Here is a 72,089-nt window from a genome sequence, read left to right on the forward strand (position 1 = left end):
TTCGTGTATGCCTCGGGTGGGTCCTCCAGGTTGAAGGAGACGTCAGACGTCGCCTTACCCTTGTGGGCCATACACCATGCCTGGAAGTCTGAGCAAGCCTGGCCACTATGTGATGCCGACTGCGAGAAAGACAGCACGATGATTAGAAATCAGACAGAACTAAGCGTGACAATAGATAAATCAATTCGCGTACCCATGCTTGTTTGTATCCGGCGAGGTTGCGGGTGCCTTGATGGTGTGCTGGACCTTGCATCAGTAAACGACGGTCCCGGGCATCCCTATGCATCTTGAGGTACTCATCCGTGAACCACCTGTCCACCATCATCGCCCAGCACTCGGGATATGCTTGGCACCACCAGGGAATCACCTACACGTCATCAAGTATTGGACATATAAGAAGATCAAATTAAACCAACTTAATCTCAAATCGAATCAATGTTGATGTTCTTCATTTACCTTAAGGTACTGCTCCCGGGTCAGCTACATCTCTCTTGCGTCTTTCTTGGTTTTCCTCTCTTCAAGCTTCGACCCGTAGTAGGTTACGATGGCCTAGATGCGCGCCTCGTGATGCATGTCGGTGACGAGTTTTTTACAGGCTTTGGTAGTCGCCTGCTCCGCCCTGGCCTCAAATCCCTCCTCGCATCTATAATAAGTCTGCATACAAAAGCGATGTATCGATTCATTATTTCAAGAAAAGTCTAATGAATGCGACGTATTGAGCAATGTTGTGCAAGGGAGACTTACCCAAAACTCTGCCTTCACCCGCGCCGCCTTGTTGGGGTACTCCGCATCGGAGGTTTATCATTAAAGTGGATCCAAGCTTCACCATCGGATGGATGTACCATCTTGTTAGGATTGTACCGTTTGCCATTTTTGTGTCATGTCATCTGTTTCGTGGATTCCTCGGTCATGTATAGCCGTTGGATCCTCGGTAGGAACGAAAGGTACCGTAGGATTTTCATGGGGATCGTAAGTTGCCTCTTCTGGCCATCATCAGAGTCTACCTCCAGGTACCTGGAGGATTTACACTTTGTACAGAACTTTGCATGCTCGTGTTCTTTCCTAAATAGGAGACACCCTTTCGGACAAGCATGTATCTGCTCATATGGCATCTTAAGTGCTCAAAGGAGTTTCTGTGACTCGTACATGCTCTTTGGCAGAATGTGGCCCTCCGGAAGCAAGGTGCCAATCACGGCCAACATCTTATCGAAGCTAGGTCGACTTAAGTTTAACTCGGACTTCAACCCCATTAAGCGTCCAATGGCATCCAGTTGAGACACCGTTGATCGATCATGAAGGGGTTTCTGTGCCGAGTCCATCATATCATAGAACGCCTGTGCGGCTGCTTCCATCTCCTCCTTCTCATGTCCCTCATCGAACTGTCCTTGGTGAAAGTCATCTAACATGTCTGCTACCCCAGCATCAGCATCAAAAGCCTCCACCCGTGGTCTCACCACCTCCTCTCTCATACGATGGGCTTCACCATGGTGGACCCATCGGGTGTAGTCTGGCATAAATCCATTCTTCACAAGATGTTTACCCATTTCCACCTTGTTTACCCTTCTCCTGTTTCCACATTTGCTATAGGGACACAAAACTAGGCAATGTCCTTTAGCAGCGTTGCCAAATGCACTATTCAAGAAAGCATCGGTCTTGTTCATCCATTCCGTGGTGTAATCACTCTGACTTCTCCAGCCCGTGTACATCCACTGACGGTCATCCATCCTCTAACATATGTATCAGCGAGTAATGTAACCATTAATTGCATGTACATGGTGTTCCTACTGTCTAATAGGTGAGGATAGGTCCTAATCCCACCCGCAGATGTGTAGATGAGGTTAGTTTCCATGCTCTACTCCTATCCGAGACAGAATTTCGGCAGCACCTCCCCACTGTTCTCCAGATACACGTCCTGCCAAAGAAGAGTGTGTATCCGGAGAACAACAGGGAGGTGATGCCGAAACTCTGTCTCGGACTAGAGCAGAACATGGAAACTAACCCATCTACGTATCCGCGGGCTGTCCAAAAAGCGTGGACAATCCGAAATAGATACGGTCATAGATATGCAAAGATCTGCATACCTCCAACCGTATCTCTTTCGAACGGGAGACGCCTAACTGGGTTACGCGATCTATGACAATGATATGAAAAGAGGGGTTATACCTAGGGTGGCGACGGAGTCAGGCTAGCGGGGCCGTGGCGGGTCGGTGCAGTGGCAAGACGACGCGGTGCAGGCAGACCGACACGGTGGCGAGAACTCCAACTCAACTCTGACGGGCTCTTCTCTACAAAAATGGAACAAAATACTATTATTTACAAAAAAATTCGGCAAAACGTCCCCTGCACGGTGAGGTTTCCAAAACCTGCAAAAAACAACGGCACGATGGCCGACAAACACATATGGCTCAACAGAAGCCATGTAGTTTGGATATCAATCCATGCAGAAGAATATATCCATGTAGTACCACTACTTGTACTACTACTTTCACTATTGCTACTACTACTCCCATTGGTTCTTCTACTACTACCACTATTGCTACAACTAATATCATTAGTTGTACTACTACTACTACCACTACTTCTACTACTACTACTACCACTAATTCTACTACTAATACTACCACTAGTTGTACTAATACTACCACTAGTACAACTAATACTACTACAACTACCACTACCTCGATAATAATAAGTGAGAAGGCATACCTGACGGGCGACGGGGTAGGGGCGGGCGGCGTCGGGATCGGGTGGAGTCGGGGACGGGGTCGAGCACGGATGGCGTCGGGGCGGGTGGTCCACGGGGCGCGGCCAGGGGCAGGGCAAGGCCAGAAAAAAGGCGCGGCCGGGGCGCAGGGCCGGCCGGGGTCAGGGCGGCGCGGCCGGGGGAAGGGCCAGCCGGGGGCACGGCGCGGCCTGGCGCGCGGGCAGCGGGCGGCGCGGCTGGGGGAAGGGACAGCCGGGGGAACGGCGCGGCCGGCGGCAGGGCGCGAAGGCAGCGGGCGGCCCTGGCCGGGGGCAGGGCCGGCCGAGGGCATGGCGCGCGGGCGGCCGGGCGCGTGGGCACCGAGGGCAAGGCGGCGCGGGCGGGCGGGCGTGCGGGCGGGCGGGCGTGCGGCGCGCGGGCAACGCGGCGTCTGGGCGACGCGGGCGCGCAGGCGCACGGGCGCGCGGTCAGCGCGGCGGCCGGGCGGCGCGGGTCACGGCTGGCGCGGGCGCAGGGCGTGCGAGCGACACAGCGGCCGGGCGGCGCGGGCGCGCGGACGGCACGGGCGCAGGGCGCGCAGGCAGGCACGGCGACCGGGCGGCGTGGCGCGCGGGTGGCCGGTGGCGGCGCGGGCGAGCGGGGCAGGCAGGCGTGGGCGGGCAGGCGTGGGCGCGGGACGGCTGGCAGTGACTGCCCGGCCGGTCAAAAACCGCTAAGTCCGCGGCTTTGCCGAGTGCCGGATCAGGGAGGCACTCGGCAAAGATTTTGCTTTTTTTGTTTTTAATTTCTTTGCCGAGTGCCCCAGATCTGGCACTCGGCAAAGATTTAAATTTTTTTTTAATTCTTTGCCGAGCGTCTCAGATCTGGCGCTCGGCAAAGAAAATTTTTTTATTTTTAAAATACTTTGCCGAGTGCCCCCTGGACGGCACTCGGCAAAGATTTAATTTTTTTTTATTATTTCTTTGCCGAGTGCTCCTGTGTATGCACTCGGCAAAGAGGAAATTTAAAAAAAAATTAAAACATTCTTTGCCGAGTGCCTGATGGCTGGCACTCGGCAAAGACACCCTTTGCCGAGTGCCATGCCCCGGCACTCGGCAAAGTTTTTTTGTTTTTTTTTGTTTTTGGCGTCCAATTTTTTTGTGCAGCCTTTTTAAAGTACCAGGAACTCCTAGTTACAATTTGGGGATTTTTTGTGGCATTTTGTTATATTTAGTTACTTTATTTCGTTTACTTGAATTTTTTCGGAAATTAGAAATTTGAACTGCACATGGTACGAATAATGGAGTTTAATGATTCGAAAATTAATAGTCATGTTAGTGAGTGTTATGAGAGGCCGTATCCAGGAACGGACCCAAAATTTCGGACATCTCATTCACGAAACATGTCCGCGAAATTGCGTGTGAAGTGTTTATAAATTCTATAAAAAGCAAACGAAGTCCGAAAATCATGAAACGTGTTGAGATGTCGTGATATCATATGTGGAGGCTATGATAAAAATTTCAGAAGATTTCGTGCACGTTGTCACGTACGATGCTTACAAACCAGGACATCTCCACACCTGATATCTGATATCACGTGAGGAGATGTCCTGGTTTGTAAGCATCGTACGTGACAACGTGCACGAAATCTTCTGAAATTTTTATCATAGCCTCCACATATGATATCACGACATCTCAACACGTTTCATGATTTTTGGACTTCGTTTGCTTTTTATAGAATTTATAAACACTTCACACGCAATTTCGCGGACATGTTTCGTGAATGAGATGTCCGAAATTTCGGGTCCGTTCCTGGATACGGCCTCTCATAACACTCACTAACATGACTATCAATTTTTGAATCATTAAACTCCATTATTTGTACCACGTGCAGTTCAAATTTCTAATTTCCGAAAAAATTCAAGTAAACGAAATAAAGTAACTAAATATAACAAAAAGCCACAAAAAATCCCCAAATTTTAACTAGGAGTTCCTGGTGCTTTAAAAAGGCTGCACAAAAAAATTGGAGGCAAAAAACAAAAAAAACAAAAAAACTTTGCCGAGTGCCGGGGCATGGCACTCGGCAAAGGGTTGTCTTTGCCGAGTGCCAGCCATCAGGCACTCGGCAAAGAATGTTTTAATTTTTTTTTTAAATTTCCTCTTTGCCGAGTGCATACACAGGAGCACTCGGCAAACAAATAATAAAAAAAATTAAATCTTTGCCGAGTGCCGTCCAGGGAGCACTCGACAAAGTATTTTAAAAATAAAAAAAATTTCTTTGCCGAGCGCCAGATCTGAGACGCTCGGCAAAGAATTTTAAAAAATAAATAAATCTTTGCCGAGTGCCAGATCTGGGGCACTCGGCAAAGAAATTAAAAACAAAAAAAAACAAATCTTTGCCGAGTGCCTAACCGCAGGCGCTCGGCAAAGAAGGCCGTGGCAGGGCGCCGTTTCACGGGCAGCCTATGCCGAGTGTAGAGATTTTGCTGAGAGTCTGGCACTCGGCAAAGAAGTCCTTTGCCGAGTGCCTGTGTTTGCCGAGTGCCCGGCACTCGGCAAAGAAATCTTTGCCGAGTGCAGCACTCGGCAAAGAAGATCTTTGCCGAGTGTCTGATTTTTGACACTCGGCAAAGAAATTTACACTCGGCAAAGTCTCTGTTTCCAGTAGTGTATGCATGCTCTGATATTTTTTTTTTGAAACCTGCATGCTCTGATATTGATATACAATCATACGGATACACTTCTTGTAATAATCGTTAATACTTAATACATGTGGCTGTATCTCCTCAATGACTTTCCCCTCTTTCCTATGATAACTTTGTATACCTAGGCAAACAAATCACAGCACTGCGACTGTTTTTCACAAGCCATAATCAGTTCAGCAAGAGCTGTCCATGAACTCCACAAGCAGCTCCTTCACCGTGCCTCTGTCTGGCATCTTCCCTGCGGCGCCGTAGATAGGAGCCATTCCACCGCTAATAGGGCCTGGTTTGCTTTCACCTGCCAACGCCAAACGTCATAAGAAAACATAGCCTTTCCTAGCGATGGAATGGATCAGGGTAATAATAGCCATTAGGCGACATAACATAACACGTGCTGAGCAACTCACAGTGTTCACAGAATCTTGCAGATCCTTCAGGAATTGGTCGTAAATAGTCGTGTGTTGAAGGGTCACACAAATGTGCAAACTGAAACCGGTAAGGATTGTCAGACTAGCCGAGAATGCAAATAGCACCGATGGCTGCTGGGGTGAAGGGACTCACTCCATTCCAAATTATAAGACTTTTTTTGTTTTTCTAGATACACTGTTTTTATTATGTATATCTAAGTGCATATAAAAAGCTATGTATGTGGAAAAGCAAAAATCTCTAATAATTTGGAATGGAGGGAGTACAATACAATTGTTTGCCTGAAGCCAAGATTTACCTGTTAGGTCTCTGCAGAGCATTGAGATGCCAACCTTTTGATGACATTATGTCGTTCACCTCAAATATGTCGACAACATCCGAGGCGAATGCCACAACGGTCATATCTGGTTTCCCAATCACAAACAACCCTGGGATCTCTCCAATCCTGCACAAGCCATAAAATTTTACCCACAGCTAAGCAGTGATCCATTTTGATGATCCAGTCACAACAAAAGGAAGCACATCTATTCTTAGTATAGAAATATTACAAGTGTGCTAATTAATTTGGCATTTGACCATGCATACTAGTAGAAAATAAATATCTGCGTGAATAATACTACTTCAATTTAAAAAGTTACAATAAATAAATAAACAAAAATGGGTAAAACATAGCTACAGTCAGAGTTTGTCTTTTGTCTTGTAGTCATAGTTCAGAGTTCAGGCATAATAAACAAACAAGTTTACCCTCTTTGTATTTTCTTCGAAACTTCCATGATACGGCTTGTACTGTCCAAGTAGCCTGGAAAGCAAGAAAAGCAATGGTATACATCACAAGTACTATTTGATTCTAAGCCACCACTACACACTGATGGAATTTCAGAATAAGTTTGTCACCATTCAGTCCGAGAGACCTCATAGCAGTCCAAGCTCCCGCAATTAATCCACCTGGCCTGCTTCCAGCCATAGTGGGAGAAACATAAAGCCCACCGGTCCACTCGGTAACTGAACAAACAAGGAAACACAAATGCAATTGTAAATCACTATTCAAACTTTTGAAGAAGACTCAAAGAAGTTAAGATAACAAAGGATTTTCAGGAACCAAGTACTACGTCCACGGATAGCGGAAGCATATCCAACTTCTCCAGACCATTTAAAAAAAATTACAGCTAACAGTTCTTCCAGCTATATTTTTTTGTGAAGGTCAACGGGGGGAGGCGTTCCCCACCTGATTTTATATAATGGCCCCAACGGCCAGTTATATGTATTTTCCATAACGAAAACCAATATATGACATTAATACGAACATAAGTTAAAAAGACATAAGTTCATTAAAGAAGTTCCATTTTATTTTGGAAGAAGAGGAAGAGCTTACCAGCAACAAACTGATGCTGAATTTGTTGGTGATATCCCAGATGTCAGAGTGAATCACACAGAGAGGAAAATGTTAGAATTTTGGTCGAGTAAAGTAAAGACAGATATACCATGATTCTTCTTACCTTTCTAATTTCATGATTTCTGTACAGGACAATGCTTGTGCCTTTTGGTGCTAATCCGTACTTATGAACATCTGATGAGATTGATGTAACACCCTTGACAGAAAAATCAAAAGGAGGAATAGGGTACCTGCATATTGCAGATAAAACACAAAACAAAATACAAAAAACGTAGCACTTTCAGAAAATCAAAGTTCACAAACAAAAAATTTAATGGATACCATTGACATACCGCTATTCTTTCTAGATCCCAAAAATCAACCAATGTCCCACAAAAGGGAAGGCAAAAACACACAGACAAAACCTATCAAGATTTGTCACAAGCTGATCTTTAACCAGAAGCTTTTGTTCACTTCCAATTATATTGAAGATCACGGCAATCAAACATATTGCTTTCATATGTGGTTATCCTATATCATATTTAGTTGTAAGTTGTAACCATTTTCTAAGTTTATTTATCGTCAATGATGAAAGTTTTTACATAGAGGCAATTGATGTTGGCGGGCAAACAAATCTAAAAAAATCCTGAACCTCAAACATCAACTTAGAGAATTTGAATGAACATAGTGTTTTAAGACGAAAACTTATAATCATTTCAACTGCTTCAAGTTGGGGTGCACATATTGAGGGGTTACAAGAAAATTTTGCAACCTGCAGGAACCATGGTGTTATGATCCCACAAATAACAATTATCATATACTAGTAATTATAATATAACCTGCAGGAACCATGGCAACTCTAAATACGACATGTATATATATATCAAATGGAATCATATACTCCTATTTACTGTAATACTTATACTAGTAATTCGAGTAATTTACAGTGAATTATCATCGCACAAAATGCAAACGGCATCACGCACACCAATATTGCTATCAACACAGCACACAATCTTCTGAAATTTTTATCATAGCCTCCACATACGATATCACGACATCTCAACAAGTTTCATTATTTTTGGACTTCGTTTGCTTTTTATAGAATTTAAAAACACTTCGCACGCAAGTTCGCGGTCATGTTTCGTGAACAAAATGTCCAAAATTTCGGGTCCGTTCCTGGATACGGCCTCACACTACACTCAGTAACATGACTATCATTTTTTGAATCATTAAATTCCATTATTCGTACCACGTGCAGTTCAAAATTATATTTTTCGAAAAAATTCAAGTAAACGAAATAAAGTAACTAAATATATCAAAAAGCCACAAAAAATCCCCAAATTCTAACTAGGAGTTCCTGGTGCTTTAAAAGGGCTGCACAAAAAATTTGGAGGCCAAAAACAAAAATAAAAAAATTTGCCGAGTGCCGGAGCATGGTACTCAGCAAAGGGGGTCTCTGCCGAGTGCCCAGAATAAGTCACTCGGTAAAGAGGGTTTTGAATTTTTTTTGGCAAAGACATTTAAAAAAAATTAAATCTTTGTCGAGTGCCGTGTCAGGGGCACTGAAAAAATACTTTGCCGAGTGCCAGATTTGGGACACTCGGCAAAGAATTTTTTTTAAAAAAAACCTTTGCCGAGTGCCTAACAGCAGGCACTCGGCAAAGAAGGATGTGGCTGAACACCGTTACGAGGGTCAGCCTATGCCGAGTGTCGCGCTTTTGTCGAGAGTCTGGCACTCGGTAAAGAAGTCCTTTGCCGAGTGCCCTTTTTTGCCGAGTGCCCGGCAGTGCAATTCTTTGTCGAGTGCGGCACTCGACAAAGAAGGTCTTTGCCGAGTGCTTGATTTTTGACACTCGCCAAAGCATTTTGCACTCGGCAAAAGCTCTGTTTCCGGTAGTGACAAGGGCAGCGTCGGGGCGGGGCCGACGCGGTGTTCGGCCTCATCATGTGCTTCGCGGACAGCAACATGGCCGAGTGCCTCGGTTGCCTCTCCAGGGCGCCGCCCGGGATCACGGCGGCGTGCCCGGGCAGCCGGAGCGTGAACGCGGTGTACGACGCGTGCGTGCTCCGGTACTCGGCGGCGCCAATCCCCGATGCCGCGGACCTCGACTACGAGCCTCCAGTCTCCATCGCCACGCCTAACACCTCGGACGAGGTGCGCGCGGCCTCGGTGCCCCTGATGTGCATGTTCGCCGGCGGCATGGAAACCTTGCCGCTGCGGATCTCCAACGACAGCACGCCGTACTCGGGGCCGCAGAAGGGCCGGATGTACGGCCTGGCGCAGTGCACCAGGGACCTCAGCGCCAGCGAGTGCAACAGGTGTATCTCGAGCTACGCCGACAAGCTGTGGAGCCTGTTCCCCAACAACATCTCCGGTGCCCTCAGGGGGTACAGCTGCTACCTGCGGTACCAGGTGGGCGCGTTCGACGTCACTCTGCCACCGGAGCCGGCGCCGCCGCCATCACAGGCGGTTCCTGGTACACGTCCGGCTTACCCGCCGTCACCACAGGAAGTTCCAGGGTCTTTTCCCCCGCATGGCCTTCGTCTTCGTCCAAGACAGGGGTCGTCACGGTCGGCATGCCCGTCAGTTTGGTCTCCGTCCTGGTCACCCTGGGCTTGTCCGCGTTTCTCCTTCTCCGGCGACGGTGGGAAAAGGAAGATTTCCGGAGGAAGCGAGGGAGCAAGAGCGGGAACAGTGTGATTTCTTTGATGATGACGAGCCGGAGATGGAAGACGAGTTCGAGAAAGGGACAGGGCCGAAGCGGTTTCGCTACGGCGAGCTCGCCATTGCCACCGGCAACTTTGCCGATGACAGGAAGCTCGGGGAAGGAGGATTTGGATCGGTGTACAGAGGATTCTTGAAGGAGATGAACCTTCACGTCGCCATCAAGAGGGTGTCCAAGGGCTCCAAGCAGGGGAGGAAAGAGTACGCCACGGAGGTGAGGATCATCAGCCGGCTGAGACACCGCAACCTGGTGCAGCTCGTCGGCTGGTGCTGCGGCGGCGGCGACCTCCTCCTCGTGTATGAGCTCATGCCCAATGGAAGCCTCGACAAGCATCTCTACAGTTGTGGCAGCGACGACGCCGACGACACGCTGCTGCCATGGCCGCGCCGGCACGACGTCGTGCTGGGGCTAGGGTCGGCGCTGCTCTACCTGCACGAGGAGTGGGAGCAGTGCGTGGTGCACAGGGACATCAAGCCCAGCAACGTGATGCTGGACGCGTCCTTCCACGCCAGGCTCGGCGACCACGACCGCGGCTTGCACACGACGGTGGTCGCGGGCACGATGGGCTACATGGACCCCGAGTGCGTCATCACCGGCAGGGCCGACGCCGAGTCGGACGTCTACAGCATTGGCGTCGTGCTCCTCGAGATCGCCTGCGGCCGGCGGCCCATGGTGGTGGCGGCGGCTCGCCGTGGGGAAGAAAGCGAGGGCGTGGTCCACATTGTGGAGTGGGTGTGGGAGTACTACGGCAGGGGAGCCGTCCTCAACGCCGCCGACGCGCGGCTGAAGGGTGAGTTCGACGCCCGGGAGGTGGAGACGGTGATGCTCGTCGGGCTCTGGTGCGCGCACCCTGACCGGAGCCTGCGACCGTCCATCAGGCAGGCTGTCAACGTGCTGCGGCTGGAGGCGCCTCTGCCAAGCCTGCCGGCGAGGATGCCGGTGGCGACCTACATGCCGCCGCCTGATGCTTTCTACTACACGTCTTCGGTTACGACAGGCGGCACCACTCAGTCCAGCATGACATCCGTCCCGATGAAATGAAAGTAGTTCAGGGCTTCAGGCCTCCCAATTGTACGTAGCCAAATTTTCACAACCGTTTTGAACATAAGTTTTTTTCCCGAATGTGCAGCAAGAGATTTCCTGCAATTATATTGCAAGGTACAGTGAAAAAAAACAAGCGACTTAGCGTCTTGAAAAACAACTTAGCCATTGTTCCAAATTCACCTGGAGAAAACAGTCACTACGGGAATCAGGAGATTTGCCGAGCCTAAACACTACCGGACTCCTTGAGTTTGCCGAGTGCCCGAAACACTCGGCAAAAGACATAAAACACTCGGCGAACAGCACTCGCCATAAACAGCGACGGCAAAGCCAACTTTGCCGAGTGTCTTTTATCGGGCACTCGGCAAAGCTCGGCAAAGTTGAAACCGAAAAAAACCCGAACAAAATAGGAATTTTTACCCAAATTTTTTTTATCGATGGAGGCCCCCACCGGCCAGCGCCCACCCATCTCCGACATTTTTCGTGTGAATTTCATGGCTACGCGGCCGACGCAATTCGAACCCGAGACCTCCCGCTGTGCACGTACCTCCTCTGCCACTACACCACACTCTCACTTGTGTCTGGATTCCGTTTTAGTTCCCAATATATTATATTAAACTGAGTGTAAATTGCATGTTTGAGGCCCTAAACGAATTCAAATAAAAAAGTTGTAAACTACAAAGTTTCATAACTTTTCGAGATCTACACTTTTAGTTTAGGAAGTTTTTCCATCCGAGGTCGTTTACAAAATTTGAATTTTAAAATTTTGAAATTCAAACACAGTTTTGCATGACAAGATGTTTTCAAATCAAAAAGTTGTCAACTACAATGTTTCATAACTTTTCGAGATCTACAGAGTTTATTTTGGTTGTTTTTTCATCCGAGGTCGTTTGAAAAGTTCGAATTTTAAAATTTTGAAATTCAAACGCAGTTTTGCATGACAAGATGTTTTCAAATCAAAAAGTTGCCAATTACAAAGTTTCATAACTTTTCGAGATCTACAAAGTTTATTTTGATTGTTTGGTCATCTGTTCATCCGACATGGTCGTTCTAACATTGTTCACAAATCTTATATATCTCTCTTGTAGTTTCATAAACTACAAGAGAGATATGTTAGATTTGTGAACAAATTTTTTTTCACTTTGTCGTATGAAGAAAAGACCAAAACAAACATTGTACATCTTGATGAGTTATACAACTTTGTAGTTGAAAACTTTTTCATTTGAATTAATTTACTGCTTCAAAATGTGCTTTGAAATTTTCTTTGCCGAGTGTCAAAAAAATAACACTCGGCAAAGAAGCTCTTTGCCGAGTGTCAAAAAAAACACTCGGCAAATAAGCTTTTGCCGAGTGTAAAAAATACTCGGCAAAGAGCCTCTTTGCCGAGTGTTAAAAAAAGCACTCGGCAAAGAGCCTCTTTGCCGAGTGTCAAAAAAAACACTCGGCAAAGGCGTCTTTGCCGAGTGCCCGAAAAACAACACTCGGCAAACCACCTAGCATTCGGCAAAGAGCCGGTCTCCGGTAGTGAAAAGACACTCGGCAAAGGGTTCGCCGAGTGTTACACTTGGCAAAAGACACTCGGCAAATTTTTATAGGCAAATAGACTTTGCCGAGTGTTTTTTTGTCGGACACTCGGCAAAGACTTCGCCGAGTGCCCAAAATACACTCGGCAAACATTTTTTTCGAAACAAAGCCACCACAAAAAAAAGCCACCAAAAAAAAAGCCACCACAAAAAAAGCCACCCGGATCTGGCGGCCACGAGCCACCACCACCGCCGCCCACCACCACCTCGCCACCACTGGCCACCACCACCACGCCACCACCGCCCACCACCACCACGCCACCACTCGCCACGCCAGGGAACAGAGGGAGAGGAGGGCACGGCCACCGGATCCAGGGAAGAGAGGGAGAGGAGGGCGTGGCCGGGTCGGATCTGCCACCGGGGAAGAGAGGGGAGGGAGAGGAGGGGGACGGGCGCCGGTGGTGGGAAGAGAGGGAGAGGAGGGGGCGGCCGCGCCGGATCCGCCGCCGGGGAAGATAGAGGAGGGAGAGGAGGGGGAGGGGCACCGACGGTGGGAAGAGAGGGAGAGGAGGGGGCGGCCGCGCCGGGGCCGGATCCGGCCTCCCTGTGCGCCACCATCACCGGATCTGCCCGCGTGGGGGCCGAATCTGGTGGAGGCGGGGGAGGAGGGAGGGAGGTGCGCCGGCGAGGGAGGTGGGGAGGGTGGACCGTGCCGGCGAGGGAGGAAGGGAGGGTGGGCCACGCCGGCGAGGGAGGAGGGGAGGGCAGGATGCACCGGCGCCGGAGCAGGAGGAGGGGAGGGCGGGGCCACGCCGGGGCCGAGAGGGAGGAGGGGGCGGCGCGAGGGAGATGCGTGGGGAGGGGGTGGCCCGTGCGCGGAGAAGGGGAGAGGGCGTGTGGACGGCGCGGGGAGAAGGGGAGCCCGCGCTGGGGTTAAAAAAGAATTTTTTTCGTTCGCCGAGTGTCTCAGATCTAGGCACTCGGCAAAGATTTTTTTTTATTTTTTTTCTTCTCTTTCTTTCCCAGAAAAAAATATTTTTTTACTTTGCCGAGTGTCCTAGATCTGGGCACTCGACAAAGATTTTTTTTCATTTTTTTTCTTCTCTTTTTTTTCCCGGAAAAAATATTTTTTTACTTTGCCGAGTGTCCTAGATCTGGGCACTCGGCAAAGATTTTTTTCATTTTTTTCTTCTCTTTTTTCCCAGAAAAAAAATATTTTTTTACTTTGCCGATTGTCCTAGATCTTGACACTCGGCAAAGATTTTTTTTTCATTTTTTTTCTTCTCTTTCTTTCCCAGAAAAAAATATTTTTTTACTTTGCCGAGTGTAAAAAAACACTCGGCATCTTTGCCGAGTGTTTTTTTTACACTCGGCAAACCACATTTTTACCGAGTGTTTTTTTTTTGCCGAGTGTTTTTATGGCAGCACTTGGCAAAGAACTTGTTTGCCGAGTGTCCGAGAGAAAACACTCGGCAAACACAAAAACACTCGGCAAATTTGGCGTTTCCGGTAGTGAGTGGAAAAAACAACTAAGAAAAAAGAAACTAAAGGGCCTACATGACAGCCACAAGAAAAACAAATAAAAAAAAGAGGCCAAGAACCGCTCATATGAGTAACCCAAGGACAATCATCCCTTAATTTGTTTGACCCTTAGATAAAAATGGAGGGTCCATATCAAATATCTCTCTACCTTATCCTTTTCCTTTCTTCCTTTATTATGCGCCTGCCTGCACATGACCCCGACCTTGACAAGTAGCTCGCCCCAGCCGTCCTAAAATCCATTGGATGTGCCTCCTCCCGCTGTCTTCTTCATCTCCGGCAAAGCTTCCTTGTCGCCACCGCCTTCAGCCGAGCTCCAGCGGCAACCCGGCCCACCACATACGCAATCATGCTATCTAGGTGGAGGAGGTTGGGCTATCTTCGTCACGCCCCCACCCTTGTCCTGCCCAATCATCTTTCCCTTACTGTGTGGCCAGCGTCGCCACCGCCGCCTGCCCCACGCCGTACTTGCACCCGCCAACATCGTCAGGCTGGCCTTTCCTAGCAATCCTTCTAAGCTCGTTGGATTCAAGTAAACCGCCGAACTTCAAATCCTAACCCTAACCTTGTTGGCGTTGGAGAAGATCACGTGGTGTTCTTGGCAGAAAAATTCAAAATGAGAAGAGACCTTAAATCACACAAAGTGATGTTTAGCTTTACTCTTTTCTTTACCTGACGAGTGACGACCTCACTGCTTCATTGTGAACTAGTACACGTTTTCACTGTAAGGCATCTCATGTTAGTCCTGTTTGAGAAATTGGAATAAAACGATACTTTTTTTCTCGAAAACGCAAGAGAATTGCATTTCATTTTCATTAAGAGAAGAGAGTTTAAGCTAGAAAAATAAAAACCGGCCTTGCTGGAGTTACATTGGTGCTACATCTTAATGCTGAACAATAGGAGGCAGGAACTGGATCAACTCAGCCAACTTATCTGCCGGCTAGCGCTCCTAGTCTTCTTGCTCCTGCATCCATCCATTGTTAAAATCAGTTAGGATCTCTAGCAGTAGATCTAGGGTTCGTTCCTTTGAATACGGGATGAACAGAGGGGAAAGATCGGAGAGATGAAGAGAGAGGTGTTGGTGTTGAACCTGAGCCCTCGGAGGGAGTCGCGGAGCCGGCCATCTCAGCTTCGGTGATGGAGGCAGCACACGGGCATCGACGGGTGGAGTAGAGGTGGCACGGACGTCGATGTAGTGCAGACGGATGGCGTAGCAGTGACAACGGTGAAGTCAGTGGAGCATCCCGTCGCTAGCTGCGCGCCCTCTTAGATCGATCTAGGGTTTGTCGGTGGGGTTTGCGGCTCATGGTGAACCTCGTACCTCGAGCCGCCAGCCCCCCACCTCTTTATATAGCGCAGTGCGACGGGGGCCCACCAACCATGTAGGGTTGGGCGCCCCCGATCAGGGCGCGTGACCAAGGCCCAATAGGCCATTGGGCTTATTGGCTGAGAGATCAATCTAACATTCTCCCCCTTGATCTCACTATTACTTTTATCTTTAAACTTTAAACTTCAATCCTTTTATCCTTACTCATTTCTTCACAGATGATGCATAGAGCATGTTTCATCGTCACGGTCAATCGCCGATAGATTTAACAGCTACAATGCACGTCTCTGATCTGAAATAGTTACTTTAACTTTTGGGCCCTTTATAGTCCAGGAATCATAGGATTTCCCTTAAACCCGTGCCGGCTACATGTTCTCTGAACACGTTGGGTGGTAAGCCTTTTGTAAGCAGATCCGCGAGCATCTTTTCGGTACTTATATGCTCAAGACTTATCATTTGATCCCCGAACTTTATCCTTCACAACATAATACTTTATGTCAATGTGTTTGGCAGCACCACTTGATCCTATTGTTGTGAGCATACTGTACTGCTAGATTATTATCGCAGTATAACTTCAGTGGTCTATTGATGTCGTCAACCACCTTCAAACCGGGCATGAACTTCTTTAGCCAGTTCACCTGCCCCGTTGCCTCATAACACGCTACAAACTCAGCATACAGTGTGGACGATGTAGTGACGGTTTGCTTTGAGCTTTTCCATAAAATAGCTCCCCCTGCAAGAGTGAACACATATCCAGACGTGGTTTTTCTATTATCTCCCACATAATCAAAATCTGAATATCCCACTATATGGAGTGAATCAGATCTTCTATACGTCATCATGAGGCCTTTCGTTCCTTGCAAATAACGCAAGACTTTCTTTACCAATTTCCAGTGTTCTATTCCAGGATTGCTCTGGAACCTGCCAAGTAACCCGGTAACAAATGCCATGTCAGGGCGCGTACACACTTGAGCATATTGCAAGCTTCCGACAGCTGAAGCATATGGAACCACTTTCATTTGATCGATCTCATATTGGTTCCTGGGGCATTGAAAATCCCCATATCTGTCGCCCTTGACTATAGGAGTAGGTGAGGGACTACATTTGTGCATACTGAATTTCTTTAAGACTTTTTTTATGTATGCCTTTTGTGACAGTCCTAATACCCCTTTACTTCTATCTCGGTGAATCTCGATCCCTAGAACGAACGAAGCTTCACCAAGATCTTTCGTATCAAATTTTGAGGACAAAAACTTCTTTGTTTCCAATAGTAGACTGACATCACTACTAGCAAGTAAGATATCATCCACATACAGGACAAGGAAGATAAACTTCCCATTCTTAAACTTTGCGTAGACACAATTGTCCTCAACATTATCTTTAAACCCAAAATTCTTTATTGTCTGATCAAACTTCAAGTACCACTGTCTTGAAGCTTGTTTTAATCCATAAATGGATTTCTTTAGGCGGCATCCCAAACGTTCTTTTCCTTCCATGACAAAACCTTTCGGTTGTGCCATGTAAACATTTTCTTCTAAGTCTCCGTTGAGAAATGCCGTCTTTACATCCATCTGATGTAATTCTAAATCGTAATGTGCCACTAATGCCATTATGATTCTGAAGGAATCCTTACATGAGACTGGAGAAAAGGTCTCATTGTAATCAATCCCTTCTCTTTGTGTAAAGCCTTTTGCCACAAGTCGGGCTTTATATCTCTCTATATTCCCTTAAGAGTCAAGTTTTGTTTTGTAGACCCATTTACAGCCTACTATTTTGGCTCCTTTAGGAATTATCTCCAAATCCCAAACTTTATTTGCATTTCATGATCTCATCTAATCTTCCATGGCCTCAAGCCACTTTGATGAATGATCACTTTTCATGGCTTCTTCAAATGAGGTGGGATCATCCTCCATTTGGAATTCTTCAGTGTTGTACACTTCATAATCAGCAGGAATAGCTGATTTTCTAACTCTTTGAGACCTTCTAGGGGCCTCCTCATTTGGCACATTTTCTGTTTGAGGCTGTTGTTGCTCCCCATCATGTGTAGCAATAGTTTCTATAGGATCCTGAGGAACAGGTTCCTCATCATCATTCATTGTTGCCACAGGCAGGATAACAACAGGTGTTGGCACCATAGTGTCTTGTACTGTCGGTGCAGTAACAGCAGGTAGTGAGAAAGATGGCTCATGAATGATCGGAGTGGGTGCATACACCTGCTTCTCTTCAAGGTCAATTTCTCGAGCTACCATGCTCCCCCTAATCATTTCATCCTCTAAGAAGACAGCGTGTCTCGTTTCTACAAACTTTGTATGTCTGTTAGGACAGTAGAAACGAAAACCTTTTGACTTTTCTGGATAGCCAATGAAATGGCAACTCACTATTTTGGGATCTAGCTTCTCAATATTTGGGTTAAAAACTTTAGCCTCAGCAGGGCTCCCCCACACACGCAAGTGGTTAAGTGAGGGTACTCTTCCTATCCACAACTCATACGGTGTTTTGGGCACCGACTTACTTGGTACTCTATTGAGAATATGAATGACGGTTTTTAACGCCTCCATCCACAGACTCATCGGTAAAGTGGAGTAACTTATCATACTACGCACCATATCCATCAGGGTACGGTTACGCCTTTCAGCTACTCCATTCTGCTGAGGTTCGCCCGGTGTTGAATACTGGGCGACTATACCATTCTCCTATAAGAACCTTGCAAAAGGTCCAGGAACTTGTCCATATGGGGTATGCCGACCGTAGTACTCTCCCCCACGGTCAGACCTGACTATCTTAATCTTTAAATCATGTTGATTTTCAACTTCTGCTTTAAATATTTTGAATTTATCCAACGCTTCTGTTCTTTCTTTAATTGGATAAATATAGCCAAAGCGAGAGTAATCGTCTGTGAATGTTATGAATGAATCATAACCATCCACACTTTTCACAGGAAAAGGACCACATATGTCTGTGTGAATAATCTGTAGAATTCCTGCGCTTCGTTTGGCATCTTTCTTAATTTTCTTTACATACTTTCCTTTTATGCAATCTCTACATTGTTCTAAATCTGAGAGCTCTAATGGAGGAAGAATATCATTCTTAACTAATATTTCTATTCTCCCCCTCGAAATATGGCCTAAACGACAGTGCCATAATTTTGACAACGCATCGTGAGCTCTCTTTCGTTTTCTGTTTGCATTGTTCGATGAGGATACATTCTCATTTACATCACATACGGAATTCACATTTTCACGAAGTGATAACAAATAAAGCTCGTCTTGTCGGAAGGCAAGACCAACACATTTATTATTAAACAATATCTGACATTTGCCATTTCCAAAATGGCAATCATAACCATCATGGTCCACCTTTGATACACTAATCAAGTTTCTTTGCAAAGAAGGTACATAAAGAACATCTCTAAGAAAAAGTATGAAGCCATCAGCAAGCTCTAGAGGAAGATCGCCAACGGCCTCAACATCTGCTTGTACTCCATTTGCGACTTTAATGAAACTTTCGCTTCTTTGCAAAGTTCTCATCGAACAAAATTCCTGTAATGAATTAGCAACATGAATAGTTGCACCTGAATCGATCCACCAAGTAGATTTTGAAAACTTTACATACAAAGATTCATTTACGAACGTAATAATGTTCTCACCTTTATTTTTCATTATTATCTTTAGGAAATCAGGACAATTCTTCTTATAATGTCCTGTCTTCTTACAGTAGAGACACTAATCTTTATCCACTAGGAATTGCTTGTTCTGAGACTGTTGCATGGGACCCTTTCCAGATGACTTGGAGGAAGAACTGTTGTTATAGTTCTTTTTTTTATCTTTTAGGTAGTTGACAGTACCACCTTGTGAAACTTTTATTCTTTCCTCCTCCTGCACACACATGGCTATGAGCTTTTCTAAATCCCATTTTTCAGGCTGTATGTTGTAATTAACAACAAAAGTGTCAAATCCTTTGGGCAAAGAAGCAAAAATCAAATGAATAAGAAACTCATCCTTGAGTGTCAAATCTATTGGTTTGAGCTTAGATGCCAGATTGTTCATTCTCAGTATGTGCTCTCTAATGCCACTGCCGCCACCAGAGTACCTTTCTGTTACCGGCTGCTTGATCAGTTGGGTTGCATATGTCTTTGAAGAGTCAGTGAACTGACTCTTTATTCTTTCTAGGTACTCTGTGACCGTGTCACAGTCTGGAATTGAGCCCACTATTGCGGGCTCAATTGTATTCTTTATCACAGCCAAACATTTCTTATTGGCTGTGACCCACTTTCTATTTTCAAGGTCAAAAGACATCTTTACGGGAGCAAAGTCCCGCTCTCTGTTCTGCCATGTAGCATCAGTCTCATCTGTCTTCCTCACCGGTGCCACAGGTTCTCTAGGACACGGTGTGGTGATAACCCAGTCCACCTCAACGAGGATAAAAGCCAGGTCTATCTTTTTCTTCCACTCAATATAGTTATCACATTTTAGAGTGGGGATCTCTTTGATACAACTCATCAAGTTGTATCCTCCTGAAAACACAATTCAAATAGTGTGAGAACACAAATAATAACAACAATTGCATGCCTTAGTTTAACGTTGGTCAAAATTAAAACATACAATTGTTTTATACATTAAATCTACATCACCGTTGGGCAGAAATAGAAATAATGCATAACAAAAAACCATAATAACATCAATATTATAATATTGCTATTAATCAACGTTGGTCAGAATAATAACAACATTATAATAACTGTAAATTTTTTCTATTTTCAAAATTAAATTCTCCCGTTAGTTCGAATTTAATAATGAAAACAACAATTTTTAAGTACGCAGTGGAAACTTTAATAAATCTTTTAATTCTATTTTCTAGAAGCAACTTTACTATTTACTGAACAAAAAGATAACGTCGGATAAATTTTGTACAGAAATTTGCATAAAAAATGCAATACAGATTCATCTAATATGCATCAAAAGTTTCTGGAAAAAACTTTTAATTCTATTTCACTGTGTTCGTCCATTTTGGCCCATAGCAGCGCAAAACGGCCCAAAAACCGGCAAAACCGGCTCAGCCCAGCACTGTACGCACGCGCAGGCCGCACCCAGGCCGCAACCTGGACCTGGGCCGGCAAAGCTCGCGCGTCCGGCGCGCCTGCCTAGGCCGCGACTTGGCCCAATTGATCTCAGCCGCTCGCGCCGATCAGATGGCCATCCGCGCGCATAGCAGGAACAAAACCAGCGACCGCAGCGGCGCCCTTGAACCCTAGCGCCATTCGGCATTCTCACTCTCTCTCTGTTCGCCTCACTGCTCTCCCTTCTCTCCTTAGTCATTCACCTAGTGAGCGACCATGGCGAGAGCAAGCAGCGAGGTCCCGGCGCTGTCGCCGGCCCCCTCGCCGGCGTGCGCGCTCCCCAGCGGGTGAGCGCGTCGCCGTCGAGCGACCTGGCCGCGGCGCCCCTGTGGCCGGATCCCGGCGAGTTGAGCCCCCGGCCGGCCTTTCTTTTCCCCGCGCGCCGGCGTGACTGCGGTGCCACGCAATGGCAAGGTAGGCCACCCCCTTCCCTTTCTTCCCCTTTCTTTGATTCGTTTGTTCGGATTTGAACCGATTTGCCGATTAGGGTTAGGGTTAGGGTTTGGGATGGCCACTGTTTTCTTTTTCCCCCGATTTGAAATCGGTTCTTTCTTTCCATTTCCCGAGCTCTCTAGAGTTAGGGTTAGGTGTTCTTCATCCGAACCTTCAACTTTTCTCAGATCCAAAGGGATCGAGGTTAGGGTTCAACCGAACCCTATGTCGGCCGAAGCCCCTAATGACCATCCCCTTTCTGTTAGGGTTAGGTTTTCTTCATCTTGATCCGATTCAAGATCGGACCAACTTCTTTGGATTTTTTTTCTATTGTTTTTTCTCTGATCTAGATCCACGTACTAGATAGGCTGGCTCCGATGCCATTGTTAAAATCAGTTAGGCTCTCTAGCTGTAGATCTAGGGTTCGTTCCTTTGAATATGGGATGAACAGAGGGGAAAGATCGGAGAGATGAAGAGAGAGGTGTTGGTGTTGAACCTGAGCCCTCGGAGGGAGTCGCGGAGCCGGCCATCTCAGCTTCGGTGATGGAGGCAGCACACGGGCAGCGACGGGTGGAGTAGAGGTGGCACGGACGTCGATGCAGTGCAGACGGACGGCGTAGCAGTGACGACGGCAAAGTCAGTGGAGCTTCCCGTCGTTGGTTGCGCGCCCTCTTAGATCGGTCTAGGGTTTGTCGGTGGGGTTTGCGGCTCACGGTGAACCTCGTACCTCGAGCCGCCGGCCCCCCACCTCTTTATATAGCGCAGTGCGACGGGGGCCCATAAACCATGTAGGGTTGGACTCCCCCGATCAGGGCGCGTGACCAAGGCCCAATAGGCCGTTGGGCTTATTGGCTGAGAGATCAATCTAACATCCATCAATCTGCTTCCGCCTTGATGATTTGCAAGAGGTCGCTGATTCTGGTTTCCACGCCTCTGAAGCATCTGGCATTGCGCTCTTTCCAAATTTGCCATGACACCAGTGCAAACAAGGAGTCCATGCCCTTTTGTTGCTCGCCATCGCTTAAGGCTCGCAGACGACGCCACCAGCTTATCGTCGATGGTGCTCCATGTGGCAGCTGCTTACCGATCGCTTGCAGGATGTAAAACCAAACTTCTCTGGTGAACGGGCACTTGGCGATGATATGATCAATTGATTCCAGCTCCTGATCATAGAGGAAACAGATCTCCCTCGCCTCTAGGCCGTGGCGTGCTCGCCTGTCCGCCGTCCAGTGTCGTCGCCGGAATGCCTGCCACAAGAAGATCTTCACCCTTAACGGTGCCCAGGTCTTCCAGATGAGCTTGTGTGCCCACGGAACCGCGTTGCTCCGGCGTGCAGCATGTTATAGGCAGACTTGGCAGAGTATTTTCCATCTTCAGTCCAACGCCATACGGTTCGGTCTGGTTGATCACTGAGCACCACGTTGTGCATGGCGTCCCAGAGATTGAGGTATTCACAGATGGCTGTCCATGAGAGGCCTCCCGTGATTGCTCGGACCCATTGTCTGTCTGTCACCGCTTCCCTGACCGTTTGCCTTGAGCGCGTCTGTCGCGGCAGTAGCTGGTGGAGGCACGGCGCAATGTCGCGGATGGCCTCACCATCGATCCATTGGTCTTCCCAGAATAATGTGTTTCTTCCATCGTGTTAGATTGTAAACATGACACGGCCCATGGGCCTGCCGTATCCGGCTCCCCATCGTGCCTATATGTATACAACACAGGTCCCTAAGTAATACATCGCTTATTCCACAATTCCTATTAGGCTTCCACAATGATCGTGAACGTGGATGCCTTGAAGAACGCTTGTACCTCAGGTGCGGCTTTTGTCGGTAGCTGACTCCAGGCTCTCTCTTGATCTGTTTTTTTAGCCACAACCATCTCGTCTGTAGCGCATATCCAGCTAATTTCATATCACTAACACCGAGGCCACCAAGCTGAGAAGGTCTGCATATCACCGGCCCTGCTACCATACATTTGCCCCTGACATCCGCTTCATTGCCTACCCAAAAGAACTTCCTGCATATTGCCTACCCAAAAGAACTTCATTGCCTACCCAAGGCAGAAGATTCTCGGCCATCATGGCATAGATGGGAACGGCGCGGAGGACGATTTGATCCATACTAGGCGCCCACTTCCGGCCATGAGCGATCCTTGGCACGGTGGAAGTTTCCTTGCGACTGCCTCCACAACTGACTGAAAGTGTGCTTTTGGGATGGGCCTTGTGCTGAGGGGGAGTCCCAAATACTTGATCGGGATTGGCTGAACCTGACACCCAAGGATGTTGTTGATATAGGCTATGTTCTCCTCCCCTCCATATATTGGTGTGATCGAGCATTTGGCTAAGTTCGTCTTCAGGCCTGAGGCGTCCCCAAATGTGTGTAGGATCTCCTTATTAACTGCTAATGCCTCTTGAACCGTTGGGCGGATGAACAAAATCACATCGTCGGTATAAAGACTGCACTGAAATCTGACTTCCTGCGGTTGCATCCTCCTTAACACCCCGTCTCTGCTTGCTTTCATGAAAAGTCTGTGCAGTATGTCCATAGCGATGATGAACAGCATTGGTGAAAGGGAGTCGCCTTGTCTTACGCCTCTCAGGTGCTGGATTGGAGGCCCCTGGTGTCCATTTAGAATGATCCTGGAAGAGGCCGTGCTGAGCTGAGATGCAATCCACCTGCGCCAGGTTCCACCGAACCATAAAACGATACTGATTGGAGGCGGCATGTGATATAATAAAACTTTAGAGTTCAAGACAAAAGCAGGCCGGCATTGTTGATGGATTATCCAAATCAGATTTGACGTGGACCAAAGCCCACAATTGAGTAGAGTATCTGTCAGACTGCTATTTTAGAACCATGACATCTGTTCAGAGCAGAAGAGTGGTGCTACTAGCTTACAAGCCTTTCTAGCCACTCTTATATGAAACTTCCAAACGGATCCTGAACTCTGCAAGAAGTTTGGCACTTGTTCCAGTACCTTGACTGCTGACCGTTTGTTATCTGATCCAACACACTGCTTGAAATCACAATTCTTGTTTCAGCATACAGAGATGTGCCGAGTCCTTCTGCATGCAAGAATTGAACAACTAACCAGGAGGAAAGAGGGTGACAAGTAGAAGAAAGCAAGGGTGTCCCCGTCGTCCCCGGCGGCCATGGCTTCTTGCCTTCTCCTACTCGCCGCTTTGGCCATCCTCTTCGTCGCGGCCGCAGCGCAGGACAACAAGATCATTGTGCCGGCTTATCCGTCCTGCTCGACGACGGACAGCTACACCGACGGCAGCCAGTACAAGAAGAACCTGGACCAGCTCCTGGCCGCGCTCCCCTCGGCGGCCGGCGACAACGGCTGATTTTTCAAGGGCAGCGCCGGGGCGGGGGCCGACGAGGTGTCCGGCCTCATCATGTGCTTCGCGGACCGCAACGCGACGCAGTGCCTGGACTGCCTGACCCGGGCACCGGCGCGGGGATCACGACGGTGTTCCCGGGCAGCCGGAACGTGAGCGCGGCGTACGACGCGTGCGTGCTCCAGTACTCCGCCGCGCCGATCGAAGCTGTCGCGGACCTCAACGCCGTGTTCCGCGTGAACACGTCCATCGCCATCAGGGGAGTGACAGTGACCCCAGAAGCCGCATGGATGCCGCTGGTGAGCAAGCTCACGGGCGGCGTCGCTTCGTCGCCGCTGCGGATCTTCAACAGCAGCACGCCCTACTCGGGCACGGGCGCGCAGGATATGTACGGGCTGGCGCAGTGCACCAGGTACCTCAACGCCAGCGAGTGCGTGAGCTGCATCTCGAGCTTCGCCAACTTGCTGAGGCAGTGGTTTGACAACAACACCGGAGGAGCCATCAAGGGGTACAGCTGCTACCTCGTCTACCTGCTCCGCCCGCTAGACGTCACCCTGCCGCCGGCACCGTCATCGGAACTGCCTCTACCGCCTTCGCCTTAGCCGCCGCCGGCTCAGGTAAACATTTTCCTCCTCTATCGATTGATGCAGTGTAATGCAACAACGTTGACGCGGTTTGTTGCACCTATACAGAACCTTCAAAGACAGGGGTCGTGATCGGCGTGTCCGCCGGTTCGGTCTCGACCTTGGTCGTTATTCTGGGCTTCTCCATATGGCACCTTCTCCGGCGACGGAGGAAACAGGCTAAGATCCTTGAGGAAGCGAGGGAGAAAGAGCTGGGATTGGGAGAAGGCGGCTTCTTCAACGAGGAGCCTGAAATGGAAGACCAGTTCGACAAACGAACTCGCTGTTGCCACCAGCAACTTTGCCGATGACAGGAAGCTCGGGGAAGGAGGATTTGGGTCGGTGTACAGAGGATTCTTGAAGGACATTAACCTTCACGTCGCCATCAAAAGGGTGTCCAAGGGCTCCAAGCAGGGGAGGAAAGAGTACGCCTCGGAGGTGAGGATTATCAGCCGGCTGATCGAGGCACCGCAACCTGGTGCAGCTCATCGGCTGGTGCCACGACGGCGGCGAGCTGCTCCTCGTCTACGAGGTGATGCCTAACGGCAGCCTCGACAAGCATCTCTACAGTACCAACAACAATGAGCTGCTGCCATGGCCGGTCCGGCACGAGATCGTGCTGGGACTCGGGTCGGCGCTTCTGTACCTGCACGAGGAGTGGGAGCAATGCGTGGTGCACAGGGACATCAAGCCCAGCAACGTGATGCTGGACGCGTCCTTCCATGCCAAGCTCGGTGACTTCGGGCTCGCCAGGCTGGTCGACCACGGCCGGGGCTCGCACACCACCGTGCTCGCCGGAAACATGGGGTACATGGACCCGGAGTGCATGATCAACGGCAGGGCCAACGCTGAGTCGGACGTCTACAGCTTCGGCGTCGTCCTCCTGGAGATTGCCTGCGGCCAGCGGCCCCTGGTGCGTCGCCACGAGGAAGAAGACGTGATCCACATCGTGCAGTGGGTGTGGGAATGGCACGGCAGAGGAGCCATTGTCGACGCCGCCGACGCACGGCTGAAGGGCGAATTCGATGCCCGTGAGATGGAGACCAGTGATGTTAGATTGATCTCCTGACCAATAAGCCCAACGGCCTATTGGGCCTTGGTTTCGCGCCCTGATCGGGGGCGCCCAACCCTACATGGTTGGTGGGCCCCCGTCGCACTGCGCTATATAAAGAGGTGGGGGCCGGCGGCTCAGAGCACGAGGTTCGCCGTGAGCCGCAAACCCCACCGACAAACCCTAATTCCGATCTCGAAGAGGGCGCGCAGCCAGCGACGGAAAGCCGCCACCGTCATCACCGTCATCCCATCGTCACTGCACTGCTACGCCCCGTCTACTCTGCATCGACGTCCGTGCAACCTCTACTCCAACCATCGCTGCCCGTGAGCAGACTTCACCGACGAAGCTGATGGAGGCCTCTGGATCCACTCCCTCTGGGATCTCAGGTTCGACACCTTCTCCTTCCTCTAAATAGCCTCCTAGGTCTACATCGTTACCGTTGTCTACTGCATTTTATCTCTACCCTCTAGACCGACTGCTAGATGATTCAAGGTTTATAACAATGGCATCAGAGCCTACTAGCACGTAGATCTAGATAGGGGTAGAGAAAGAATGAGATCACGATCTCGGATCGGATCTGATGAAACCCTAACCCTAGATCGGGTTTTAGGGAAGGAAAAGTATGAAGAGGGGAACCTACCCGGTCCTCCCGACACCGCCGTCGCGCGGAAAAGCTATCACCGCCGCCATGGTTGGCGCGCGGACAGAGGCCCGGCTTGGCCGTGGCTCAGGGAAAACAGTGCCGTCTCCAACCCATACCCTAACCCGCTCGGTGATTGACTGAGAAGGGGAAAAGAACCGATTTCAAATCGGTAAAGCAAACCCTAACCCTAATCGGAAAATCGGGCCAAATCCGAATCAAAGAAACCGAAAGGGGAAAGAAAAGGAAGAGGGTGGCTCGGCTCGGCTCACCTCACCGTCGTGCACGCCGCCGCGCGGGGAAAAGAAAGGGCCGGCCGGGGGTGATCTGCTCGCCAGAACGGCCACTAGGGCGCCGCGACCAGGCCGCTCGACGGCGGCGCGTTCACCCGCTGGGGAGCGCGCACGCCGGCGAGGGGGCCGGAGACGGCGCCGGGGCTTGCTGAGCTCTCTCGCCGTCGAAGCTCCTCGCTCGGTGTCTGCTGCGGCGGGACTGAGTGGAGAGGAGAGAGCAGTGAGGGGCGAAGAGAGAGAGAGAGCGAAGCCGAATGATGCTAGGTCAAGGGCGCCGTGCCGGTCGCTGGGGTTTTGATCTCGCGACGCGCGCGGGCAGCCGTCAGATGGAGATGGATGGCCACGAGCGACTGGGCCAGCGCCGCAGCCCAGGCGGGAAAGGGCACGAGGCCGAAATCCCGGCCCAGGCCCAGGTTGCGGCCTGGGCGCGGGGAGAGAGCGCCGCGCGGCTAGGTGCCGGCACGCTGGAGCGCGCGGATGGGCCGCGGCAGCTGGGCCGAATGCGCAGGCGAGCGCGCGCGCGTGGGCAGGCCGTGGGCCGCGCGTGTGCTGGCTGGGCCGAAATGGTCAAATGAACAGAAAAGTCACAGTTTTTGTTTTTTCTTATTTTCCAGAAAACAGTTTGATCAATTTGAATTGATTTTATGATAATTTTCTGTACAAAATTTATCCAACGATATTTTTTGTTCAGTAAATAGTAAATTTGCTTCTGGAAAATAGGAAAAAGATTATTAAATGTTAAAGTTTCCGCTGCGTATTTAAAGATGTAATTTTCATTATTAAATTCGAACCAACGGGAGAATTTAATTTTGAAAATAGATATGTTTTAAATTGATTATAATATTGTTGTTATTCTGACCAACGTTGATTAATGGCAATATTATAATGTTTTTGTTATACATTAATTCTATTTCTGCCCAACGGTGATGTAGAATTAGTGTAGAAAATAATTGTATGTTTTAATTTTGACCAACGTTAAACTAAGGCATGCAATTATTGTTGTTATTTCTGTTCTCACCCTATTTGAATTATGTTTTCAGGAGGATACAACTTGATGAGTTGTATCAAAGAGATCCCCACTCTAAAAGGTGATAACTATATTGAGTGGAAGAAAAAGATAGACCTGGCCTTTATCCTCGCTGAGGTGGACTGGGTTGTCACCACACCGTGCCCCAAAGAACCTGTGGCACCGGTGAGGGAGACAGATGAGACTGATACTGCATGGCAGAACAGAGAGTGGGATTTTGCTCCCGTAAAGATGTCCTATGACCTTGAGCATAGGAAATGGGTCACTGCCAACAAGAAGTGTTTGGCAGTGATAAAGAACACGATTGAGCCTGCCATTGTGGGCTCAATTCCAGACTGTGACACGGTCACAGAGTACCTAGATAGAATAAAGAGTCAGTTCACTGGCTCTTCAAAGACATATGCAACCCAGCTGATCAAGCAGCTAGTTACAGAAAGGTACTCTGGTGGCGGCAGTGGCATTAGAGAGCACATACTGAGAATGAGCAATCTGGCATCTAAGCTCAAACCAATGGATTTGGCACTCAAGGATGAGTTCCTTATTCATTTGATTTTTGCTTCTTTGCCCAAAGAATTTGACACATTTGTTGTTAATTACAACATACAGCCTGAAAAATGGGATTTAGAAAAGCTCATTGCCATGTGTGTGCAGGAGGAGGAAAGAATAAAAGTTTCACAAGGTGGTTCTGTCAACTACCTAAAAGATAAGAAAAAGAACTATAATAACAGTTCTTCCTCCAAATCATCTGGAAAAGGTCCCATGCAACAGTCTCAGAACCAGCAATTCCCAGTGGCTAAAGACCAGTGTCTCCACTGCAAGAAGACGGGGCATTATAAAAAGAATTGTCCTGATTTCTTAAAGATGATAATGAAGAATAAAGGTGAGAACATTATTACGTTCGTAAATGAATCCTTGTATGTAAAGTTTTCAAAATCTACTTGGTGGATTGATTCAAGTGCAACTATTCATGTTGCTAATTCATTACAGGGATTCCGTTCGACGAGAACTTTGCAAAGAAGCGAAAGTTTCATTAAAGTCGCAAATGGAGAACAAGTAGATGTTGAGGCCATTGGTGATCTTCCGTTAGAGCTTGCTGATGGCTTCATAATTATTCTTAGAGATGTTCTTTATGTACCTTCTTTGCAAAGAAATTTGATTAGTGTATCAAAGTTGGACCATGATGGTTATGATTGCCATTTTGGAAATGGCAAATGTCAGATATTGTTTAATAATAAATGTATTGGTCTTGCCTTCCGACAAGACGAGCTTTATTTGTTATCACTTCGTGAAAATGTGAATTCCGTATGTGATGTGAATGAAAATGTATCCTCATCGAACAATGGAAACAGAAAACGAAAGAGAGCTCAAGATGCGTTGTCGAAATTATGGCACTGTCGTTTAGGCCATATTTCGAGGGGGAGAATAGAAAGACTAGTTAAGAATGATATTCTTCCTCCATTAGAGCTCTCAGAGTTAGAACAATGTAGAGATTGCATAAAAGGAAAGTATGTAAAGAAAATTAAGAAAGATGTCAAACGAAGCGCAGGAATTCTACAGATTATTCACACAGACATATGTGGTCCTTTTCCTGTGAAAAGTGTGGATGGTTATGATTCATTCATAACATTCACAGACGATTACTCTCGGTTTGGCTACATTTATCCAATTAAAGAAAGAACAGAAGCATTGGATAAATTTAAAACATTTAAAGCAGAAGTTGAAAATCAGCATGATTTAAAGATTAAGATAGTCAGGTCTGACCGTGGAGGAGAGTACTACGGTCGGCATACCCCATATGGACAAGTTCCTGGACCTTTTGCAAGGTTCTTACAGGAGAATGGTATAGTCGCCCAATATTCAACACCGGGCGAACCTCAGCAGAATGGAGTAGCTGAAAGGCGTAACCGTACCCTGATGGATATGGTGCGTAGTATGATAAGTTACTCCACTTTACCCACGAGTCTGTGAATGAAGGCGTTAAAAACCGGCATTCATATTCTCAATAGAGTACCAAGTAAGTCGGTACCCAAAACACCGTATGAGTTGTGGACAGGAAGAGTACCCTCACTTAACCACTTGCGTGTGTGGGGGAGCCCTGCTGAGGCTAAAGTTTTTAACCCAAACATTGGGAAGCTAGATCCCAAAACAGTGAGTTGCCATTCTATTGGCTATCCAGAAAAGTCAAAAGGTTTTCGTTTCTACTGTCCTAACAGACATACGAAGTTTGTGGAAACGAGACACGCTGTCTTCCTAGAGGATGAAATGATAAAGGGGAGCATGGTAGCTCGAGAAATTGACCTTGAAGAGAAGCGGGTGTATGCACCCACTCCGATCATTCATGAGCCATTTTTCTCACTACCTGCTGTTGCTGCATCTACAGTACAAGACACTGTGGTGCCAGCACCTATTGTTATCCCGCCTGTGGCAACAATGAATGATGATGAGGAACCTGTGCCTCAGGATCCTATAGAACCTATTGCCACACATGAGGGGGAGCAACAACAGCCTCAAACAGAAAATGTGCCAATTGAGGAGGCCCCTAGAAGGTCTCAAAGAGTTAGAAAATCAGCTATTCCTACTGATTATGAAGTGTACAACACTGAAGAATTTCAAATGGAGGATGATCCCACCTCATTTGAAGAAGCAATGAAAAGCGATCATTCATCAAAGTGGCTTGAGGCCATGGAAGATGAGATGAGATCAATGAATGCAAATAAAGTTTGGGATTTGGAGATAATTCCTAAAGGAGCCAAAACAGTAGGCTGTAAATGGGTCTACAAAACAAAACTTGACTCTTAAGGGAATATAGAGAGATATAAAGCCCGACTTGTGGCAAAAGGCTTTACACAAAGAGAAGGGATTGATTACAATGAGACCTTTTCTCCAGTCTCATGTAAGGATTCCTTCAGAATCATAATGGCATTAGTGGCACATTACGATTTGGAATTACATCAGATGGATGTAAAGACGGCATTTCTCAACGGAGACTTAGAGGAAAATGTTTACATGGCACAACCGAAAGGTTTTGTCATGGAAGGAAAAGAACGTTTGGGATGCCGTCTAAAGAAATCTATTTATGGATTAAAACAAGCTTCAAGACAGTGGTACTTGAAGTTTGATCAGACAATAAAGAATTTTGGGTTTAAAGATAATGTTGAGGACAATTGTGTCTACGCAAAGTTTAAGAATGGGAAGTTCATCTTCCTTGTCCTGTATGTGGATGATATCTTACTCGCTAGTAGTGATGTCGGTCTACTACTGGAAACAAAGAAGTTTTTGTCCTCAAAGTTTGATATGAAAGATCTTGGAGAAGCTTCGTTCGTTCTAGGGATCGAGATTCACCGAGATAGAAGTAAAGGGGTATTAGGACTGTCACAAAAGGCATACATAGAAAAAGTCTTAAAGAAATTCAGTATGCACAAATGTAGTCCCTCACCTGCTCCTATAGTCAAGGGCGACAGATATGGGGATTTTCAATGCCCCAGGAACCAATATGAGATCGATCAAATGAAAGTGGTTCCATATGCTTCAGCTGTCGGAAGCTTGCAATATGCTCAAGTGTGTACGCGCCCTGACTTGGCATTTATTACCGGGTTACTTGGTAGATTCCAGAGCAATCCTGGAATAGAACACTGGAAATTGGTAAAGAAAGTCTTGCGTTATTTGCAAGGAACGAAAGGCCTCATGATGACGTATAGAAGATCTGATTCACTCCATATAGTGGGATATTCAGATTCTGATTATGCGGGAGATAATAGAAAATCCACGTCTGGATATGTGTTTACTCTCGCAGGGGGAGCTATTTCATGGAAAAGCTCAAAGCAAACCGTCACTACATCGTCCACAATGTATGCCGAGTTTGTAGCATGTTATGAGGCAACGGGGCAGGTGAACTGGCTAAAGAAGTTCATACCCGGTTTGAAGGTGGTTGACGACATCAATAGACCACTGAAGTTATACTGCGATAATAATCCAGCAGTACAGTATGCTCACAACAATAGGTCAAGTGGTGCTGCCAAACACATTGACATAAAGTATTATGTTGTGAAGGATAAAGTCCGGGATCAAATGATAAGTCTTGAGCATATAAGTACCGAAAAGATGCTCGCGGATCCGCTTACAAAAGGCTTACCACCCAATGTGTTCAGAGAACATGTAGCCGGCATGGGTTTAAGGGAAAGCCTATGACTCCTGGACTATAAAGGGCCCAAAAGTCAAAGTAACTATTTCAGATCAGAGACGTGCATTGTAGCTGTTAAATCTATCGGCGATTGACCGTGACGATGAGACATGCTCTATGCATCATCTGTGAAGAAATGAGTAAGGATAAAAGGATTGAAGTTTAAAGTTTAAAGATAAAAGTAATAGTGAGATCAAGGGGGAGAATGTTAGATTGATCTCCTGACCAATAAGCCCAACCGCCTATTGGGCCTTGGTTTCGCGCCCTGATCGGGGGCACCCAACCCTACATGGTTGGTGGGCCCCCGTCGCACTGCGCTATATAAAGAGGTGGGGGCCGGCGGCTCAGAGCACGAGGTTCGCCGTGAGCCGCAAACCCCACCGACAAACCCTAATTCCGATCTCGAAGAGGGCGCGCAGCCAGCGACGGGAAGCTGCCACCGTCATCACCGTCATCCCATCGTCACTGCACTGCTACGCCCCGTCTACTCTGCATCGACGTCCGTGCAACCTCTACTCCAACCATCGCTGCCCGTGAGCAGACTTCACCGACGAAGCTGATGGAGGCCTCTGGATCCACTCCCTCTGGGATCTCAGGTTCGACACCTTCTCCTTCCTCTAAATAGCCTCCTAGGTCTACATCGTTACCGTTGTCTACTGCATTTTATCTCTACCCTCTAGACCGACTGCTAGATGATTCAAGGTTTATAACACGTGATGGTCGTCGGACTCTGGTGCACACACCCTGACCAGAGCCTCCGACCGTCCATCAGGCAGGCCGTCAGCGTGCTGCGGTCTGAGGTGCCACTGCCCAATCTGCCGGCGAGGATGCCGGTGGCAACCTATGAGTCTCCACCTAATGGCTTCTACTATACATCTTCCGTTGTGACGGGAGGTAGCAGCAGCACAGACTCCGGCACCACTCAGTCCAGCATGACAATCGCAACTGACCTGCCCAAATGACCTCAGATCATACGCGACTGCAAAGACAACAAATTCACAATGCCTAGAGATCTCTGGTACACTGCTTTTGAGAGTTATAAGTACCTTCATCATGTTCCTTTAACTAGCAAGGTGACCCACGCAAATGTTCTTTAAAATACTTTGCAATTATTTTTATTTGTTTATTAATTGAATATTTCTCGCACTATGTGTCCACCATATTCATTGGCATAAACTTTATATAGCATAGCTATCTTTTTTCTTAAAAGATCCAGAACATAGCTGGAATATATTAATAAGGAGAAGATGGAATTACATGCGCCGGCTGGCACAAACAGTTCACTAGATTTGGCAGACCACCAAGCTAAGCGAGGAGGCCTTGTTTAAATACAGGGGCTAAAGTTCAGGGGTGTCACATCGGGTGTTACATGACGATGTCACGTGGTAGTGTTTGGATAGTAATAATAAAATAAATTACACAAGTCATCAGTAATCCGCGAGCCGAATTTATTAAGTCTAATTAATCCGTCATTAGCATATGTGTTACTATAGCACAACATTGTCAAATCATGGACTAATTAGGCTTAAAACATTCATCTCGCAAATTAGTCGCAATCTGTGTAATTAGTTATTTTTTTAGTTTATATTCAATAATCCATACTTGTGTCTAAATATCCAATGTAATAGAGACTAAAGTTTAGGAGGAAAAAACAAACCAGGCCTAAAAGGACTACTCATAATCTAGGAGTACAACAATGAGCCACACCAACCGGCTCCCAAACAGCAACACTGTCTACCTTCATCTTCTAACTCGCCAAAAAAGGTAGCCACCGATGTGAAAACCCCCACGCACAGCCCACATGTGTGGCGGTTTGGCAGTTGACAACCTGTGTTGCCATGTCAATCAGGTCACCGTCCCAAGCCACCAGGATGTCTCCCGTTGTGCCATTTGCAGCCAGGTATTCAAAAACCGTGTACAACCTACCCAGGAACTCCGCTGAAGCTGTCCACTGTCTCTCTTCTTGCAGCACAGTTCCAGCACAAAAGCTTCAAGTCCCAGAGCAACGGAAGCAGCAGGGCGTAAACAGCTAAGTAGCAACCTTCAGTTAGACTGAAAACGAACCACAGAACTTCTTCCACAATACATCATATGGAGGAGGCCCAAGCCAAGGAACCACACTCAGGGGCTTCAACCAGAACAGACACCACCACTTCCAGGAACAAACATGACAAGGGGAAACAGTTAAGTTGGCTGGCATAAGATCAGCCACAAACAACACTACAAGGGGGTACATCGGTCGAGAAGATGTGCCTCTTGTCAGCATCTGTCGTTGCATACTCATGGGACCTCCGTCTGTGCAACTCCAGTGTCTGCTGCCACCGTTGCCAGGGCTTTGGAATGTTTCTTGTTCCCCAGTCTGGTCGCCGCCCTGATCGCCTTGACTGCCTCTTCTGAAGGATCTTGTGCATACAGGTCCAGATAGGCTTTGACAGCACAACATCTGGTGCAGGGGTCTAGACGTTGATGAAGTCTAGCTCCCTCATGAGCTTCTGCTGGGCGCGCCTTGCGACCGGAACAGAAGAGGGCTTGGACGCCAGGCGAGTGCTGGATCTGGTGGAGACCGCCGGCTTGTGCTTGTCCCTGGTAGCAGCTTTCCTGTGCCCACAGGGTAGGCGAGGCAGCACTACCGGAAACAGGGCCTTTGCCGAGTACAAACTGCTTTGCCGAGTGTCAAAAATCGAGCACTCGACAAAGACCTTCTTTACCGAGTGCCGCACTCGGCAAAGAGTTTTTTTTGCCGAGTGCCGGCAAAAAAGGCATTCGGTAAATGACTTCTTTGCCGAGTGCCAGGCTCTCGGCAAAAGCGCGGCACTCGGCATAGGCTGTCCCGCGTAACGGTGTTCGGCCACGTCCTTCTTTGTCGAGTGCCTGCTGTTAGGCACTCGGCAAATATTTTTTTTTGGAAAATACTTTGCCGAGTGCCCCTGACACAGCGCTCGGCAAAGATTCAATTTTTTTTTTTGAAATGTCTTTGCCGAGTGCCCCTGTGAAGGCACTCGCCAAAGAGGAAATTTCTAAAAAAATTCAAAAATCCTCTTTGCCGAGCACCTTATTCTTGGCACTCGGCAAAGACCCTCTTTGCTGAGTGCCATGCCCCGGCGCTCGGCAAAGTTTTTTTTTTGTTTTTGGCCTCCAAATTTTTTGTGCAGCCTCCAAATTGATGGTACTTTAAAAAATAATTCAAAAAATGATAGTCCTGGTACTTTAAAAGGGCTGCACAAAAAAATTGGAGGCCAAAAACAAAAAAAGGGAGTCTTTGCCGACTGCCAAGAATAAGGCGATCGGCAAAGAGAATTTTTGATTTTTTTTTTAGAAATTTCCTCTTTGCCGAGTGCCTTCATAGGGGCACTCGGCAAAGGTATTTCAAAAAAAAGTAATTTTTTCAATTCCTATCTTTGTCGAGTGCCGAATCAGTGGACACTCGACAAAGACATTTCAAAGAAAAATATTGAATCTTTGCCGAGCGCCGTGTCAGGAGCACTCGGCAAAGTATTTTTCAAAAAAAAAACTTTGCCGAGTGCTAGATCTGGGACACTCGGCAAAGAATTTTTTTAAAAAAAAACCTTCTTTGCCGAGTGCTAGGCCAAGTGACACTTGGCAAAGAGGCGGTTAAAAAAATTAAAAAAACCTTTGCCGAGTGCCAGATCGGGGGCACTCGGCAAAGGGGGGATTTAACTCTGCCGGCTGGGCCGGCCCACACACCCCGTACACACGCACACACGCCCACGCCCGCGTGCCGGCGCCACCGTGACGCCAGGCCGCCCGTGCACCCACGCTGCTAGCCACAGCCCCTCCCCGCGCCACGCGCCGGCGCCTGCCCCCGCCCCCACGCCCATGTGTGGCTGAGCGTGGCCAACTCGCCCACGCGGGCCCACCAACGCTGGCGGGTGGAGGAGGGGAGGAGGCGAGGAGGAGCCGAGGAGGAGGAGGAGGAGGAGGGGGAGGAGGGGAGGAGTAGGAGCCGGCCCTACCCCCGGCCGCGCACCATGGACCGCCCGCCCCGACGCCGCCTGTGCCCGACCCCGTTTCTGACTCCGGCGACCCCGACCCCAACCCCGACGCCGCCCGCCCCTACCCCCGGCGCCCGTCAGGTATGCCCTCTCTCTTGTTGTTGTCATGGTAGTGATAGTTGTAGTAGTATTAGTTGTAGTAGTAGTGCTAGTGGTAGTAGTAGTATTAGAAGTAGGGGTAGTAGTAGTAGAACTAGTGGTAGTAGTAGTAGCAATAGTGGAGGTAGTAGTAGAAGTAGTGGTACTACTTGGATATATTCTTCTGCATGGATTGATATCCAAACTACATGGCTTCTCTTGAGATATATGTGTTTGTCGGCCATCGTGCCGTTGTTTTTTGCAGGTTTTGGAAACCTCACCGTGCAGGGGAGGTTCTACCGATTTTTTTTAAATGACAGTTTTTTGTTCCATTTTTGTAGAGAAGAGCCCGTCAGAGCCGAGTCGGAGTTCCCGTCGTCGTGCTGGTCTGCTTGCATCGCGTCGCCTCGCCACTGCACCGACCCACCACGGCCCCGCTAGCTTGACTCCGCCGCCACCCTAGGTATAACCCCTCTTTCCGTATCATGGTCGTAGATCGCGTAACCCAGTTAGGCGTCTCCCGTTCGAAAGAGATACGGTTGGAGGTATGCAGGTCTTTGTATATCTATGACCGTATCTATTTCAGATTGTCCACATTTTTTGGATAGCCTGCGGATGTGTAGATGGGTTAGTTTCCATGGTCTGCTCTGGTCCGAGACAGAGTTTCGGCATCACCTCCCTGTTGTTCTCCGGATACGCACTCTTCTTTGGCAGGATGTGTATCTAAAGAACAGCGCGGAGGTGCTGCCGAAATTCTGTCTCGGATAGGAGTAGAGCATGGAAACTAACCTCATCTACACATCCGTGGGTGGGATTAGAACCTATCCTCACCTATTAGACAGTAGGAACACCATGTAGATGCAATTGATGGTTACATTACTCACTGATACATATGTTAGAGGATGGATGACCGTCAGTGGATGTACATGGGCTAGAGAAGTCAGAGTGATTACACCACGAAATGGATGAACAAGACCGATGCTTTCTTGAACAGTGCATTTGGCAAGGATGCTAAAGGACATTGCCTAGTTTTGTGTCCCTGCAACAAATGTGGAAACATGAGAAGGGTAAACAAGGTGGAAATGGGTAAACATCTTGTGAAGAATGGATTTATGCCAGACTACACCCGGTGGGTCCACCATGGTGAAGCCCATCATATGAGAGAGGAGGTGGTGAGACCATGGGTGGAGGCTTTTGATGTTGATGCGGGGGTAGCAGACATGTTAGATGACTTTCACCAAGGATAGTTCGATGAGGGACGTGAGAAGGAGGAGATGGAGGCAGCCGCACAGGCGTTCTATGACTTGATGGACTCAGCACATAAACCCCTTCACGATCGGTCAACGGTGTCTCAACTGGATGGCATTGGACGCTTAATGGGGTTGAAGTCCGAGTTAAACTTGAGTCGAGAAGGCTTCGATAAGATGTTGGTCGTGATTGGCACCCTGCTTCTAGAGGGTCACATTCTGCCAAAGAGCATGTATGAGTCACAGAAACTCCTTCATGCACTTAAGATGCCGTATGAGCAGATACATGCTTGTCCGAAGGGGTGCGTCCTATTTAGGAAAGAACACGAGCATGCAAAGTTCTATCCAAAGTGTAAATCCTGTAGGTACCTTGAGGTAGACTCTGATGATGGCCAGAAGAGGCAACTTACGATCCCCGTGAAAATCCTACGGTACCTTCTGTTCCAACCGAGGATCCAATGGCTATACATGACCGAGAAATCCGCGAAACAGATGACATGGCACAAAAATGGCAAACGATACAATCCTAACAAGATGGTACATCCATCCGATGGTGAAGCTTGGATCCGCTTTAATGACAAACATCGTGACAAAGCAGATGAGGCTCGTAATGTACATGTCGTGCTGGCAACAGATGGGTTCAATCCTTATGGAATGATGGCTGCCCCATACACATGTTGGCCCGTCTTCGTTATCCCCCTTAATCTCCCCCTCCCCCCGGTGTCTCCTTTCAACGACATAACGTATTCTTGTCGTTGATAATTCCTGGACACCTAGGGAGTAATATGGGTGTGTTCATGGAGCCCGTGTTTGATGAATTGGTCCATGCTTGGGACGAAGGGGTATGGACATACGATCGAGCTACAAAGACAACCTTCAAAATGCACGTTTGGTACCACTACTCCCTGCATGACTTCCTAGCGTATGGGATATTCTACGCCTGGTGTGTTTATGGGAAGTTCCCATGCCCAATATGCAAGGAAGGTGTGAGGGTCATTTGGTTTGTAGAAGGGTGGCAAGTATTCGTCGTTCGATAGACATCGTCAATTCCTACCTCTTGACCATCCATTCAGACAAGACATCAAGAACTTTATGAAAGGTGTCAAAGTGACAAACCCTGCACCGTGGATGATGACTGGTGCCGAGGTTCATGCTCAGATAGATGCTCTCGTGGCCATTGAAGAAGGTGGTTTTGTGGGATATGGTGAGCAACATATGTGGACTCATATCTCGGGCATGATGAGGCTCCCCTATTTCGATGACCTTCTTCTGCCACATAACATTGATGTAATGCACACTGAAAAGAATGTCGCTGATGCACTTTGGGCAACACTCATGGACATTAAAAAGCCTAAGGACAACCCTAAGGCTAGAGTGGACCTGGCAACGTTATGCGATAGACCAAATCAAGAGATGCAACCTCCTAGTCGTGGCAAGACCTGGAGAAGGCCTAAGGCCGATTTCGTCTTGAAAAAGGACCAAAGGAGGGAAGTACTTGAATGGATCATGACACTAATGTTCCCTGATGGGTATGCAGCGAATCTAAAGAGGGGAGTGAACTTAGGCACTCTGAGTCAACGGGATGAAGAGTCATGACTACCACATATGGATTGAGTGGTTTCTTCCGGCAATGGTTCGAGGCTATGTCCCGGAGCATGTCTGGCAAGTGCTGGCAGAGTTGAGCTACTTATTCCGCCAGCTTTGTGCCAAGGAGCTCTCTCAGACCGTCATTGATGACTTGGGAAAAGCAGCACCCGTGTTGCTCTGTAAGTTGGAGAAGATCTTTCCACCCGGCTACTTCTTGCCGATGCAGCATTTGATTGTGCACCTCCCGTATGAGGCATGGATGGAGGGGCCCATGCAGAACCGTTGGTGCTATCCAATCCAGAGATGTATGAAGACTCTTCGCAAAAAATGTAGAAATAAAGCCAAAATCGAGGCTTCCATTGCAGAGGCATACATTCTAGAGGAGGTGTCGAACTTCTCAGAGAAATACTACACTGAGAACCTTCCTAGCGTTTATAATCCACCCCCTCGTTATAATGCTGGCGAAAATGAATCGAACCTAAGCCTTTTCCAAGGACAACTCGAAAGCGCAAGTGCATCAACCACTAAGCAATTAAAAAATGAAGAGTGGCGCAGTATCATGCTATATGTGTTGACCAACCTTATCGAGGTGTAGCCGTTCATTGGGTAAGTTCTGAACTGAACTTGTTTCATTTCGCCGTATGTCCTTGTTTCTTCGTCCAACCCCCTTGTTTCTCGTTGGTACAGGGAATTTCTTCGTCAATCCTGGCATGGATCAAGGCAACCTACCCTGCAAGAAAATGATACCCTTCTTTCACAGGGTACGGGACCAAAGAGCCCCAATTTCATTTGTTGGTTCAAACAGAAAGCCCAAACTAATGCGCCTATAAGTGACGAGCTAAGATAGGTTGCAAATGGCTGTGCCATTAGGGTCAAGTCATTTACCGGTTATGATGTGAATGGATATCGTTTTCACACAGCAAGCTATGAGCAGAGTCGCCCCAATCGAAAAACCACAAACAGCGGAGTTGTTACGCCCATCACTGATGGACTCGACTATTATGGAAGAATTGAAGAAATCTATGAACTATCATTCTATGGTTCCAAACCTCATACTCCTGTCATATTCAAATGCCACTGGTTTCATCCTAGAGTAACGAGACGGACCCCTAAGCTTGGGCTAGTCGAGATTCGACAGGATTTCATCTATCTAGGAAAAGATGTCTACATTGTGGCTCAACAGGCCGTCTAGGTTTATTATACGTCATACGCGTGCAAAGACACCGAGCATCTTAAGGGTTGGTCTATTGTGCACAAGGTATCGCCACATGGTAAACTACCTATCCCAAACGATGAAGATTACAACTTAAACCCAAACACATATGATGGAGAGTTCTATCAAGAAGAGGGGCTACAAGGGAGGTTTGACATAGACTTAACCGAAGAGATAGGAATGGAAGTAGACAATGATGATGACGAGGACACTGGAGACGAGGTGCGAAATCTGAAGGACATACAAATGCTTGAGCGATTATGTTTAGGCAATGACAATGAAGACAACATTCCTCCTTCGGATAGTGTTGATGAGTTGGACAATGTTGATAGTAATGATGAGACCTATGATCCAGCTAATCTCAATCATGAAGATTATTTCTAATACATGTAATACTATGTTTTTTGTAATTATGTTTTATTCATTTTTGCATATATTTCTAATACATGTATTACTATGTTTTTTGTAATTATGTTTTGTTCATTTTTGCACCTATTTCTAATTACGTCTTGTTTTTCTTTTTTATTGCAGGTGATTGAACAAAGATAGCGGGCGACTGTCATAGGTCCTTGAACTCGATTTACCAAAGACCACACCGGCTACAGGGGGAGGCGGAGGGGGCAGCAGAGGGATCAGACAGGAGGAGGAGGAGGAGGAGGAGGAGGAGGACCGCCAATCGCAGGAGGGGGCCGTCTCCTCCCACGCCGTGTGAGGAGGAGCTGGAGGAGGAGGTGGTGCCCATGGACGAGTCGGACGAGGAGTTGGTTTGGCAGACGGACAAGGAGGAGGAGGAGGAGGGGGAGGCAGCAGGCACGAGTTTCGCTTCCTTCGACTCCTCTTCAGGTGTCTACTTGCGAGGTCCCGTGAGCCTCCACAGGTTCCGCTTCCTCACCAATGCCCAGTGATTCGCCCCGAAGGTCAAAAGTAAGTAACTTTATATGTTATCGCCACTACTTCATATGATATGATGAAAAAAAAAACTAATATTTTTTCTTAATCACTTGTGCAGGAACTAGGTGGTTGTGACGGGTGGTAGCGCACGGCTAGTCAATGGCATCCTAGGTCTTCTGTGCAGGCAACACTTCCGCGGCATTGTCACGTACGCATCAAAGACGGAGCCGGCCTACTCATTTGACCACTACGCCGTCGCCCTCAATGCGGAGTACCCCAACAAGGCGGCGCGGGTGAAGGCAGAGTTTTGGGTAAGTCTCCCTCGCACAACATTGCTCAATACGTCGCATTCATTGGACTTTTCTTGAAATAATGAATGGATACATCGCTTTTGTATGCAGACTTATTACAGATGCGAGGAGGGATTTGAGGCCAGGGCAGAGCAGGTGACTACCAAAGCCTGTAAAAAACTCGTCACCAACATGCATCACAAGGTGCGCATCCAGGCCATCGTAACCTACTATGGGTCGAAGCTTGGAGAGAGGAAAACCAAGAAAGACGCAAGAGAGATGCAGCTGACCTGGGAGCAGTACCTTGAGGTAAATGAAGAACATCAATATTGATTCGTTTTGAGATTAAGTTGGTTGAATTTGATCTTCTTATATGTCCAATACTTGATGACGTGTAGATGATTCCCTGGTGGTGCCAAGCGTATCCCGAGTGCTGGGCGATGATGGTGGAGAGGTGGCTCACGGAGGAGTACCTCAAGATGCACAGGGATGCCCGGGACCGTCGTTTGTAGATGCAAGGTCCAGCACACCATCAAGGCAGTCGCAGCCTCGCCGGATACAAACAAGCATGGGTACGCGAATTCATTTATCTATTGTGACGCTCAGTTCTGCCTGATTTCTAATCATCGTGCTGTCTTTCTTGCAGTCGGCGTCACATAGTGGCCAGGCTTGCTCGGACTTCCAGGCATGGTGTATGGCCCACAAGGTCAAGGCGGTGTCCGATGTCTCCTTCAACCTGGAGGACCCGCCCGAGGCATACACGAACCCGAGCGTCCACTCCCACATCAGTGAGTACACTGAGGTGGCGAGGTCGCTCCATGGGTCAGACCACGATCCGAGCACCCAGGACTTCGATGGAGAGGCCGTCATGAGGGCGGGGCAAGGTAAGAAGCATGGGATGTTCTGGCTTGGTGACGACATCATCGACACGGTCTCTACTCCCTCTCTTCCAGATCCGAGCACGGAGCACGAGCGAGAGCTCGGCCATTCGCACACGGTCGACCGCTGCATAGCACCGGGTCGATGCACTCGAGGTTATTACTATTTTACTCGTCATACATTGATCTTTACACACCTTAATTAGCTTTGCATTACTGAAATATTGGAGTGAAATATTGCAGGCCCGGTTAGAACAAGAAATGAGGCAACGTCAGGAGCTGGAGGCCAGGACAGCAGAGGATGGCGGCCCAGCTGGAGGTTGAGCGACAGGCCCAGGCGCTGAGGCTGAGGGACATTACGGAGTTCCTACAAGGGCTTGGGCAACGTGTGGGCTTCTCTCTGCCAGCTGGGCTGTTGGTTCCACCTCCGCCTCTGCGTCCTACAGCTGCAGCTACTCCTGTGAGTATGAAAGTTTTTTACTTTCGCTTGTGCTTTGCTTGTATGGCCTCTACCTTCCTAGATTAGCTATCCAAATAATCTTGTCTCACATGCAATCTTTTCTCCTTTGTGCCATCTCCATCTGACGGTGGTTCGAATAATCCACCTCATGCACCTTCGAATGATGGAGTTGGGCCTTCACCACAGTCGCAGTGGCCGAGATGAGTGCACGTTGTATTTTTTTCATTTATTGTTCACTTGGTGATGGACTTGTGATATACTTGTGATGCACTTGTGGACTTTGATGGACTTGTGGTTTCATTTGGATGGACTTGAGCACTTATTATTATATATGTGATATATATTGTGATGGATGTGATATGTGCGGATGGATGTGTGGATGGATGAGATATACATGTGATGGATGAGATATATATATGTGATATATGTTTGTATGAATTTATTTGTCATGATGGAATGTAAAAAAAAATTAAAAATTATTGTTTTGGGACACTCTGCCGAGTGTTGCACTCGGCAAAGGACCCCGTTAGTGTCATGGTCACAGCACTCGGCCAAGCTGGAAAAATGGGCGCTCGGAAAACTATTTTCTAGCTTTGCCGAGTGCTATGAACATGGCACTCGGCAAATAATTTTTTTTAAAAAAAAATCAAACTTTGCCGAGTGCCGGCCAAAGGGCACTCGGCAAAGATTTTTTTAAAAAAAAATTCAAACTTTGCCGAGCACCGGCCAGGTGGCACTCGGCAAAGAATTTTTAGAAAAAAATAAAAAATATTTGCCGAGGGCCGGACAGAAGGCACTCGGCAAAGAATTTTTTTTAAAAAAAAATAAAAAATATTTGCCGAGTGCTTGTAGGGTTGGCACTCGGTCTAGTGCCCCCGGGGCTCTCGGCAAAGCCTTTGCCGAGTACCCGATAAAAGACACTCGGCAAAGAGGGTTTTGCCGATCAATTTTTTGCCGTGTGTTCTTTGCCAAGTGCCGCACTCGGCAAAGACTTTGCCGAGTGCCGCACTCGACAAAGACTTTGCCGAATACAATTTGACTTTTGCCGAGTGCCTCAGACACTCAGCAAAGAACCTGAATCCAGTTGTGCAGGTTGCGGCCGGGAGGATAGGGGCCGGGATGCACCTGAAGAGGCCACTGCGAAAAGGAGGAGCCTCCATTATCACCTTCCAGCTCGCCTACAGCATCCTCACCATCTCCCTGCAAGCCGTCAGGATCATCAACATCTGAGGCAGAGGTTGCGCCCGCCGCCAGGCTGCTTGGTGACGTTGTGTGAGTCGGTACGGTGTCGATGTCCATCTTGTGGACCAAGTCGGACAGGTTGTCCGTGGGTGGCCCAAATAAGGCTGGATAACAAGCTGGCTCGGCTCGGCTCGTTCTGGCTCGTTAAGATAACGAGCTAGCTCGGCTTCTTATTATCCTAACGAGCCAGAAAGCCAGCTCGGCTCGGCTCGTTAAAAGCTCGAGTTAGCTTGTTAAGCTCGCGAGCCAGGTACAAAAAATACACAAAATATAATATTTGCATTTATCTAAAGTTTGAGAATAATAATAATATAAAATAAATGCATCTAGACCAGTTACCAGTCCATTTATAGTGTCTAGACCAGTTACCAGTCAATTGTAAAGTGCAAGACATGAAGTAATACAAAAACTAATATAAGTTTTGATACTTTTTTTCCTTAAAGCTTGGCTCGTTTAGCTCGCGAGCTGGCTCGAGTTGGCTCGTTATAACTAACGAGCTAAAATCTTGGCTCGGCTCGGCTCGTTATCATAACGAGCCGAGTCAAATCAGTCACGAGCCGAGCGAGCTAACGAGCTTAAGTATTTTTGCCCAGCCTTAGGCCCAAAGAGCACCTCGGGCTGGTAGGTGCTGGGCTGGGTCTCGAGGCGGCACCGTGAGCTCTCACCAACCCAGAGCGTGCAGACTGCCTGCAGGTTGGCGGGCAGAGCGCGCCGTCGTTGTCATCCGGTAGCATAGGCACCGCTGGTCCTTATAGGGCGAAGTAGGATTCTTGGACCATTATTGGGTCCTCCCTGATGGACTGCCCTGAGACACCGGCACATCCACTTCCCTACACTGGTCAACCAAAGGGGGCTCACCGGCTGGGCGCGCGGCTGTAGGTCCGCTGTCCAGACTCCAGAGCCCATCCCGACGGACTAGAGAGCGTGAGCGGCGGCTCTCCTAGTCTTCTGAGGCATGGGAGATGTAGTCCCTCCTGCGTCCGGTCCTCACGGGTGAGCGACTTAGGTCACGCCCACGGTCTATGGCTTTGTGGTCGCCAAGAAGCGCCTGGTGGTAGGAAGGCGGAGAGCGCGTGCGAACGCGTACCGCACGTTCGGAGGCGCATGCGGGGAAGAGTTGGCGAACCCTGGAGCTCTTTGGAGCAGCGCAGTTGCGGTGCCGCGGATCCTAGCTACAAGTCATCGTCTAGGTCATGGTCCCTGTGCGGCATGGGTGTGGGCGGAGCGTGGCATCCAGAGGGAGGCGCCTGCCAGCCCGGTGTAGGCCAACCGTCGAGGACACCCGGCGCCCAGTCGAAGGAGACGATCGTTGGCGCCTAGAAGGTGAGGAAATCAGTAGAGTCTCGCGCCAGGGTCCGGCTATCCAACCTGTCTAGGATACAAGCGTTGCCGAGGATGAGCCGCACACTATCCGCGTTCCAGGCCTCCAAGGGGACGTTATCCATGGTCACCTTGACGTGGTACCATCATGTGTGCTCACTGCTCAGACCCGCCCCTAGCCGAGCGCCAGGGATTGATCGGGAAGTTGGAGCCCCCAATGTCGATGGACCCCTTGCAGATGGCGTGATCCTTCTCCGGGGGTAGATTGAAGCCTTGAACTCCACAAGGAAAAGGTTCGGACTGTGCTTGGTGACCGTGATGTTGTGCCGCGTCACATACAAACTGTCCAACCAAAGCGTAGTAGACCTCTAGGGCATTGGAGCGGTAACCCGTCGCCAACGAGGAAATGAGCACGGCATGGGCTCGCAGTCGGTTTGCCTCATGAGTCATGGCCTCAGTAGTGACGAAGGAGACAAGGCCCCATGCGGGGTGCTGGAGGGCGTGTCGAGGGGCAAACTCCATCCTAGGCTTGGTGGTGGCGCCGGTGGTGTTGTGGTGGTGCAGAGGGGCGAACGAGATGTGGCTGCGGACGCTCTCTCGGGGAACCTTAGCCGGGCGCGGAGCTCGGAGGAGATGGTGCGCGGACAACGAGAAGGGCAGGAGGCCAAGAGCGCAAGATGTGTCCAACACCCTTGCACGCGAGGTAATGAACGGGATCCCGGCACTGAGCAACCTGATGGTCGAGGGCCAGGCATCGGAAGCAGCGTCCGACTAGGCGCTTAATGAAGGCCTTGCTGGCAGAGCTCCCGACGCGCGCTTGGGCTTCTGCATGGGAATAGAGGCGTCCCGAAGCGGCGTGGTCTCTGTCCTTTGACGACGCCCAGTCTTCGCTCTTTGCCATTCTGGTGAAAGAAGGTCGCTCTGCATCTCCTTCACTCTATGGTTGTCCCGGCTCCCAACGTGAGCCAGAGCCAGAGTAAAGACTCTTCCCAGCCGGGGTGGTCGGCGGCGCGGGGCGAGGCGCCATGGAGCCCAGGGATCCCGCGGTGGAAGGCCTGTGTTGATCCATCGGCTGCCACACCAGCATCCCAGGTGAAGAGGGCGTAGCAGGCCGGACCAGGACAGATTTAAGCCTGGCCGGCGCCTCGGCATCTCCATGGACAGGGGTGCCAAGCACTGGAGCAGGGGGTGGGCGGATCGAGGACATGATGGCGGCCGCAGCAGGGGATTTGCCGGAGGCCCAACAGGGGATCCGCCGGATTTGCAAGCAAGTGGGGCCGGAGACGCACTGGATGGGCAGCTTCGATATCGTCGATGCCATCGCTGTCTCCCTAGTCCTTGAGCTCCACCTCATCACCCTCAGCAGGCGTGGGGGCAGATCTGGAGGGCGCTAGGCGAGGAGGCCATCAGAGGGCGGGGGGGGGGGGGGGGGGTGGACGCCGGCGCCAGGGAGGTTGCCGGCAGACGGGAAGGTGGGAGCTTCCTCTAGATTTTGACCTTCATGACTTTATATAGCTATCACCAGGGCACTCAGCCATCGCGTTGAGGCTTCCTCTAAATTTTGACCTTCATGACTTTATATAGCTATCGTCAAACAATTTTTTGGCTTAAAGTACGTTATTGTTGTATCTCTCTTCTATTCCTTTTTTTTCATTCCTATCTTTAAGCTATATAGTTATTTCTACCGAGTATAATCAAGGAAGTCTTGAATTATCTCTTGTTGACCTTCATTCCTCGAGAAATAATTAACTATCCAAGTTCCTTAGCTCTCTTTTAAGTTTACGCCTGGTTCACCTTGACATCACCATTCGGTCCAGCTTGATATCCATGGCGATGACATGAGAGTAGCTCCGTCTTCTCAATTGTACATTAGCCAAATTTTCACAACCGTTTTGAACTTAAGTTTTTTTTCCTGAATGTGCAGGAAAAGAGTCGGGACGACTAGCACCCGGACGTCCGGCCCGAGGCCCACATCCGGACGCGCACACTGCACTACATTTCCCCACACCAGCACTCTAATGCCCGCGCTCGCAAAAAAACAAAAAACAAAAACAGCACGCCCCCGCCTGTGCCTAGGTTTCACATGCCCATGCAGAGCCCGCGCCGCCTATGCCGCCAGACCACGCGCGGGGACCGCTCATGTCCCCTCTACTTCTCACGCGCATTGCAACATGTGTAACACCCGATCTACTTTTGAAACATCCTGATACAACACTTGCAACATACGTCTGAAGACAAATGAAACACTTAAAACATGCTTCTGAAACAGTTGTAAAAACACATGAAACACACTTGAAAACCATTACAAACATACGCCATATCCAAGTAAAACACTTGCAGCATATGTGTGCAACGTATGCAATATCCAGATAAACACACCTGGAACAATACGTCAAAAAAATAGATGAAACATTGGGAACAGACCTTTGCAACATACGTGTACAACCATTGCAACATATGCAACATTCCGATCTACTTTTGCAACATTCATCTGAAATACTTGCAACATACCTCTGAAACATCCGAAACACTTAAAATATACGCTTGCAACATGCATTTTCGGCACATGGCAACATCTCCTTGCTGCTTACAAAATGGAGGCTCGACAGTGTCTGGAGTTCACCGGAGGCAGCCGTGCCGTCGCCACCATCGACCAGCGCCAACATCGACCAGATGGACTCCGCCTACTAGAGGCCGGTGGGGACCCCTTCGTGGCCCCTGGTATCGTGGGCTCCACGCAAGACATGCAGCCCCACGTAGCCCTGCAGCCGGCGCCACAGTCCCCACCACCATTGGATCTCTCGCCGCGCAGTGGATCTGGTGGAAGGAATAGCGAGGTAGAGTGGGGCGGAGGCACGCGGCGCGCGATGCGGACGAGCGGCCACATCTTTTTTGATCTGTGCGTATGGTATTGATTCAGGGATTGATACATGATGCAAAGTGAACCCAAAAGTAGAGGCCCAACAGCCACAAGAAAAACAAAGAGACTGAGGACCGCTCAAATAACTCAAACAACAGCTATAAACACCATCATGAGTTTAGTCACCGCTAAGGAATGTTAATTAACAACTTTTATCCTGAAGGCCCCGTCCTCAGGTTGCTTTGCCAAATTCAAAAAGTTCCTCTTATTTCTCTCGTAAGTTTTGCTCCGGTTGTCCTCTTTAAATTATTTTTTTGCACGGATCTTAAAGCACTGGAATAATTAATTAAAATTAATTCAATTTAGATAAGTCTAGCAACCATAACACTAAGACATTTAATAAAAAATAATTTCCTTTACATGGGCCACATTTCAGTTAAAATAATCTAACAGTGGCACGTATGTGGCCACCGGCATCCCGCCGGCAGATTGGGCAGTGGCGCCTCAGACCGCAGCACGTTCATGGCTTGCCGCTTGCCTGATGGACGGCCAGAGGCTCCGTTTAGGGTGCGCGCACCAGAGTCCGACGACCATCATGTTACGACCAACGACATGTTCTATAAGATTCAGGCAAGTAGCAGTAGATCGAAGTGGGGGAAGAGGAGCAAAGCACGGGGTCGGGCTCCGAGGAGGCTTGCTGGAGGGGCAAGTCAATTGTTACAGGTTTTCCCATAAGCCTCTCTCTTCTATCCTATTACATATATGTAATCCTAGGTAGGCAGCTGAATCACGCCTTCGCCCATTCGTCCCTGCTGGCACGCGTGCTCGGCGCCCTTGCTCTGCTGGAGTGCCTTGGGTGCGGCCCAGGCCCATGTGTTGCGGCCTCATTTTCCGTTGTCGGACGCAGTTCAGTATCTTGAGCCGTAACATCCCCTCCCCCTTGCGAGCCAAAGCCGACTCCAGACGGTGGATAGGAAACTGCTGTCTGAGGTGCTCCAGATCCTCCCATGTGGCTAGAGAAGCTGGTAAATTAGACCATTTGATCAGTCCCTGAGAGATTGAACATGTACCTTTGAACACGGAGTGGACTTACAAAATCCGTTTAGGAATACTCCAAATAACATCTGCAGAAGGGGGATGAGATGTGATAGTATGATGAGCACCGACTGACTTTTTCAATTGCGAAACATGAAAGACCGGATGCACAGATGAAGAGGCCGACATCTCCAACCGATAGGCCATGGTACCCACATGTGCAACCACATGGTACGGCCCAAAGAACTTGAAAGATAACTTCTGATTTGCGCGTTGGGTCAAGGAAGACTGAATGTACGGTTAAAGTTTGACAAACACCCAATCGTTGACCTCAAAGTGACGCTCAGATCGATGTTGATCGGCGTACTTCTTCATGCGTTGCTTTGCACGGTTGAGATGTTGATGAATCACATCAGTCATAAGAGCTCTGTCAGACAACCAGGTGGCCAAATCTGTCATGGGGGCATCCGAGCTGACGGCAAGCCCAAAGTGCCGTGGTGGATATCCATACAAAACTTCAAATGGTGAGCGCCCCAGAGCAGAATGCCAATTAGTATTGTACCCAAACTTGGCTTGGTCCAGCCACTGACGCCAGGTGCGTGGACATGCATGAGTAAAACATTGCGGAAATGTTTCAACACATTGATTCACGTGCTCCGTCTGGCCATCGGACTGTGGGTGGTATGCCGTACTCATATGCAACTCCACACCAGCTAATTTGAATAATTCGCGCCAAAAGTTGCTAGTAAAGATCTTATCCTGATCCGAGATGATAGCTTGGGGAAGGCCATGTAGTTTATAGACTTGTGAGATGAATATCTGAGCAACAGAGGCAGTAGTGAATGGATGCTTGAGGGCCAAAAAATGAGAATACTTGGAGAACAAATCCACCACGACCAAAATGCAGTTGAATCCGCCCGAGGACGGAAGCCCTTCAATGAAATCCATCGAGATGACTGTCCAAGCTCTGTCAGGAACCGGAAGGGGTTTCAACAGACCTAGAAGTTTAGATCGATCAGGTTTGGCTTGTTGACATACAATGCAAGCAGCAACAAAAGCCTAAACAGCTGACTTCATCCCTTGACAAGCAAAGATCTGTTTGAGACGACAATAGGTGACAACGACGCCTGAATGTCTACCAATAGCTGTTGAATGTACTGCTGCAATCAATTTGCCCTGTAGGTCCTTGCTGTGACCCACCCAAACTCTATGGTTATAACGGAGCAGACCATCCCTCAATGTGAAATGAGGTTCTGCATCAGGTGCAATGGATAGCTTAGTAAGGAGCTCTTGAGCACGGACATCCTGTGTATAGGTTGAAATCACTTCCTCAAGCCACTGCGGCTGACAGACTGAAACCGCAGCAACCTGATAGGTGGGATTGCGGGACAAGGTGTCGGTCGCACCACTGTCAGAACCCTTGCGATACACAATCTTATACTGAAGGCCAACCAATTTAGCAAACACTTTCTGTTGCCAAGGTGTATATAATCATTGCTCTATGAGGTGCACAAGACTGCGATGATCAGTAACGATGTGAAATTCACCATGTTGAAGATAGCTGCGCCACTACTCCAAAGCCATCAGAATTGCCATATATTCTTTTCGTAAGTGGACAAGCCCCGTGAGCGAGGTCCCAAAGCTCTGCTCAAATAGGCTAATGGATGCCCACTCTGCATTAACATTGCCCCAATACCAGTGCCACATGCATCGGTTTCAACTGAAAAGGGTTTACTGAAGCCAGAAAGGGCAAGCACTGGAGCAGATGTAAGCGCCTGTTTGAGAGCCGAGAATGCCTACTCCTGCAAGTCTATCCAGACAAAAATAGCACCCTTGTGTAACAGTTCAGTCAGAGGATGCGAGATAATGCCAAAATTCCTGACAAAACGCCTGTAATAACTGGCGAGACCCAAAAAACTTCGTAGATCTTTTACTGTTTTGGGTGAAGGCCATTGCACAACTGCCATAATCTTCTCAGGGTCAGTGGCGACACCCTCAGCCAAAATGATGTGCCCAAGATAGCGTAACCGACGCTGAGCAAAGCGGCATTTGGACATCTTGACCTACCACTGATCATGTTGCAGTAATGCTAGCACCTGTCGAATGTGCTCCAAGTGTTCTGTATAGGTACGGCTAAAAATGTGGATATCATCAAAAAACACCAACACACACTTGCGCAAGAGGGGCTGGAGGGTGGTATTCATAGCTTTCAGAAAGGTTGCTGGTGCTCCTGTGAGGCTGAAGGCCATAACCCGAAACTCATAATGGCCAGAATGTGTCTGAAAGGTAGTCTTAAATTCTTCTCCGGTCTTCAAATGTATCTGGTGATACCCGGTTGTGAGATCCAGATGGGAAAACCAAGAGGCATGGGTCAACTCATCCAGTAGCTCCTTGATAACGGGCACCGGATATTGAGCTTTAGCAGTAATAGCATTAAGCTGTCTGAAATCAACGTAAAAGCGAAAGGTATCGTCCTTTTTCTTGACTAGCAACACAGATGAGGAAAAGGGGCTGTTACTGTGCTGAATGATTCCCGACTGTAGCATATCTGAAATTTGTCGCTTGATTTCATCTTTGACAGCTGGGGGATAGCGATATGGGCGGACCGAGAAGGGACTGGCTCCCAGTAGCAATGGAATGGCATGATCACAATCATGGGCTATAGGGTAACCTGAAGGAGGAGCAAATACTGACTGAAATTCAGTTAAGAGTGCCGAGACCTCCGGTGGTACTGCTTCCTGACATGTAATAGAGTCATCCGACAATACTGTAGATACTTACACCACTGAACCTGGAGGCAGAGCTGAGAGAGAACCCTACAAGAAACATTGGTTCTGCCCTTGTGTAATAAGCAGCCACTTGTGCTGCCAATCAATGTTCATTGGACTATAAGAAGCCAACCAATCCATGTCCACAATTAGCTCATAAGAAGATAGCAACAACACCTTAGCTTGAGAGACAAAATCATGAGCCTGAACTGTCCAAATGAGGTTCTGGAATTGAGAGGAGGAGAGCAACTGCGAACCATCAGCCACCATGACCTTGAGTGGAGGCGAGAGAATAGACTGACCTTGCCACTGAGCAGCAAGTGCAGAGCTGACAAAAGTGTGACTACTGCCATAATCAATGAGAATGCGAACTGGGTGACCCTGAATGTGCCCCATGAACTGATTAGAGGTGACAGAGGGTGGACCTCCAGAAGCAGCCATAGATATTGCAAGACACAACTGAGCTTCATCAGTGCCAGCTTCTAGACAATCATCATAGCCATCCTCCTGACAGTCCCTAGAAAAACAAACCTCCCAGAGTTCTTGCAAAGCATGCAGCTGGATTGCTTCAGGACATCGATGGTCACGTGACCATTTCTTGCCACACCTAAAATAGAAGCCACGGGCGTGCCAATAATCACGCAACGTGGAGAGCTTGTCATCCATACCACGAGCACGTCGTTTAGGGGCCAGATGCGGCAGCACCGGCTTGTCCTGACGGTCCAGGCATGGTAGCTGATTGAACAGCGGCGGCGGTGGCCCACGCATGGGAGCCTTGGCGAAGGTGAATGGTTCAGGTCGCTGAAGCTCCTTACGAACAGGGTCCACCAATTCCTCCCACAACAGAGCAAGGACACAGGCAGTATCCAGATTCTGGGGACGTTGCATATGCATAGCAGCACGAATGTTGGCACGCAATCCATCAACAAAACACATAGCATAGTAAATTGGATCAGTATTACGACCATAGTAAATTGGCACGCAATCCATCTACCAACCTAGTGAATTTGTCAATATATTCTTGGACCGGGGCTGATTGGTGGATGTGAAAGAGCTGACGAACTAGCAGTTCAAGCTAGTCTTTACCAAAGCGGTTCATGACCAGCTCCTGAAACAGCTCCCAGCTACCCGAGCGAACTTGCTCCTCAACTGATTGCAACCAACACGCCGCAGCGCCAGACAAGTGCATGGTGGACACCTTGATCCAGCAGCGATGCGGGACAAAGTACATCTCAAAATAATCTAAGCAACGCCCGAGCCACAATTTTGGGTTGGATCCATCAAATGGAGGAAAATTGATTTTAGGTAGGTGATGATTTCCCCCATCCCCATCCTCATAACAACGATAATCATGAGACCCGTGCACCCCACCCGAACCACCATGAGTGCCAGCGATGAGAGCCGAGCTCGAATAGGATCGATACAATTTGGGTTTAGGATCGGGATCGGGTGGAATGAACATACCCTTGACCGGGGATCGAGCAGAAGACTCAAATCCCCGGTGACTTGATTCCTCGTGGGGCCCTAACAGGCAGAAGTGAGTCTAGCTAGCGGGAATCCACGCCGCGAACACCTTGGGACGTGGCAGAACCCCGGTCGGCGTGGCCTGCATGGCGTCAAGGACGGAGCGGCTCACAGACTTGCGCAGCGCAGTCATCTCCTCCCGCATCGACTCCACCTTCTCCTCTGTCTTCCTAAACGCTCCAATCTCCGCCCATAGTTCTGCTATAGAGGCGTCCATCGTCGGTTTCCAAGCGTCGAACACCTTGGCGGCGTCCTCCAGGGAGCCAACACGAGCGCCGATGGAGTGCTCGACTGCGTCGATCCGATTGGAGACGTTGGATTGCACAGACTTGAGCTGATCGAGGATGAGTTTGGTGTTGGGATCCATGGTGCTGAGCTACTTGCGAAAGCGGGTGAAATGCTCATGGTTGATTTGGTGGGGCTCCAGGGTGGATCGGATTCTGGCGATTCACTCCTGCACCGATCAGATCAGCCTCGACATGGACTTATGGGTTCATCACTCGTTGCCGAAGCACCGAGGATGATCAACCATCCGTCGGGGGTGACGATCCCAGATCAAGTTGGAGGAAGCCAAAAATCGGCCAAAGAATCGGGGGCTCTAAGTACCAATTTGTTACGACCAATGATAGGTTCTATAAGATTCAGGCAAGTAGCAGTAGATCAGAGTGGGGGAAGAGGAGCAAAGCATGGGGTTGGGCTTAGAGGAGGCTTGCAGGAGGGGCAAGTCAATTGTTACAAGTTTTCCCATAAGCCTCTCTCTTCTATCCTATTACATATATGTAATCCCAGGTAGGCAGCTGGATCACGCCTTCGCCCATTCGTCCCCGCTGGTACACGTGCTCGGCGCCCTTGCTCTGTTGGAGTGCCTTGGGTGCTGCCCAGACCCATGTGTTGCGGCCTCATCTTCCATTGTCGGATGCAGTTCAGTATCTTGAGCCGTAACACATCACCATCTCCATCACCTGGGTGTCGAACTCACCCTTCAGCCTTGCGTCGGTGGCTTCTAGGATGGCTCCCCTACCATAGCACTCCCACACCCACTGTACGATGTGGATCACGTCTTCTTCCTCGCGGCAAGCCAGACCACCTGCCGCAGGTGATCTCTAGGAGGATGATGCCAAGCTATAGATGTCCAACTCGGCGTTCGCGTTGCCAGTGATCAAGCACTCCGGGTCTTGTACCCCAAGGTTCTAGTGAGCACAGTGGTGTGTGAGCCCCGGCCATGGTCGATGAGCCTAGCGAGCCTGAAGTCACCGAGCTTGGCATGGAAGGACGTGTCCAGCATGACGTTGCTCGGCTTGATGTCCCTATGTACCACACACTACTCCCACTCCTCGTGTAGGTAGAGGAGGGATGACCCTAGGCCCAGCACAATCTCGTGCTAGAGCAGCCATGGCAGAAGCGTAGTGTTGCTGGTGCTGTAGAGGTGCTTGTCAAGGCTGCCATTGGGCATCATCTCATAAACGAGGAGCAGCTCGCCGCCGCCGTGGCACCAGCCAATGAGCTGCACCAGTCCGGGATCATATAATTAGTCTTGAGCATATAAGAACAGAAAAGGTGCTTGTGGATCCACCTACAAAAGGCTTACCACCTAGCGTGTTCAGAGAACACTTAGCCGACATGGGTTTGAGGGAAAGCCTATGATTTTTGGACTATAAGGGCCTAGTTGAGAATCTGTTTTGAAACAGAGAGGTGCATTGTAGCTGTTTAATCTAATGGCAACTAACCGTGATGATGAGGCATGCTCTATGCACTGATCTATGATAGAATGAGAACAAGATAAAGTAAGTTAAGTTTAAGTCATAAGGTGAGATCACGGGGGAGAATATTAGATTGATCTCTTTCAATTGGCCCAATGCTCAATTAGGCCCTTGAATCCGCGCTCTGATCGGGGGTGCCCAACTGCTCCATAGTTGGTGGGCCCCTATCGCATAGCGCCATAAAAGGGAGGTGGGGGCCGGGGTATAAGGCACGAGGTTCACCTGAGCCGCCAGACGCCCCACCTACAGTCCCTAAACTAATCTAGTGAGGGGGCGTTGCCAGCGACGGGAATACCGCCACCAGCCACCGCCGCCTCTGCACCACCGTTACTATGTCCGCAACTTCACCGCCGGACCTCACTACGTCACCGACAAGGGCGCCATGGCAAGCTCATCTTCTACGAAAGCGGCCGATGGTTTACACATCCATAACCCCTCCCTCTCTCTCTCTGTTTCTCGCTTTAGCTTATGTTCTAGATTTACACTTCATCAAATATCAGTGTGTATGCTAGATGTATGGCTAGCGATCCTGTTATGCATCTATCAGGCTGATGATCCTCACCTTCATGGCATACTCCTTCCTCCTCTGCTTCGAGCCCTTGGACACCCTTTTGATGGCGACGTGAAGGTTAATCTCCTTCAAGAATCCTATGTACACCGATCCGAATCCTCCTTCCCTGAGCTTCCTGTCATCGGCAAAGTTGCCGATGGCAACAACGAGTTTGCTGCAGTGGAACCGCTTGGGTCCGGTCCCTTTCTTGAACTCGTCTTCCATCTCTAGCTCCTCGTCGGAGAAGCCACCGTAGTCTCCCAATCCCAGCTCTTTCTCCCTCGCTTCCTCAAGGATTCTTGCCTGTTTCCTCCGTCGTCGGAGAAGGAGCCATATGGAAAAGCCCAGAATAACGACCAAGGTCAAGACGGAATCGGTGGACACACTGATCACGATCCTTGTCTTCGAAGCTTCTGTGGTGGTGAAAAAGACAGCGTCAACTCTGTTGCATTATATTACAGTGGCGCATCAATCGATAGATGAAGATGTTTACCTAGAGAAGAAGGCAGCGGTGGAGGTGGCTCCGATGCCGGCGCCGGCGGCAAGGTGATGTTGTCTAGCGGGGCGAGCAGGTAGACAAGGTAGCAGCTGTACCCCTTGATGGCGCCTCCGGTGTTGTTGTCAAATAGCTGCACCAACAAGTTGGCATAGCTCGAGATGTAGCTCGCGCACTCGCTGGTGTTGAGGTCCCTGGTGCACTGGGCCAGCCCGTACATCTTCCGCGCGCCCGTGCCCGAGTATGGCGTGCTGTTGTTGAAAATCCGCAGCAGCGAAGCTGCGACGCCGCCCATGAGCTTGCTCACCAGCGGCACCTAGGCCGCCCATAACGCTTCGGGGGTCACTGGCACCCCGGTGATGGATGTGTGCTCGAGGAACACGCCGAGCACCAGAGCATGCACGCGTCGTACGCCGCACTCACGTTCCGACTACTCGGGCACACCATCGTGATCCCGGCAGGCGCCCCGGTCAGGAAGTCGAGGCAGTGCGCCGCGTTGTGGTCCGTGAAGCACATGATGAGGCCGAACGCCTCGTCGGCCCCCGCCCCGGCACTGCCCTTGTAGAACTAGCCGTTGTCACCGGTCGCCGTGGGGAGCGCCGCCAGGAGCTCGTCCAGGTTCTTCTTGTACTGGCTGCCGTCGACGTAGTTGTCCATCGTCGATAAGGACAGATTAATTGGCTTCATGATAGTGTTGTCCTGCCCGGCGGCCACGATGAAGAGGATGATCGAGGTGGCTAGGAGGCACTACTACAAAAAGCATTTGCAGGGGCGGCTGGCGATGATTTGTAGAGGCGGCTCGGCCAGCCGCCCCTATCATACCGTCTCTACAAATCATGCATTTGTAGGGGCGGTTCCCAGACCGCCCATACAAATCGATTTGTAGAGGCGGCTGGTGTTATCAGCCGCCCCTAAAAAATCGATTTGTATGGGCGGCTACAGTACCAGCCGCCCCTATAATACCTATTTGTAGGGGCAGTTATAGTACCAACCGCCCCTACAGTACATTTTTTCACCAAAAAATTTTCAAATTACCAACACGTGCTCCCCCAAATCATCCTGTGACGAGTAAAATACATGATCAAGTATCCTAGCAAACTTGACTATAATATTGTGGCCCAAACAAGATTGTTTAGCCAAAAGTTTCTAAACATCTTTTATAGTACAAGAATCACAATAATAACAAACATACTCATATTATGACAACAAAACATATATCTATATCACAAAAAGACCAAGCAAGCACTCAAGTGCTAACAAAACAAAAAAATAGAGGTAGTATGTGTAGTACAAGTAGATATGTCTAACATGTAATAAATTGGCAAAGGGGATCAGAAGTTTCTTCTCATTTCATCAAGAACTAATAATTCAAACAATGAAATAAGCCTGGAGATGCAGCAAGTGCAGGTCGGCTTTGAAGGATATCGCACGGTTGAGCTCCGCTATTGCATCGTTCTCCTTGTGGCTATCCATCAGCACTGTGCAAATCAAAACCAAAACAATGTTTTAACCAGATTTATATGTTGTGCACCAGATTTATATGTTGTGCAGAGCAATACATGAAAGACATGAAAAAGATGTATCATTGTCTAACACGTTATTCATCTTAGCACTTTCACAAAGACATGAGTACATGACATGAATAAGGAGTATTTTCACAGGTATGAGACTTTTCACAAAGATGAGGTTGTTACGCCTGTGCATATTTTTATCCTAGCACAGGGTGGCTCTATGTTTAGCATAATCTACTTGATTCTCGGCTGCTGCACTAGTCAAAGTGGTGCAGGGTTCAAAACTTGTGACCAATTTATGTTAAGAAGAGGAATTCTGCAAAGTGATACAATCCAGGAAAAAGGACAAGTGTTTGCAGCGATAGTCCAATGAACTTCATGTTGAACAATAAAGAGAAGGTAATCACCACTAGGGCAAACAGAGTAAAAAATGAGTAATTAAGTGCACTGTGCTTAAAACAAAGTGACTGTGCCCCTCATACTTTCACCTGTACCCCTGTGCAGCTCAGCCCATAGTCCCATGGTCCAAGCACCCTAGACAAACTAGTGACTGTGCCTAGTGCATTTACAAAGTTGAATCAAATTCACAATTTGACTGCAACCTTTCCTCCTATCTAGAGTTATAGACCAACTACTGTCAATTATGTATGTTCTTTTGCAGAAAATATATACAGTGCCATTACACAAACAACTACTCAAATTCCTAAGAATACAAGAAATGGTCAGTAACTTACCCCAGAAGTGGTGGAATGGCACCAACGACTGCCCCAACCCATGTATTAACAGGGTGTATTTGCTTCAACGGCGTATACACAAATGCGTACAGAACAAGATTAGAAGCTGCAAGCCCAGCTGCCAAGCCATTAGCCTGCACAAACCTTGCCAATTTTTTGCTTGTTTAGTTCCAGTGTCAGCTTTCTATCTACTTCACAGCTTAGTAAATTTCAAAAGAAAGTAGAATATACATCTATAGAATGCAAAGAGAAAGCAAAAACCTTCCAGACCAGCAAAGCTGTTCCTGCAACTCCAACACTTGTAGCCCACATGGCAGCATGTGCAGGACTAATGCGACCAGATGGCAGGGGACGTCGCATTGTCCTTTTCATTTGAGCATCATTTTTTATCTCGAACACCTGAAAGTAGGTGTTAATGATCAAATGAGTTGTCTTGGGGCAGCTAAAGTAAGTACAGCAAGTTCAACCAGGGTTATCCATATTATTCTGGTTCCATGTGCTGAATTAGCATTTTCAAAACAGGAACAATGACAAGTGTGCACTGCCACAGCTTGAATTTTGAAGAACTGTCTCAATTAAATTTACACACTCTAACTAGAAAGGAGTGGAGTGGTACTATCTAATGTTTTGGGTTTAGTAACGTAGCAGTTTTTTTATATATTTATGCAATCTAACATAGTTGAGATTAGCTAGTGCAATATGCTCATGTAGAATTAGTATCAGCAGAAATAACATTTAGCATGCATACTCATGTAGAATTAAACATGAAAGATCAATGAAAGATCAAACGTTTGCAGAAAAAGCATCACAGGGGGTTAAGTTAGCACAGACAGCATCAGCCACAGCATTAGCAACAAGTCCATGTAAAACTGAGCATATGGATTCTACACGTTATATATACATTTGGTTTATATATACATAATTGTTAAACATGTGGTTTATTTAGGAGCACAGATAGTTGAATTTGCTCTCTTTGAAAATGGTAGATTCTCAAGTTTCTCTTACACTGGATTGTTCTGCAGCAGCAATGCAACATGCTACCAATGGGACTCCACCTTGCTTTAGAGCACTGGGGTGAATCTAAACAACAACCACAACAATTAAGATAAAGACTCGAGATAGTATATGTGATATACTAAATTTTCATATATTCATTAACAATGCTATATACTATATTTTCATAATCAAGAGCTACGTGGTACTGCTTTCAAAGAACCTGCAGGATAGCAGGAGCTTCATTTCATTAAAAAGAGAGAGAGTACAGAGCACCGAACTACAAGGAACATCAACAGAACACTACAATGAACATAGACTCGCTACTCACAAATAAGCTACATTTATTCATCTACTCAATGTGTCACTCAAGCTACCATGGACTAAATTTAACAAAATAAAAACGGCAGAGAAGCATATCAGGTATGAGCATAGGTGAACCAACCAAACAATATTCAGAACCCAATTAACAACAGAAAGGGCAATCCGAGCACTAAACATGATGATCCCACCAACCAGCTCCACCTGAGGTAGCACATCCATTACCCTGAACAATGCACAGGAATTTTAGGCAACATGCATCTCCATCAAGAAACATAACGCAAAAAACAATCCACCATCTAGAAAACAATTCATCGGTACTCCTGCATTTAAAATTTGAGGTATTTGGTGCTTGCCGTTGTAGCTTGCTCGTTTACTGTTGCCTCCCTGGGTGGTCGGTGCCTCAGCCTTAGCTGTCCTGCACTGCGCAAAGGGGAAGATGGAGGGAGAGAGGATCTGACTGAGGAGCCATGAGACGGAGGACGGATCTGGGTGACGAGCCATGAGACAGAGAAGAAGAGGGTGAGGTACCTCCAGATCTGGCCGCCAAGCCGATCCGCCGAGGAATAGGCCACGCGTGCGCAGACGGAGGCGTCGAACACAGGCACCTAGGGTTTCGATGTTTCATCGAGCCCAGGAGCGCACGTGGACCGGTGGGAGGAAGCCGTGTCGTGGTGGCAGCCGTGGCAACGGCCACTTGGGGGCTCGCTGGCGCCCGTGTGCCGCCATCCCGCCCGCGCCGTTCGTCGGCTGGCGTGCCACGGCATCGAGAGAGAGAGAGAGAGAGAGAGGGGGGGGAAGGTGAAAGCAGAGACGGAGGAGGGGGCCAGCACGCGGCTACGTCAGGAGAGAGGGAGAGGGAGAGGGAGGGATGACGGGGGCGGAGGCGGCGAGAGCGGGGGCGATTACGGCCGGGGTCACGGGTGGCATAGCTGCGCCTCGTGAGAGAGCGAGAGGATCTGAGTTTTTTTTTGCGATGAGGAGGGGGAGAGATGGGAGATATTTTTGTGTTGGGGGATTTTTGGACGACGTGGACTAACGGTGGTCATGGAAGGAATTCCAGCGGCATGGCTCACTGGTGAATTTGTAGGGGCGGCTGGTGATTCAGCCGCCCCTACAAATGGACATAGTATTTGCTGAAGCTCGAACATGCCACTGTAGGGGCGGCTCGAATGCCAGCCGCCCCAAAAAAAAAAGCCCCGTTGCTACAAACTGTTTTTCACATAGTGAGGAGAAGGCAGGAAGCCATGGCCGCCGGTGACAGGGACTCCCTTGGTTTATGCTCCTTGTCACATCTCTGTATGCGGAAACAACAATTGTGTGTTCAAGTAGTGTGTTGAAACAGCTACAAATCCAGAGAATCAGTCAGCAGCAGTCAAGGTACAGGAACAAGTGCCAGCTTCTTGCACAGTTCAGGATCCGTTTGGAAGTTTCACAAGAGTTGCTAGAAAGGTTTGTAAGCTAGTAGTACCACTATTCTGCTCTGAACAGATGTCATGGTTCTAAAATAGCTGTCTAACAGATATACTCTACCCAATTGTGGGCTTTGGACCATGTCAAATGTGATTTGGATAATCCATCAACAATGCCGGCATGCTTTTGGCTTGAATCAAGTTTATTGTCATGCCAGCTCCTATCACTGTCGTTTTAATCCGATTTGTCAAAAAGGACTAGCATGAGATGCCTTACAGTGAAAAAGTGTAGTTCACAATGAAGCAGTGAGGTCGTCACTCGTCAGGTAAAGAAAAGAGTAAAGCTAAGCATCAGTCGAGCGATTTAAGGTCTCTTCTCACTCAGATTTTTTTGCTCGATTCAAGAACGTCATGTGGTCTTCTTCCCTAACGCCAACAAGGTTAGGGTTAGAATTTGAAATTTGGGATCTTACTTAAATCTGGTAGGCTTAGAAGGGTCGCTGGGGAAAGGCCAACCTGACAATGGTGGCGGGCACAAGGACAGCGTGGGGCGAGGCGGCGCTGGCGCCACTGTCCAGACAGTGAAGGAAAAGATGGTTAGGCAGGAAAAGAGTGGTGACGAAGATAACCCAGTGACCTCGGCTTGGACCTTAGATAGCATGGTGGGGGCGTATACGGTGGGCTGGGTTGCTGTCGATGCCTGGCGGGAGGCGGTGGCAGCAGAGGAGCTTATGCCGGAGATGAAGATGAGAACGGATAGGAGGCACATCCGATGGATTTTAAGATCATCAGGCCATGGTGGAGGTAGCGGTGGCAAGCAGCTTGTCAAGGCAGGGGTCGTGTGCGGGCACACGGAGGAAGATGGAAAAAAGATAAGGTAGAGAGATATTTGATCTGGACCCTCCATTTTATATCTAAGGGCGAAGGCGATGATTGTCCTTAGATTACTCGATTGTTACTTAGACAGACTCGAAGAAAAATAGTCTCCACCCTGCTCGATGTTGCAGTATGACATCTATCGCTAGTGCCACCACCCTTTGCTCGCGCCGCTCTTGCCGTTGTGCAGTAGAGGCGCAAACCCGTAGGCCAAATGTTGTCGCCTAAGTGGAAAAAAACCCACACGATCGGGGATGCGCAAGGACCGCCGCCGCGGACGGTCCTAGGCTGCGAGTGTCGTGGTGAGTCTCACAGTGTAAATACCATTCCCTAGACCATTCTATTTTTTCTCTTTTTTATGATTGTGCCAAGCACACATTTTATTAGGAGGATAAAAACAAAATATTTTAGTAGTACTAGCCTATATGCCAACGTAGCTTAAACTAAAGATCAATCCAGTCCGGAAGGCAAGGACAAAACCAAAATGTCACTCTTTTGCTTGACACTATTTCGTAACAAAACTCTAATGGCTGATAATCTTCAAAAAAAAAGTTGTCCCAACGGAAAAATTTGGGTGCATGCAAGTTGGCTTCAGGCATTTTCTGGGACACATGGCTCCCATGCCTGGCCGTGTAATGGATTTTCTGAGACACGTGGCTCCCATCCAAGTGGGCGTGCACGGAGACGCCGGTGCAGCCAGCCCACGCCCAATTTTTTTCCATCCCAACAACTAGATCGTGGTTCCAAAAAAAAAAAATACATACATGGACTATGTAATCAACACCCAGAAAGTCCCCGACATCTTTGCAAGGACTGTCCATATGCAATATAAGTTTGGAACAAAGTAATCCAATGCTCGTGCCAGTGAACAACATTCTGAACAACATTATAAATGGTGGTGCCGGTGAGATTTCCACGTGGCCACGGACGCCGTTGTTGCCATGGATGCCATCTACGAGGGCGTCGACGCCTGTGTGATGTCAAATGACCATTCTCATATTTGCTTGTGGCAGATGTATCTGTGGCTTCAATGGGCAGACCCAGCCTTATTTTGGGTAGTCCGAGGCCTACCATAGATTTTAGCTAAAATTATTATTACTAGCGAGATTTAGAAAGTCCAAATTAAACGTCTAACATTCTTAAGTATTTCAGTCCCTAGAGCATCTCTCCTCTCCGGTTGGTGATGGATTGCACTTGGTGTCCGTTGTCTCTGGGCGAAAACACGAGCGCTGACATGGTGCCAGTGTTGACCTTGTGGTTGACCTAGTCAATGATCGGTCTGGAATATCCATCTTCAATCTAGCGGTTGAGATTGCTTCTCTTCTCTCCTCCCTCTCTTCTTCCGGACAGAGCAGCCCAGCCTAAGGCCTTGGCGGCAGCGCATGAGATTGGCTGAACGTTGACCTCCGCCTGCAAGCAGGGATAGGGGACGCGGGGGCGACTCAATGGCATATATCCAGACGAGGTCGTGTGAGCTCGTCTGGCCAGTCCTTTGCTCCGAGGAAGGAGCACAGGCGGCTCTCAGTTACCCAAGAAGCAACATGCGGCGCTAGGTGTGCGTGGCGCCATTGATCAAGGGAGCAGTGCACACACCAGCAAACATACATCGACCCAAGAGTCGTTCTCTCAACCAGCCTATTTTTCTTACCTCTAAGTGGCAGAGCCAGGGGCTGGCAGGGGCCATGGGACACCCTAACATATCACACCAATATTTTTTACTAGTATAACTTTATTTATATTAAGAGGGAGAATATAACAAAATTCTTTTCATATATACCTATTAATATCTTTTAGATAATAAAATTATACAAAGCACAACTATATGATAAAATCATTTATATGAGCACATCCAAAAGACACTAGATAATAAAAATCATCCTTATAAGCGCATCCAAAAAACTAGGCAGGTCGATCTTGAGATTTAAGAAATCATCGTAGAGCTACTGTCACCTGGCAAGCTGCCTACCAATGAAAGAATATCGCCTTAAATCCTAGAATACATATATAAGAAAATGTGACCAACCATGTCTAGGTAGTCGATGAATTAACAGTGTCAAGTGGCCGCTAAAATGACCTATATGTCCCTGTCTATATTAGAACTATGTGGTGTCAAATAAAGGAAAGCATGTTGTCAATAAAGAAGAGATTAGTGGTATCAGAAATATACTTGTGAAGTAAAACATGGGTTTTTTTACAAATGAAGGTTACAAATAATTATTCAATAAATTTTTAATACTAAGATAACAGTAGTGTGGCACACTAATTGCATGCATAAGCTTCACAAATAACATCACCTCATCACCATACTAAAAGTGAGGCTCCACATCTTTCACACCTCACATTAACTATACAAAGCCAAACAATAGGTCCACATATACATATACATACACTATATTGCTGTACTAGCCATGTCTAATAATCATATAGAACTATTGACGTGAACATCGTATAAAGTCATATTCAGCAATGGGATAATAAAACATATATATTAAAATGCATTGCTTTATTAATATGATTTCAATTGTATTACAAAAGAAGATATCTCATGAATATGTCGTATACAGAGTGAGCATATACAAATCGAAATAAAAAAGATCTCGACATTAAGCTATCAATATGACGACAATTCTAGCTCCTGTACTGATATTGTAAAATTAGGTCTTCTTGCCTTATGAGCTATCCAAAAATAAGAGATATTCAACTAACTTCCAACCTGTAATGACAATATACTTTGTAAGTACTGCACACGACAAGTACAGTTGAATTACTGACTGAGGAAAACAGAGTCAATGTACTGAAATTTCAATATGTACTTCTAAGACACAGTTCACCGACTATATCTCCGTTCTGCACACATATAGTTAGTTCTGCACACACATTGCACTTCAGTTCACCGCCCCACGCCCTCCGCGCCATGCCTAGCGCGAGCCCCCCAGGGCGCCGTCGGGAGAGGCCGCCTCCACCCCACCTCATCTTCTTCTCTACATGCTACATCGGCCTCAATCGATCTAGGGTTTGGAGAGTTTTTTTCAGAGGAAGATGAGAGACCGGCTCGGAGAAGGGAGAAGGGAGAAGGGGCGACGGTGACTGGTTAATTTGCTAGGGGCATTTTGGTCCTCTTTTAAAATTACAAATACGGTCAAAACAAGTCAACTAACAGATCTATGAAAGAAATGGATGGTAGTGCTATATAGGCAAGGAATTTTTAACTAGATGCTAGATAAAGAACATCGATTTCGAACGTGCCTTAAAAGAAAGACCGATTTTTTAGTGCCAAATAAATAATTCTTTCAATCATATATCAGCTTAACTGGAGTACTTCCTAGCTAAGAGATGCTCATTTTTTAATGCAACGAGTGTGGTGTCCGCGTTTTCAAATACGCTGAACTAAACTTTTTTTTTTTGGAACGCAACTGAACCAAACTAATAACATTGGCTTTTTTTTTAAAAAAAACTACTAGTGTGCCCGTGCTAACGCTCTGGCTCAACTGGAAAGTAAACTCAATTAGCCAATAACCCGCTTTGCAAATTTCTTTTTCAAGTGCAAAAACGATGAAAGGATCAAGGTTCCTTTCTTTAACGATTGTGGGGTAAAATACAAAACAAGTTAACATTTGTAAAAAATAAAACGAATAATCAGATTCATGTCTCATATATTGTATAACCAAATATTTTTGTCACATAATAAATGTCACATATGGACTAATCCTTTGAGGAGGCGACAACCTCATTGGATTCACCCAACGACGACTTTCTCCATCCCCACATTATTTTAAACTCAAGGATACAAAGAAAACAAACATTTTTATCAAATAAAGAAATATGAAACACTGTAAGGAAATATGAAACACTGTGGCGTACATAATACACTCGGCATATATTATTTTGAAGTTTGAACAACATGAAGTCTGGCTGGCTGGCATCCGACCCGTCACTTATTTGTTTTACGCGGCGTATATAACGGCGTACGCCAAAAGCCAAAGCAAACATAAAACATACATTACTTGGTAGAATATATAGCAGCACAAGCAACCCGGCATACATATACAGCTCGTTCGCCTGGGCTGGGGCTGGCTGGGCTGGCTGGCCAGCCCCCTCCCATGAGCACTGTAGCAGCGAACCAGCCAGCAGTATCACTCTCTCACGTAAACGAACCAGCAACGATACGAACCAGCCAACCGAACAAGCCGATAGTTTACGATTTGTTAGTCATCATCATATCAGAGGTAAATAAATAAATAATAAAAGAAAGAAAGAGAAGTAGAAAACACACCGGCCGGCAGATCTATGTGTATCTTATTAAAGTCGGCAAGGGGTTAGTTGTTATCCTGTCAATAATTGGTCTCTCTATTGATGAGTACGAAGTATAACCGAGATCTCTCTCGATTTCCACATGTTAGCCCGTGTTGAGATTTGTACTGGTATATATGAACAACTTAGAGATTTGCACCGGTATATGCGGATAACTTGGAGAAATATTTAATTTGATTAGATTTGATGACAAACGGATCAAGATTTCGGTTTATAGTTTGATTAGTTAGGCCATCAATTGATTTATGTAATAATAATAATTTTTTTCTAATAAAATTACGTCGACAACTTAAGGATGGAAATATTTATATTTATTTATTAGGCAATGGTCCAAGTTTCGAAGACCCGTAATACTATGTTTACTATTTCTTTTTTTATCTTTATAAGAAAAAATAGAGTTACATTTAAAAACAAAAAAAAATCACGAAAAGAGTGGCACGGGACGCCACAGTCCTGCAGCAGGGGCAGCAAGACATGGACTACGGAACATCTCCGAACAAACTGGACAAAAAAAAAACGAGAGAAGAAAATGAGACGGAAACGAGAAAAAGAACGCGGACAGAAAACGGTTTGTTCGGCCTTTTGGCCTGCTAACTGAAAATCGATTTTTATAGGTGGTTCAGCGGTTTTTAAAACCGTCTCTAAAAACCAATTTTAACCACCTCTAAAAATCTTTTCTTTACTAGTGTGGGCCGCGCAAGCACGCTGGTCTGTGATGCCCCGCAGGCCCACTTATCTACCAGCTTGATCTGAACCATTGATGCCAATCGGACGTCCTCAGGAACAAAACCAATCCGTCGCTGTTCCAAAAAAAACCCTAGCTTCACTTTCTCTTCTTCCTCCGTCCTTCTCGCGTCGCGCAGCTGAGAGAGCATGGCGGACGAGCAGGTGGCGCCGGTGTTGGAACGCGCGGAGCCAAGCTGAGGGGTGCCACCGACTGGAGCGCGCACGGCTGGCAGACCCGTGTCGCCGCCAAGCCGCTCGCCGGAGCTCGCGTGCAACGGTGACCGCGTGCGTCTCCGTCGAGCCGCCCTGCCGTGGCGCTCAGGCGTCCTGGCGGTCGCGAGCAACGAGCCCAGGAGCCCCGGCAGCCGCGTGGCCCGCGTCCCTGGTGGCTGTAGGCGCGGCTCCGTCGAGCCGCCCTGTAGTGGCGCTCAGGCGTCCCGGCGGTCGCGAGCGGCGAGCCCAGGTGCCCTGGCGGCCGCACGCCTCCGCACCATGGTGTGCTGCCGCCGTCGCGTTGGCAGCTTGGGAACGCGCGTGAGGTCTGATGTGCGCGCCCGACGTGCTCGCTCCCTATGCGACCCCAGTGCGCGCTCCCGTAACTGCATCGCCGAGGTTGTCAACGCCAATTTTTTTATTTTATAAGTTGTCTTTCTAAAGTTAGTCTGATTGGTATTGGATTTGGATTGCTGTGCTTTGTGGATTTTGATTCGGACTCAATTTGGTCCTGGGAACCTTCTTGTAGATTTGGGCTTGCCGATTTGAAAATTCCTTGTATAGATTTGGGAGACCCGAAAAAACCTATTTGATTTCGGATTGGGATGGTCCAGACGAAAATTAGTTCAGACGAACTTTGAGGCTGAAATTTTGCCTCTTTAGTATTAGGTAGAGATAGAGACTAGTAGTGTACCTGTGTAACGCTACCGTAAAAACAAAACAAGATAAAAATTGTAAAAAAAATAAAACAACAATCAGATTCATTAAGATTCACATCTCATATATTGTATAACCAAATATTTTTTGTCACATAATGAATGTCACATAAGGATTGATCCTTTGAAGAGGCGACAACATCATTTGACTCACCCACCGACGACTTTCTCCATCCCAAAATATTTTAAACTCGAGGATACAAAGAAAACAAAACATTTTTATCACATGAAGAAATATGAAACACTGTAAGGAAATATGCACCACTGCCGCGTACATAAATACAAGTTTGAACAACATGAAGTCTGGCTGGCCGGCATCCGACCCGTCACTTATTTGTTTTACGCGGCGTATATACGGCGTACGCCAAAAGCCAAAGCAAATATAAAACATATACAGTACTTGGTAGAATATATAGCAGCACAAGCAACCCTGCATACATCATCAGGAACGCTTTTTTGTTTGTCATCATCATATCAGAGGTAAATAAATAAATAGTAAAAGAACGAAAGAGAAGTAGAAAACACACCGGCTGGGCAGATCGATGTGCATCGCTTTTCAGTTGACGCTTTTTTTCTGGAACGCTTTTTTCCATACATCATCAGGAACGCTTTTTTTCTTGGGGTTTAGGCAGTCGTCGATGCACAGACCTGTCTTGTCCTTGCAGTTTTGACATCGATCCGCTGGCCCTGTACAATACCCCAGGTCCACGCAAAGGAGGTTAGCTTTGTTTTGGCAGATTTCTTTGCATTCCTCCGGCGTCAACTTCTTCCTCTCCGCCGTCTCCCACGCAAAGGAGGCTGGGAGGCCAATGCTGAGGACGAGCAGGACGCACAAGGCGCCGGCGGCCACGTTTGAAGCGGTGGAACCAGCTGCTGAAGCCATGACGACGGATATGGTGGAGCGAGGACGTACGACGCAATATAATGCAAAGAAAGAGATATATATAGCTAGCTAGCCGCAGGTACGATCCTCCTGCAACCACAAATAAAAGAGGAAACCGGAAATCACGTTCACGTACGTCCTCTCGCAATTTACGGCAAAAATAGGAAACCGCAAAAATAGCAATTTATTTTTTATGACAAACATAGGAAAATGCAAGCGGTATCACGGGGTGGAGGCAGCGTCGGGGGCGTGTGCGTGGGCGCTGGGCGGGGTTCTGGCTTCAATGACGTGCATGACGCGGATGATTTTGGCCTTAGGATCTGGAATGAGTAAGAGAGAAGATGGTTTGAGAAGATACCCTAGTCATTCATTTGTATGAAATTGGATTACTTTGGTACACAGATTAGGGTGGACTTAGATTAGGCATGACTACAGGTGTGGTTGAGCGGGGTGGATTTATAGTAAAGAAAATTTTGGTGTATATTATAGAGGTGCAGAGATGAGGCTTATAGCCTACCAATAACTGGTCAAACTTTTTTTCTCATGAACTATTAATGTGTGCCGAAATAGCAAGGTCTTTTTTGTATTATAAGAATAGGCACATGAGTTTATCTGGCCAAAAACAATTGCACAATAAAAAACCTTATATATGTCGGGTTGGTTCTTGTGTAAATTTGAATGCATGTGCTTAATAGTTGAGTTGGGCTGGTTCTTGTGTTCTACTCTTTCTTGGTTGTCATGTTAGTTCCATTTGTTTTGTTTGAGTGTTGGGATCGCTGACGTGCAGACTTAGAGATTCACCTGCCTAGAACACCTGGTTGCATGTATGAGGGTTAAAAGTTCTCGGTGTTTCTTGAAAATCCTTGAAACTAAATGCTTTAAAAGTTCTTTGATGTTTGTAGTTTTATACCCTAAGGGTTAACTAAATCATGTCCTAAATGGCAGCATGCATGTGTAGTTTTATATATACTAGTAATATACCCGTGCTAACTGACAAGAGTCAACACATAGTGGTATGTTAAGTCCCTGGCAGATAGGCTCCCAATAGACAAACCCCCTGACCGATCCATCAAGATCACTCGGGGGCTATACCTATCGGGTACGCTTGTGCGCACCTTGTGGTCAAGAGTAAGGTAGAGCCCGAACACACACTTGGCCACTTCTTGAGGCTCGGAGGCTTGCCAAGGCCACCTCGGACTCCTAATCGACGATAGCCCGAGCTTGACTCCAGCCCGGCATTGACCTGAGCTAACGCTCGGGCCAGCAACCAACATCCTGAGCGTCGACCAACCAGTTGGGCGTCCAAGGCCAGGGCAGGTACGAAGGATCCACGGTGCCAGCCCGTTCAATGGTGCGCGAGGCGCTGTCGGCCACTCCCTCGACAAGGTCACGCATATGGCGTGACACAACAGGATAAGTGGCTTCAGTAACTCCAAGCACATGGGGTGCCTTCACGGTCAAGGAAGCCTCGAGAAGGTTCACCCTAGGGAGGCCGGGCCACAGCAGACAACCCCTAACAGTCAAGTGTCAGGGGCATTAGCGATGTCAGGCGGTGCCCGCAGCTCCCCCGACTCGGTGACGAAGCCAAGGTCCATCCGCGCCGTAGCAGCACTCTCCTATGACCGGCCCATGAAGGCCATAGACCAAAGCCCCCAAACCGACTTGTACCTGACCTTCCTCAGGGTATAAGGGGAAGGACGATTCCCATAGGAGGGGGTTCATTCGAACGAACAGAACTTTGAGCAAATCGAGAGGAACAGCAGAGTGTTCCTCCTCCGACAACCCAAAAATAGAGAGAGCCAACTCCCTTACTCGCTGAGGAAGAAACCTCACCGCCAACGAGCCGTCGGATAGCACCGAGTGATCTCCTACCAAATTCTCTTTCTCCTTCGTTGTAGCCCCCCGATTTGGGTGGTCTTGAATACGAAGAACATCTCACTGCTGGGCGTAGGGCCTCGATAGCTCAAACCAAGATAGATCGTCATGTCTCTCTTATGTTCTTGAGTACCCGAGCGATCGGAGACCCACACCTCTCACATCTGACGAACAATGATTTTTGTCGTGGTCATGAACCCGTGATAGCTGGTGCGCCAGGTAGGGGAGCGCGTCAGGTGTGATTTTTGGCTCTACGGTGGCTAGAGCCACCCGCCTCGTCGCTGGAGCAGGCGGTGTCGCCCCCAAAAGCGGCGTCCGCATCCCCGGCGAGATCTTTGTCGCGACCGGCGCCTTCACCCCCGGCCAGGTTCTCAACTTTGGGAGTTTGGCCTATGTCGCCGATAAGGATGGCAGAGGATTGGAGCCATCCTAAATAGATCTAGCTGTCCGTTGAGTTCGGTCATCATCGTTGATTAACCAAGAAGCCAAAGGGGCAAAGCAGCCGTGTGCTGGGCTGTCCATGGTGGCTTCTTGGTGCGTGGTGCTCGCATATCATGGATTTGGATGTTGGCAATAGATTGCACAGGGCTGATGTGTGACAGGGCTGGTTAGAGTTGAGTGGCTTTGAATTCAAATCTAGTTTGAATTTGGAGCAAGTTTGTAAAAACCAGAAAATGAAAAAGGTTTCTCTTTTTCTTTTTTCTACACCCCATTCTGGCCTTGGGCCATTGGTGGCCTAGCCCCGTGCCCATCCCCTTCCCTCCTCCTATCTCGAGCGCGCGGCCCAGCAGCGCGGCCTGCTCGGCAGCCCACTCATATGCCTTCCCTCCGCACGCGTGCACCAATGCCTAGCTTGGCGCACCGCTCAGCCCTGCAGTGGCCCGCTCGGTGGCCACACCCGTGCACTATCGACAGAAGATGCTCAGCAGTCCACCGAGGGGTATCCCGCTATGGTAGATTTGTCGGTGGGGGTGCACGTAATCAGGAACCGGATGGTGACACAAGGCGCAGAGACAACGATTTAGACAGGTTCGGGCCATCTGATCGACGTAATACCCTACGTCCTATGTCTTTGGTGTATTGTATTGAATATGAGATGTAGGGATCATGTATGTAGCTTGTCCACTAGGGGACCCCTGCCTCTCCTTATATACTCCAGAGGGGTAGGGTTACAAGGAAAGTATCCTATTTGGTACTATACAATAGCTTGCGATGCACGCCGAGCAGCACCGTGCACGCCTTAATCTTGTGGGCTGGGCCACC

General features: G+C 48.2%; 1 protein-coding gene, 1 long non-coding RNA gene and 3 pseudogenes across 2 annotated transcripts; 2 read left to right on the forward strand and 3 right to left on the reverse strand.

Annotated features, from left to right (window-relative positions):
- LOC136507716 (L-type lectin-domain containing receptor kinase IX.1-like) overlaps positions 1-10,952 on the forward strand; it is a 13,781-nt pseudogene extending 2,829 nt beyond the window's left edge.
- Positions 5,377-7,533, reverse strand: LOC136509398 (sphingosine-1-phosphate lyase-like). The gene is made up of 8 exons (XM_066504207.1): positions 7,525-7,533; positions 7,307-7,480; positions 7,183-7,198; positions 6,705-6,812; positions 6,555-6,609; positions 6,109-6,255; positions 5,788-5,870; positions 5,377-5,682 (listed from the first exon to the last, which is right to left on the reverse strand). Exons 1-8 carry the CDS (start codon positions 7,531-7,533, stop codon positions 5,561-5,563), a joined length of 714 nt encoding a protein of 237 aa, XP_066360304.1. The 3' UTR covers positions 5,377-5,560.
- Positions 10,953-24,037: 13,085 nt separating the features above from the next.
- LOC136507717 (L-type lectin-domain containing receptor kinase IX.1-like) lies at positions 24,038-33,005 on the forward strand (annotated as a pseudogene).
- Positions 33,006-48,568: 15,563 nt separating this feature from the next.
- On the reverse strand, positions 48,569-56,942 carry LOC136507718 (L-type lectin-domain containing receptor kinase IX.1-like; annotated as a pseudogene).
- Positions 56,943-68,405: 11,463 nt separating this feature from the next.
- On the reverse strand, positions 68,406-68,971 carry LOC136506445 (uncharacterized). Its single transcript, XR_010771594.1, has 2 exons — positions 68,596-68,971; positions 68,406-68,498 (listed from the first exon to the last, which is right to left on the reverse strand). It is a non-coding gene; the product is annotated as an uncharacterized lncRNA (long non-coding RNA).
- Positions 68,972-72,089: the final 3,118 nt, after the last annotated feature.

Source organism: Miscanthus floridulus, chromosome 15 (genome assembly GCF_019320115.1).
Source record: "Miscanthus floridulus cultivar M001 chromosome 15, ASM1932011v1, whole genome shotgun sequence".
NCBI lineage: Eukaryota > Viridiplantae > Streptophyta > Magnoliopsida > Poales > Poaceae > Miscanthus > Miscanthus floridulus.

Excerpts from the sequence above, each read along its gene's own strand:
- LOC136509398 (XM_066504207.1), bottom strand. Across the intron at positions 5,871-6,108 it reads GCTCTGCAGAGACCTAACAG|TTTGCACATTTGTGTGACCC; the intron begins GTAAATCTTGGC and ends TACCGGTTTCAG. Across the intron at positions 5,683-5,787 it reads AGATTCTGTGAACACTGTGA|GTGAAAGCAAACCAGGCCCT; the intron begins GTTGCTCAGCAC and ends TGGCGTTGGCAG.